The sequence below is a fragment of the Heptranchias perlo genome, chromosome 26, assembly GCF_035084215.1.
Source record: "Heptranchias perlo isolate sHepPer1 chromosome 26, sHepPer1.hap1, whole genome shotgun sequence".
Lineage (NCBI taxonomy): Eukaryota > Metazoa > Chordata > Chondrichthyes > Hexanchiformes > Hexanchidae > Heptranchias > Heptranchias perlo.
This window is the reverse complement of record NC_090350.1, coordinates 42,768,505-42,836,198: the sequence shown is the minus strand read 5'-3', so window position 1 is coordinate 42,836,198 and position 67,694 is coordinate 42,768,505. Positions and strand designations below refer to the sequence as shown.

Genomic DNA, 67,694 nt, shown 5'->3' with positions numbered 1-67,694 from the left:
TTCTTCGACAGCACCTCCCAAACTTGCGACCTCTACCACCTAGAAGGACAAGAGCAGCAGGCACATGGGAATAACGCCACCTGCATTTTCCCCTCCAAGTCACACATCATCCCGACTTGGAAATATATCGCCGTTCCTTCATCGTCACTGGGTCAAAATCTTGGAACTCCCTTCCTAACAGCACTGTGGGAGAACCTTCACCACACAGACTGCAGCGGTTCAAGAAGGCGGCTCTCCACCACCTTCTCAAGGGCAATTGACATTTCTACACACAAAGGGTGGTAGAAGTTTGGAACTCTCTTCCGCAAACGGCAATTGATACTAGCTCAATTGCTAATTTTAAATCTGAGATAGATAGCTTTATGGCAACCAAAGGTATTAAGGGATATGGGTCAAAGGCAGGTATATGGAGTTCGATCACAGATCAGCCATGGTCTTATCAAATGGCGGAGCAGGCACGAGGGGCTGAATGGCCTACTCCTGTTCCTATGTTCCTATGTTCCTAATTAGAGATGGGCAATAGATGCTGGCCTTGCCAGCGACGCCCACATCCCATGAACGAATTAAAAAAAAACAAACAGGTTAACAGTTTCATTTGAAATAACCACTCAGCTGCAGACTTGATTGCAGACTTGTTCCAGACACGGACACAAGAGCCGGGTGCGAGAGGATGAGAGAGACTAGCTGTCCTCGACGTCAAGGCAGCATTTGCTTGTGTATGGCACCAAGAAGCCGCAGCAAAACTGAGGTCAATGAAAGTCAATGGAGAGAACCCTCCAGCAACTGGAGTCATACCAGATAAAGGAAGATGACTGTGATTGTTGGATGCCAGTCATCACCGCCCCAAGACATTGATGCAAGAGTTCCTTAAGGAAATGTTCCCGGCCCAACTACCTTCAGCTACTTCATCAATGACCTTCCCTTCACCATAAAGTCAGGAGTAGGGCTGTTCACTGATGATTCTGCAACATTCATCTGCATTCACAACTCCTCTGATAATGAAGCAGCCCATTCCAGCCTACAGCAGGACCAGGATATCATCCATGGTTGGGCTGAAGAAGTGCCAGGCAATGACCATCCGCAACGAGAAGAAAAGGCCCAACCACCTTTCCCGACCTTCAACGGCATTACCATTGACGAGTCCCCATCATCACTATCCTGGGGGTCACCAATGAACAGACCCTTAACTGGATCAGCCATATCAACTAAGTGACTACAAGAGCAGGGCACAGGCTGGGTACACTGTGACGAGTACTCACTGTCTGGCCCCTCCACCTTCTACAAGGCTCAAGTCAGGAGTGTGATGGAACACACACCACTTGCCTGCATGGGAGCAGCTGCAACAACAGTCAAGAAGCTCAACATCCACTAGGACACAGCAGTCAGTTTGATGTGTGCCCCAGCCACTGCACTGACTATCCACTCGTCCACCACCGATGCACCGTGGCTGCAGTGTGAACAATCTACAGGATGAACTGCAGCAACTCGCCAAGCATACTCCCACAGCACCTCCCATCCCTTTAAGCACCATCGAGAAGGACAAGAGCAGCAATGTCTTGGGAATACCACCAACTCCATGTTCTCCTCCAAGCCACATGCCATCCTGAGCAGGAAACGTCACACTGTTGCTTCATTGTCATAATCCTAATATTACCAACAACACCACTGTGGGAGCACCATCACCACAGGATTGCAGTGGTTGAAGGGGAAGGCCCATCAGCACCTTGTCAGGGCAACTAGAGGATGTGGTCTTGCTAGTGTCGCGCACATCCGGTGGACAAATAAGAAAAGGTGACACTTGAGAGTGGGAACATAAGTCTTTAGTTAAGCAGAGGTACCATCTGCCCTCTCGGGTGGATGTGAAAGATCCCATGGCACTACTTCGAAGAAGAGAAGGGGAGTTCTCCCCGGTGTCCTGTCCAATGTTTATCCCTCAACCAACATCACTAAAACATATTATCTGGTTATTATCACATTGCTGTTTGTGGGATCTTGCTGTGCACAAATTGGTTGCCACATTACCTACATTACAACAGTGACTACAATTCAAAATTACTTCATTGGCTGTAAAGCGCTTTGGGGCATCATGGGGTCATGAAAGGCACTATATGCCCAAGTACATATGTGCGAATGGACAGAAAGGGGAGAAAAGACTATCAGGCCATTCACTGCTCACTCTGTCAAGACAGTGCAACCTCAAGCACCATCCTCTCCAACTGTTAGTTACGCTAGCTGGGGGGAGGCCAAAACCACAGGAAGAGATATGTGACCAATTTCAGGAACCTCTAGGAAACTCCCTGAATCCCTAAAGCACTCAAGCAAGCTCTGGAAAACCATGGTTGCCCATGATTCATTATTAGACAACACCAACAACTTGCATTTATATAGCGCCTTTAATGTAGTGAAATGTCCCAAGGGGCTTCACAGGAGCAATCAAACAAAATTTGACACCGAGCCACATAAGGAGATATTAGGACAGGTGACCAAAAGCTTGGTCAAAGAGGTAGGTTTTAAAGAGGAGAGAGAGGTGGAGAGGCTGAGAGACTTAGGAAGGGAATTCCAGAGCTTAGGGCCCGGCCGCCAATGGTGGAGCGATGAATATCTGGGACGTACAAGAGGTAAGAATTGGAGGAGCGCAGAGATCTTGGAGGCTGAAGAGCTGGAGGAGGTTACAGAGATAGGGAGGGGGCGAGGCCACGGAGGGATTTGAAAACAAGGATGAGAATTTTAAAATCAAGATGTTCCAGGACCGGGAGCCAATGTAGGACAGTGAGCACAGGGGTGATGGGTGAATAGGAGTTGGTGCGAGTTAGGTTACGGGCAGCAGAGTTTTGGATGAGCTCAAGTTTATGGAGGGTGGCAGATGGGAGGCCGGCCAGGAGAGCATTGGAATAGTCAAATCTAGAGGTAACAAAGGGTGTCAACAGCAGATGAGCTGAGGCAGGGGCGGAGACATAATCAGCCTGTCCTGATTAACCAGATTCCTTAGGCATGGATCCAGCCCAGTGACAACAGCTTTCATTGGGGTACTGGGGAGAAATGGCATATGATAACGAGGTTAACTGATTGCTCCAAGTACATTGCGGTAGCACTGAACGTGCAAATGGTTTCACCAACACAAGGGCGCCGTGGGCAAAACCTGCCTCAATCATATTGCCCCCACAGCACCAATTAAGAGCCTGGTGCCATCAAGAATTGTGCCAGCTACAAATGCTCAACCAGATTCTCACAACCCCAGAGATTGGTTCAGAAAGGAATCTTGGAGGTCAAATTGGAAGGATAGTGGAGTGAGTATTGGCCGGAGTGATAAACGGGGACACTGTCACTCACAGCTGCACCACTGGTAACGTCCCCCTTTTTCATTGCGTTTTCCCCACTAGCCAATGCCATCCACCCACACCAGCTCGTCTGGCTTCTGCTGAGAAGTGGCTGTAGGAAAACTGCAGCCATTGTAGTCAATGGTATCCCAGAGACTCACTTTATTTCACAATCAGCATCGAAACCACTCAGCTATTTACTTGCATGAGTCTGTGCTCTCGGCCTCCCCTCCCCCATCACAGGAACACAGGGACAAGAGGAGGCCATTCGGCCCCTTGAGCCGGTTCCGCCATTTAATTAGATCGTGCCTGATCTGTATCTTAACTCCATCTATCCGGTTTGGTTCTGTAACCCTTAATACCCTTGCCTAAGGGTCTAATGAGAGGGAGGAACTTAAAGTAATTAAGATTGGTAAAGAAAAAGTTTTAGAAAAATTAGTGGGACTAAAAGCCGGCAAATCCCCTGGACTCAATAGCCTACAACTTAGGGTTTTGAAAAAGGTGGCTGCAAAGATAGTGGATGCATAGAAGCATAGAAAATAGGAGCAGGAATAGGCCATTCGGCCCTTCGAGCCTCCTCCACCATTCAATATGATCATGGCTAATCCTCTGTCTCAATACCATATTCCCGCTCTCTCCCCTTGATGCCTTTTGTGCCTAGAAATCTATCCAGCTCCTTCTTAAATATATTCAGTGACTTGGCCTCCACAGCCTTCTGTGGTAGAGAATTCCACAGGTTCATCACCCTCTGAGTGAAGAAATTTCTCATCTCAGTCCTAAATGTCCTACCCCGTATCCTGAGACTGTGACCCCTCGTTCTGGACGCCCCATGAAGGGGAAACATCCTCCCTGCATCCAGTCTGTCTAGCCCTGTCAGAATTTTATATGTTGCATTGAGATCCCCTCTCATTCTTCTAAACTCGAGTGAATACAGGCCTAGTTGACCCAATCTCTCCTCGTATGACAATCCTGCCATCCCAGGAATCAGTCTGGTGAACCTTCGCTGCACTCCCTCTATGGCAAGTATATCCTTTCTTAGGTAAGGAGACCAAAACTGCACACAATACTCCAGGTTTGGTCTCACCAAGGCCCTGTAAAACTGCAGTAAGACATCTTGCTCCTGTACTCAAATCCTCTTGCAATGAAGGCCAACATACCATTTGCCTTCCTAACTGCTTGCTGCACCTGCATGTTTGCTTTCAGTGATTGGTGTACAAGGACACCCAGGTCCCTTTGTACATCAATATTTCCCAATCTATCACCATTTAAATAATACTCTGCCTTTCTGTTTTTCCTTCCGAAGTGCATAACTTCACATTTATCCACATTATACTGCATCTGCCATGTATTTGCCCACTCACCCAACTTGTCTAAATCGCCTTGAAGCCTCTTTGCATCCTCCTCACAACTCACAATCCCACCTAGTTTTGTGTCGTCAGCAAACTTGGAAATATTACATTTGGTTCCCTCATCCAAATCATTGATATCTATTGTGAATAGCTGGGGCCCAAGCACTGATCCCTGCGGTACCCCACGAGTCACCGCCTGCCACCCCGAAAAAGACCCAATTATTCCTACTCTCTGTTTCCTGTCTGTTAACCAATTCTCAATCCATGCCAGTATATTACCCCCAATCCCATGTGCTTTAATTTTGCGCACTAACTTCTTATGTGGGACTTTATCAAAGGCCTTCTGAAAATCCAAATGAACCACATCCACTGGTTCTCCCTTATCTATTCTACCAGTTACATCCTCAAAAAACTCCAGGAGGTTTGTCAAACATGATTTCCCTTTCATAAATCCATGTTCACTTTGTCTAATCCTGCTGATATTTTCTAAGTGCCCTGTTATCACATCCTTTATAATAGACTCTAGCATTTTCCCTACTACTGATGTTAGGCTAACCAATCTGTTGTTCCCTGTTTTCTCTCTCCCTCCTTTTTTAAATAGTGGGGTTACATTTGCCACCCTCCAATCTGCAGGAACTGTTCCATAATCTGTAGAATTTTGGAAGATGACAACCAATGCATCCACTATTTCCACGGCTACCTCTTTTAGTACTCTGGGATGCAGATTATCAGGCCCTGGGGATTTATCGACTTTCAGTCCCATTAATTTCTCCAGCACTATTTTTTTACTAATACTAATTTCCTTTAATTCCTCCTTCTCACTAGTCCCTTGGTTCCCTAGCATTTCTGGGAAGTTATTTGTGTCCTCTTCTGTGAAGACAGAACCAAAGTATTTGTTTAATTGCTCTGCCATTTCCTTGTTCCCCATTATAAATTCTCATGTTTTGGACTGTAAGTTGGCCTTTATTGCAAGGGGATTGGAGTACAAGAGTAAGGAAGTCTTGCTGCAATTATATAGGGCCTTGGTGAGACCACACTTGGAGTACTGTGTGCAGTTTTGGTCTCCTTATCTAAGGAAAGATATTCTTGCCTTAGAGATGGTGCAATGAAGGTTCACTAGATTAATTCCTGAGTTGAGAGGGTTGTCCTGTGAGGAGAGGTTGAGTAGAATGGGCCTATACTCTCTGGAACTTAGAAGAATGAGAGATGACCTCATTGAAATATATAAGATTCTAAGAAGACTTGACAGGGTAGATGCTGAGAGGATGTTTCCCCAGCTGGAGAGTCCAGAACTAGGGGACATAATCTCAGGATAAGGGGTCGGACATTTAGGACTGAGATGAGGAGGAGTTTCTTCACTCAGTGGGTTGTGAATATTTGGAATTCTCTACCCTAGAGGGCTGTGGATACTCAGTCGTTGAGTATATTCAAGACTGAGATCGATAGATTTTTGGACCCAAAGGAATCAAGGAATTTGGAGATCGGGCGGGAAAGTGGAGTTGAGGTTGAAGATCAGCCATGATCTTAATGAATGGCACAGCAGGCTCGAGGGGCCGAATGGCCTACTCCTGCTCCTATTTCTTATGTTTCTAACAAAAATCTATCAATCTCAGTCTTGAAATTTTCAATTGACCCCCAGCCTCAACAGCTTTTTTGGGGGAGAGAGTTCCAGATTCCCACTCCCCTTTGTTTGAGGAAGTGCTTCCTGACATCACCCCTGAACGGTCCAGCTGTAATTTTAAGGTTATGCCCCCTTGTTCTGGACTCCTCCGCAGGAGGAAACAGTTTCTCTCTATCTATCCTATCAATTATTTTAATCATTGTAAACACTTCAATTACATCGCCGTTAATTTTTATGTTATCTTAGCTGAAAACGTAGGCAGACCATGTGCATTGCCGGTTGATTTACTGGGTGTTCTGGTGTCCTTGAGAGTGAGCTGGTGCCATCACTAAAACTGCACTTTATTTCTCAAATTCCAAACCAAATCCTGGAGGTGAACAAATTCCAAGTTCAAAACGAATATTATCACCCCCTTCCCTGTTGCCCTGCCCATTGCCAGGCTTTCAGTGTTTTATAGGCACCAATTCAATCGCATAATCTTAGTGTTTTATGCTTGTATCGTAAAAGAGTTACAACCTATAATATATGTGCTACTTTAAACAAATAATGATTATGATGTACCAGAGACAAGGCATCATGGAAAATAACATCAACACTTCCCAGCACAATACTGCTGAAAGTAGATGTGTGGAGAACAGGCTAAGGACAGGATCAGGCTCGGCTCTGACACTCCCCTCAGCTAAACAGGAGTGTCGCGCACACACACACACACACTCATGTAGACACACACACAGTCACACACACACTCATGTAGACACACATGCACACACAAGACGCATGCACGCACACACAGACACGGACTCACACACACACGTGCCTGTGCCTGTTTCTCCGGGTGTAGCGGTGTCCATTGGTTGCTCCATCACTTGCCCACAGACTCAGACCGGCCCCTCTGGGATTCCTCCGCCTTCACTTTTGCCTCTCCCTTCTCCGTCCCCTCCCCCTTCAGCCTCTGAGACTTTCCAAAGGCTTGCATTTCTCTGTTACCTTCCCTTTAAATTTCACATACACAGTTTTCTGCTCCCACCACCAGTGCACTCCCTGCATTTGTTCAAATCTGCACCTGAGGTTATGCAATTGAACTAAGACAGAAAACTGAGGGCAGACAGCTCACTTCATTTAAGTCTGTCTAAAACCTACCAATGACCATTTGACTCCACAGAAAAAAGATTTAGTCTACGGACACAAAACTAATACTCAGAATTAGAATCAAAGTTGAACAGAAATGCATATAAACTTTAATTTCAATGGGCCATATCTTGCTGGAGTGAGGTATTTCACGACGGGTACTTACGCTGTTAACTTCCAGTCCTAACTTTCTGTGGTGAGTTTAATGGGCAATTAATGTGCAAATTCAGCAAGTTCTTATAAATAACGGGGAGATTGAGGGCGAAGTGCCGTTTCTGCGAAGCAAACAAAGAGCAAGTTCTGGAGTTTCTCTAAATCCCCTGAGCTTGTTGGCCGATTTGTGGATTAATAATGACATGTGTCCTTAACACACCGTTATTGTTCCAGCAAAATCCAGCTCAATGGATCATGAAACATAATATTTCACAATGGAACAGACCCTGAAAATAAATCAGATTTCAACAATTGGGGGAAATTAGCTGTGAGTCGTGTGTAATAAATCGTAGTATTTCATGTTAAAGTGAAAATCTGGCCTGATGTGACATTACCTCTTTTCATAGGCAGGATGTTAGAATGGTTATCTTTAGTTAAGGATCTTTAGTTAAGGAACAAACCCATTCACATGTCATAGAGAGTGTCCTTGGATTATACAATTTATATGATGAGAGCAGAATGTAGTTATAGTCTTTATCATCCTATATATAATCACAGAATCATACAAAGGTTTCAGCACGGAAGGCGGCCACTCGGCCCATCAAGTCCGTGCCGGCTCTCTGCAAGAGCAATCCAGCTAGTCCCACTCCCCCGCCCTTTTCCCGTAGCCCTGCAAATTTTTTTCCGTTCAAGTCCTTATCCAGTTCCCTTTTGAAGGCCATGATTGAATCTGCCTCCACCACCCCCTCGGGCAGTGCATTCCAGATCCTAACCACTCGCTGTGTAAAAAAGTTTTTCCTCATGCGCCTTTGGTTCTTTTGCCAATCACCTTAAATCTATGTCCTCTGGTCCTTGACACTTCCACCAATGGGAAGAGTTTCTCTCTATCTACTCTGTCTAGACCCTGTCTAGATCATTAAACTTTAGTGTAAAGGGCAAATACATAGCAAGACTGAAAGAGAAAGGTGGGATTGTTTGCTGTATTTTAATATCTATTTACAGAATATTAGACCTGTAACTGCCTTGCTGTGGAAGTATTTTGTGTCTTTAAACCCTCGCCCTCTGCCTGTTGTCTCCCCTCTGTCTCTGTGTTGTGCAGTTTATAACAACTCTTCCCCACTCTGATTGGACCATGGCTTGATGACATTTCTCCGTCTGAAATTCTAACCTTTCCCTTTTCGAGTGCTGTGGGACGTGAAGCTCATTTCCAGAACATTCAGGTTTTATTTCAGATTTCACGTTCTCCCTGGGAAATAAACTGCGATATGAGTTCACATCATTGACCGCGGTGTACTTTTACAGGAAAACTTTAAAGCTCTTGCTGTTTCATAAAAGAAAGACTTGCACTTATATAGTGCCTTTCACAACCTCAGGACATCCCAAAGTGCTTTACAGCCAATTAAGTACTTTTGAAGTGTAGTCACTGTTGTAATGTAGGACACGCGGCAGCCAATTTGTGCACAGCAAGGTCCCACAAACAGCAATGTGATAATGATCAGATAATCTGATTTTAGTGATGTTGGTTGAGGGATAAATATTGGGCCCAGGACACCAGGGAGAACTCCCCAGCTCTTCTTCGAAATAGTGCCATGGGATCTTTTTACATCCACCTGAGAGGGCAGACGGGACCTCGGTTTAACGTCTCATCCGGAAGACGGACACTGGGAGTGTCGGCCTGGATTTTGATCCTGGGGTGGGGCTTTAACCGACAAGCTGTTTAATCAGAAGGGAGAGAGCTGCCCACTGAGACACAGCTGACATCCTCATCCACCACAACTTTGTACATCTTTCCCCCTTGAGCACTCCACCCTCTAACTATTCTTTTACTTTTTATATTCTCATAAAAGCCCTAATTATTTCCTTTTAGATTATCTGTTAGCCTTTTTCATATTCCCTTCTAATCTCCCTTTTTAACTGGAAAGATCCGAGAGTCTCGTCCCCTTCGTCTCTGTCCCTCTCCCCCTCCCCCTCCCCGTCATCTCTGTCCCCTCCCCCTCACCCTCCCCGTCGTCTCTGTCCCCACCCCCTCCCCTCCCTGGTTGATTTACTGGGTGTTCTGGTGTCCTTGAGAGTGAGCTGGTGCCATCACTAAAACTGCACTTTATTTCTCAAATTCCAAACCAAATCCTGGAGGTGAACAAATTCCAAGTTCAAAACGAATATGATCACCCCCTTCCCTGTTGCCCTGCCCATTGCCAGGAATTCAGTGTTTTATAGGCACCAATTCAATCGCATAATCTCAAATCAAGTTTTATGCTTGTATCATAAAAGAGTTACAACCTATAATATATGTGCTACTTTAAACAAATAATGATTATGATGTACCAGAGACAAGGCATCATGGAAAATAACATCAACACTTCCCAGCACAATACTGCTGAAAGTAGATGTGTGGAGAACAGGCTAAGGACAGGATCAGGCTCGGCTCTGACACTCCCCTCAGCTAAACAGGAGTGTCGCGCACACACACACACACACTCATGTAGACACACACACAGTCACACACACACTCATGTAGACACACATGCACACACAAGACGCATGCACGCACACACAGACACGGACTCACACACACACGTGCCTGTGCCTGTTTCTCCGGGTGTAGCGGTGTCCATTGGTTGCTCCATCACTTGCCCACAGACTCAGACCGGCCCCTCTGGGATTCCTCCGCCTTCACTTTTGCCTCTCCCTTCTCCGTCCCCTCCCCCTTCAGCCTCTGAGACTTTCCAAAGGCTTGCATTTCTCTGTTACCTTCCCTTTAAATTTCACATACACAGTTTTCTGCTCCCACCACCAGTGCACTCCCTGCATTTGTTCAAATCTGCACCTGAGGTTATGCAATTGAACTAAGACAGAAAACTGAGGGCAGACAGCTCACTTCATTTAAGTCTGTCTAAAACCTACCAATGACCATTTGACTCCACAGAAAAAAGATTTAGTCTACGGACACAAAACTAATACTCAGAATTAGAATCAAAGTTGAACAGAAATGCATATAAACTTTAATTTCAATGGGCCATATCTTGCTGGAGTGAGGCATCTCACGGCGGGTACTTACGCTGTTAACTTCCAGTCCTAACTTTCTGTGGTGAGTTTAATGGGCAATTAATGTGCAAATTCAGCAAGTTCTTATAAATAACGGGGAGATTGAGGGCGAAGTGCCGTTTCTGCGAAGCAAACAAAGAGCAAGTTCTGGAGTTTCTCTAAATCCCCTGAGCTTGTTGGCCGATTTGTGGATTAATAACGACATGTGTCCTTAACACACCGTTATTGTTCCAGCAAAATCCAGCTCAATGGATCATGAAACATAATATTTCACAATGGAACAGACCCTGAAAATAAATCAGATTTCAACAATTGGGGGAAATTTGCTGTGAGTCATGTGTAATAAAATCAGGAACTCGTCGTATTACGTAGAATCACAGAAAATTTACAGCACAGAAGGAGGCCATTCGGCCCATCGTGTCCGCGTCGGCTGAGAAATGAGCCACCCAGCCTAATCCCACTTTCCCGCATTTGGTCCATAGCCCTGCAGGTCACGACTCTTCAGGTGCACATCCAGGTATTTTTTAAAAATGAGTTGAGGGTTTCTGCCTCTGCCACCATCTCAGGCAGTGAGTCCAGACCCCCACCACCCTCTGGGGGAAATCATTTTTCCTCATTTCCGCTCTAATCCTTCTACCAATCACTTTAAATCTATGCCCCCTAGTTATTGACCTCTCTGCTAAGGGAAATAGGTCCTTCCTATCCACTCTGTCTAGGCCCCTCATAATTTTGTACACCTCAATCAAATCACCCCTCAGCCTCCTCTGTTCCAAAGAAAACAACCCCAGCCTATCCAATCTGGCCCAACGTGACGTTAGCTCATTTGATAGGTAGGGTGTTAGAATGGTTATCTTTAGTTAAGGAACAAACCCATTCACACGTCATGGACAGACAGCGTCCTTGGATTATACAGTTTATATGATGAGAGCAGAATGTAATTATAGTCTTTATCATCCTAGATCATTAAACTTTAGTGTAAAGGGCAAATATACAGCAAGACTGAAAGAGAAAGGTGGGATTGTTTGCTGTATTTTAATATCTATTTACAGAATATTAGACCTTTCAACTGCCTTGCTGTGGAAGTATTTTGTGTCTTTAAACCCTCGCCCTCTGCCTGTTGTCTCCCCTCTGTCTCTGTGTTGTGCAGTTTATAACAACTCTTCCCCACTCTGATTGGACCATGGATGTCCTTGCCATCGAGGGAGTGCAGCGAAGGTTCACCAGACTGATTCCTGGGATGGCAGGACTGTCACTCGAGTTTAGAAGAATGAGAGGGGATCTCATGGAAACATATAAAATTCTGACAGGGCTAGACAGACTGGATACAGGGAGGGTGTTTCCCCTTCATGGGGGGTCCAGAACGAGGGGTCACAGTCTCAGGATACGGGGTAGGACATTTAGGATAGAGATGAGGAGAAATTTCTTCACTCAGAGGGTGGTGAACCTGTGGAATTCTCTACCACAGAAGGCTGTGGAGGCCAAGTCACTGAGTACATTTAAGAAGGAGCTAGATAGATTTCTAGACACAAAAGGCATCAAGGGGTATGGGGAGAGAGCGGGAACATGGTATTGAGATAGGGGATCAGCCATGATCATATTGAATGACAGAGCAGGCTCGAAGGGCCGAATGGCCTACTCCTGCTCCTATTTTCTATGTCTGATGACATTTCTCCGTCTGAAATTCTAACCTTTCCCTTTTCGAGTGCTGTGGGACGTGAAGCTCATTTCCAGAACATTCAGGTTTTATTTCAGATTTCACGTTCTCCCTGGGAAATAAACTGCGATATGAGTTCACATCATTGACCGCGGTGTACTTTTACAGGAAAACTTTAAAGCTCTTGTTGTTTCATAAAAGAAAGACTTGCATTTATATAGCGCCTTTCACAACCTCAGGACATCCCAAAGTGCTTTACAGCCAATTAAGTACTTTTGAAGTGTAGTCACTGTTGTAATGTATGACACGCAGCAGCCAATTTGCACACAGCAAGATCCCACAAACAGCAATGCGATAAATGACCAGGTAATCTGATTTTAGTGATATTGGTTGAGGGATAAATATTGGGCCGGACACCGGGGAGAACTGCTCTTCTTCTCCTGCTCCCGTCTCCCCACCCCCTCGTCTTTGCCCCCTTCCCCTTTGTCTTTGCCCCCTCCCTTCCCCCTTGTCTCTGCCACCCTCCCCTTCCCTTCCCATCCCCTCCCCCTCCCCAATGTCACTCCATCCAACGGTCTCTTAAATGTTCCCAAGGGTTTTTTTTGTTGAACTTCCTCCCTTGTAAATTCATTCTATGTGATCATTCTTTGGCATCATTCCTAAATTTGCTTTTCACGATCAGAGAGAAAAGCCTTTAATTTGATCTGCATGTCAGGTAACTAAGCAGCACTGGGATTGGTTGTGTGTAGTGACAGCAACAGATGATTTATTTTTAAATTGATCTGAGAATCTGTAAAAATGTCGAACAAAATTAGACACAGCACTTCCTCGAGAAAAGAGCAGGTGAATGCTTTAAGTAAAGAGCTGCAGCAATTCACAAGTGGTTGTGAGGTGAAGTGCACTAAAGCACATTGCGAGAGTGAGCAGTGTGAATAAAAGTGTGACACGAAAGTACAAAAAGGTCCAATTTATTCATCATGTACCACAACACATATTACAGCATCATCATAGTGTAAATTATTGAAGTGATTTGTGATCCAAATCATAGAATCATAGAGCACAGAAGGAGGCCCATCGTGCCTGTGCCGCCTCTTTGATAGAGCTATCCAATTAGTCCCACTCCCCTGCACTTTCCCCATAGCCCTGTAAATTTTCCCTTTTCAAGTATTTATCCAATTCCCTTTTGAAAGCCACGATTGAATCTGCTTCCACTGCCCTTTCAGGCAGCACATTCCAGATCATAACAACTTGCTGTGTAAAAAAAATTCTCCTCATTTTTCCTCAATTCTCCTCATTTTGCCAATCACCTTAAATCTGTGTCCTCTGGTTACCGACTCTCCTGCCAGTGGAAATAGTTTCTCCTTATTCACTCTATCAAAATCTATCGTGATTTTGAACACCTCTATCGAATCTCCCCTTAACCTTCTCTGTTCTAAGGAGAACAACCCCAGTTTCTCCAGTCTCTCCACATAACTGAAGTCCCTCATCCCTGGTACCATTCTAGTAAATCTCTTCTGCACCCTCTCTAAGGCCTTGACATCCTTCCTAAAATGTGGAGCCCAGAATTGGTCACAATATTCCAGCTGAGGCCTAACAAGTGATTTATAAAGGTTTAGCATAACTTCCTTGCTTTTGTACTCTATTTACAAAGCTCAGGACCCCATATGTTTTTTTAAACAGTCTTATCAACCTTCAAAGATTTGTGTACATACACCCCCAGGTCTCTCTGTTCCTGCACCCCCTTTAAAATTGTACAATTTAGTTTATATTGCCTCTCCTCATTCTTCCTTCCAAAATGTATCACTTCACACTTCCCTGTGTTAAATTTTATCTGCCCTGTGTCTGCCCATTTCACCAGTCTGTCTATGGCCTCCTGAAGTCTGTTGCTATCCTCCATGTTTTTTACTACATTTCCAAGTTTTGTTCATCTTCAAACTTTGAAATTATGCCCCTTATACCCAAGTCCAGATCATTAATATAGATCAATATTTATTGGTTGAAGAAAATGGATGATAAAATTGAAATAAAATCAGTGACTCAACAACAACAACTTGCATTTATATAGCGCCTTTAATGTAGTAAAACGTCCCAAGGCGCTTCATAGGAGTGATTATCAAACAAAATTTGACACTGAGCCAAATAAGGAGATATTAGGACAGGCGACCAAAAGTTTGGTCAAAGAGGTAGATTTTAAGGAGCGTCTTAAAGGAGGAGAGAGAGGTAGATTGAAAGAGAAATGGCAGCACAAGTGGGTAAGGAATTTACGCACAACAAGCTCCCACAAACAGCAATGAGATAATGATCAGATCATAGAATCATAGAAAGTTTACAGCACGGAAGGAGGCCATTCTGCCCATCGAGTCCGCGCTGGCTCTATGCAAGAGCAATCCAGTTAGTCCCACTCCCCCGCCCTTTCCCTGTAGCCCAGCAATTTTTTTTCCTTCAAGTACTTATCCAGTTCCCTTTTGAAGGCCATGATTGAATCTGCCTCCACCACCCCCTCGGGCAGTGCATTCCAGATCCTAACCAGTCACTGTGTAAAAAAGTTTTTCCTCATGTCACCTTTGGTTCTTTTGCCAATCACCTTAAATCCACGTCCTCTGGTTCTTGACCCTTCCGCCAATGGGAACAGTTTCTCTCTATCTACAGTGCCCAAAATTGACCACAATATTCCAGTTGTGGCCGAACCAGTGTTTTATAAAGTTCATCATGACTTCCTTGCTTTTGTAATCAGATAATCTGTGTTTTTTAAATAAAAGTTCATTGAGGGGTAAATATTGGCCAGGACACCGCTGAGAACTCTCCTGCTCTTCTTCGAATAATACCGTGGGATCTTTTACATCCACCTGAGAGGGCAGACTCAGTTTAACGTCTCATCCAAAAGACGGCACCTCCGACAGTGCAGCACTCCCTCAGTACTGCACTGGGAGTGTCGGCCTGGATTATGTCTCGAGTGGGAGCTCTTGTTGTTTTTGTGTTATAAGTGAGTCGGTTTTCTTCTCTCTCTCACTCTCACTCTCTCTCTCAGATAATTTCCCTTCCAGTAGGATGGCAATGTTTCAATGTCAAAAATCATCAAACCCTTTTTTACAGAGACTTTTATCGACCTCTGGTGGTGTAACCGGAATATTACAGGAATACTTGGGGTCTCTTTGGAGTTGCAGTGGCTCTAAGATGACAAGCTGGGCATTCTCCGTGCTCGGGTGGCCTTGGAGAAGGGGCACAAGGTGTCTGCCGATATACTTGAGGCTCTCCGCGACCAGTGGGCACCGTAGGGACTGGAGAGCTTCATTGATCCGGACAATAAAATTATCATTTGATTGTGGAAAAAAAAGATGACAAGCCGGGGGATGGAAGTTCTGACCCATGCCAACCCTCCGTGGTAGATTGGGTAACGCGATACCTGAGCCAGGCCGTGCCGCGCTACTCCAGGGGACCGAGCCTGGCTCACCAACGGAACCTGGAGGGGGAGACACTGGGGGGCTGGGATTCTTCCCATTCGGCTCCAGACAACCCTCCAAACCAATGCCCCAATGAGCAGGGTGGTCCTAACTGGACAAGCAATGGAAGGTTCACCAGTGCTCTGTGTTGGTAAATTGTGCCATTTCTGCTGGTTAATCTCCATCAGTATCCCTACACACACTTGGGGATCCCTAAACATTGACTCTTGCCAACTTGCACCATAGGTTCCCTAGACTTTGGCGGATGGGGTGCGTTGCTACAGGGTGACAGTGAGCACTCCACGTCAGGCAGACAGACATGCTATCTGTGCTTGTTTCTCTGTAGCTTGTTCCAGAGACTTTTAACCACGTTGATAGATTTCCAAATGGGTCAGGCACCTGGGTTAGCCATGTGATTTGATAGGGTAGATAGAGAGAAACTATTTCCTCAGGTAGGGGAGTCCAGAGCAAGGGGGCAGAACCTTAAAATTAAGGTTACAAATAATTATAGGCCATTCAGGAGTGATGTCAGGAAGCATTTCTTCACACAAAGGGGAGTGGAAATCTGGAACTCTCTCCCCAAAAAACTGTTGAGACTGGGAGTCGATTGAAAATTTCAAAACTGTGATTGATAGATTTTTGTTAGACAAGGGTACTAAGGGTTACGGAACCAAGGCGGGTAAATGGAGTTAAGATACAGATCAGCCATGATGTAATTGAATGGAGGAACAGGCTCGAGGGGTTGAATGGCCTCCTCCTGTCCCTATGTTCCTAGATGTATAACATTTGCATAATGTTGCCGTGACCTGTGTGCTCACCTAAAGGGTCTTTGCCTGGTTGCTATGTTTGTTCAGTAGCTAGGTGTCTTTCTCACAATCCTGCAAAGTTGTTTGCTGATGATGGTAAATTATGGTCCATGACAGGATACTGTACACCACTGTAATTTATCCCACTGCAATTTATCCTACTATAATTTATCCCAGTGTAATTTATCCCAGTGTAATTTATCCCAGTGTTATTTATCCCAGTGTTATTTATCCCAGTGTTATTTATCCCAGTGCCATTTATACCAGAGGTTAAATTCTAAAGTTTTTTTTATTCGTTCATGGGTCGTGGGCGTCGCTGGCGAGGCCGGCATTTATTGCCCATCCCTAATTGCCCCTTGAGAAGGTGGTGGTGAGCCGCCTTCTTGAACCGCTGCAGTCCGTGTGGTGACGGTTCTCCCACAGTGCTGTTAGGGAGGGAGTTCCATGATTTTGACCCAGTGACGATGAAGGAACGGCGATATATTTCCAAGTCGGGATGGCGTGTGACTTGGAGGGGAACGTGCAGGTGGTGTTGTTCCCATGTGCCTGCTGCTCGTGTTCACACAGAGCTGACTCTTTGTTTCCCTCACTCCTACTATTCCATTCATGATTTAACATTTCCCCACAGAGCCAATTCATCGCTCCAGACCCCTTGTTAAGTAATTTACATGTACATTGAGATTGTACCGTGGATTTAAAAGCCAAAGATGTGTGGATGTGACGGGGATTGACCGGAGATATTCACCACAGGGACTCTGCTGGGTTAAAGGGGGATAGCACTGTCACTAACCACTATGGAAGTAGATTCTAACCAATCCCTGAGTGCTAAATGCCAGCATGGTGTGAGAATAGCCAATGAGAGCAGCTGGGGGTCATTATTTAACCCCTGCTCCTTAAGCCCTTGTCTAATAATGGAGAACAGGAAGTCTGTGGTTAACTTTGCCTCAGGATGTTCCAGGCTTCCCCTCTCGGTGAATGAGTGAATGGGGTGGGGGGGTGTTTGCTTAGAGAGCTGTGAGCAACAGCCCCCTGCCCAGTGTAGCACTCACTGGCCTGCAGTAATCCTCCTGGGTGCAGGTCCCAGCACTGATACAGGGACTGCCTTTTGCAGGCTGTAATCATTCAGTGCGAGACATGGCTTAAATGTAACTCTTAAAACATGAGCCTCTGGACACAGCAGGATATTCAAACTGAAGGAACTAAGTTTAGTTTAAATAAACTTAAGGCTTTAATGCCGGGGGTAAATTCAGATGAAGTCCTATTTTCCCCGGCTGCTGTTACATTAATCAGCAGAGACTCTGGGTTGAAGGAGTTGTCTAATCGCAGTGATGTTAATAGTGGGGTGTAACTCTCTCCCCCAGGTGGGGTCTATCCCGCGGACCCTCCTTGACAGATGTGTAATGTAACGCTGTTTTTTTTCCAGGTGTTGGCTCAAGCTCAGAAGGACCTGCTCGATTACCGTGGACTTGGGGTCGGTGTTCTAGGTCAGTTTCTAGTAATGCTGCCCATTAATCTCTGCCGATTGCTTGTGCCTCGTGAATTAACCCCCCGTGTATTAAATTAACCCCCTGTGTATTAAATTAACCCCCTGTGTATTAAATTAACCCCCTGTGTATTAAATTAACCCCCTGTGTATTATCAATTGAACAGAAATGAGCCACCGATCGCCAGAGTTCACTGAAATCCTGGACGCGGCCAAAGCCGATTTGACCAATCTGCTGTGAGTAATCGCCGTCCGGTTCAAACTATCTGACTGGCCCGTTGAATTATTCTAATCAATCAGATCGAACCAAAGCGACCCCCTAAACTGGCCAACCTGCCCTGATAATTGGTCCCATTTTAATAAACTGACTTCACAGCAAAAGAAAACGATTATGGGAACCGTGGGATTTTATTGTGAAATTACTGGGAATCCCATTCTAATGCTCGTGGGCTGGGGTACTGAATCAGTCTATTGTCTATACTAACGTTTAGAGCTAAGATAGAATCATACAGCACAGAAGGAGGCCATTTGGCCCATCATGCCTGTGTGGGCTCTTTGAAAGAGCTATCCAATGAGTCCTGCTCCCCTACTCTTTCCCCATAGCTGTGCAAATTTTCTTTCCCATTATCCAATTCCTTTTGAAAGTTACTATTGAATCTGCTTCCACTGTCCTTTCAGGCAGTGAATTCCAGATCATAACTTTAAAAAAAAAATCCTAATCATCACCTCTTGCTTTTGCCAATTATCTTAAACCTGTCCCCTCTGGTTACTGACCCTTCTGCCACTGGAAACAGTTTCTCCTTATTTACTCTATCAAAACCCTTCATAATTTTGAACACCTATTAAATCTTCCCTTCTCCTTTTCTGTTCTAAGGAGAACAATTCCAGCTTCTCCAGTCTCTCCACATAACTAACATTCCTCATCCCTGATACCACGCTAAAATCTCCTCTGCCTTCACACCTTCCTAAAGTGTGGTGCCCAGAATTTCCCTCCCTTCCTGACCATTGCTTGTTGATTATTGTAATGATAAATAGACTGTTATCAAATATCCAGACCAGATGTTCTCCTGTTGCATCGCTGGTCTTGTACTGTTTCGGCTGATGCAGATGCTGCAGTTGACCTCCTTGCCCCTGGGCTGAACCCAGGGAAAATCACCCTGGACCCCTGCTCACTATCCAGTGACCCCAGCATTAGAGAGGAGAATCTGCCCCCTCTCTCCACCCCAAGTCAGTAGCAAGTGGATGACTGCTATTTAGATTCTTCCCACTTGAGTGATTTGGGAGGATTGGCAGCACAGCCTGGGAAGGAGGGGAGAGAACTCTGCTTCTCACTTAGTCGTCTTCTTGCTGAACATTCAGCCCCTCTAGTACTCCAGTCCACTTGGATAGATTAAAAGAATAAGGAAGTTTTGCTGCAATTGTATAGGGCTTTGGTGAGACCACACCTGGAGTACTGTGTACAGTTTTGGTCCCCTTATCTAAAGAAGGATATACTTGCCTTAGAGGTTGTGCAATGAAGGTTCACTAGATTGATTCCTGGGATGAGAGGGCTCTCCTTTGAGGAGAGATTGAGTAGAATGGGCCGATACTCTCTGGAGTTTAGAAGATTGAGAGGTGATCTCATTGAAACATATAAGATTCTGAGGGAGCTTGATGGGGTAGATGCTGAGAGGCTGGTTCCCCTGGCTGGAGAGTCTAGAACTAGGGGTCATAGTCTCAGGATAAGAGGTCAGTCATGTAGAACTGAGATGAGAAATTTCTTCAAAGGGTTGTGAATATTTGGAATGCTCTACCCCAGAGGGCTGTGGATGCTGAGTCATTGAGTATATTCATGGCTGAGATGGATAGATTTTTGGACTCTTGAGGGAATCAAGGGATATGAGGATCAGGCAGGAAAGTGGAGTTGAGGTCAAAGATCAGCCATGATTTTATTAAATGGCGGAACAGGCTTGAGGGGCTGTACGGCCTACTCCTTCTCCTATTTCTTGTTATTTTCTAACTGTCTTTACAGGAAGATCCCAGAGAGCTACAAGATCTTGTTTTTGCAGGGTGGTGGGAGTGGTCAATTCAGTGCCGTCCCCTTCAACCTCATCGGGCTGAAGGATGCGAGATGTGCGGATTATGTGGTCACCGGAGCCTGGTCTGCCGAGGCAGCCAGAGAGGCTGAGAAGTTGGGGAAAGTGAAGATTGTCCACCCTGAACAAGACACGTACACAAGTAAGGCTTTTAATGGGATTGTTACTGAGCCCTGAAGCTGGCGGTTTGAATCCCAGCCATGGTGGGTTTGTGTAATTCCCACCTGGCATCTTGGGATGAGCTACTTACAGCCAGTGGGCTTTCCAGGGACAGATGGGGCCTGCCCTCAGTCCATGTGGATGGTGTGCTCTGGTCTGGATGTGCCTGGGTCACCAAGCTAAAAGTAGTATCATTAAAAGAAGTGCACCCAGTATCAAAGTCCTTAACATCCCATAATTATCAGCAAAACTATATATAAATCTCCACTTCCTCACCTGCTCAAATCCTGGGGATCTGTAGATGCTCGATGTTGGGTAAAGGCTGAATTTTTTTTCTTCATTTTGGGGATGTGGGTGTTGCTAGCAAGACTGGCATCTATTGCCCATCCCCAGTTGCCCCTTGAGAAGGTGATGGTGAGCTGCCACCTTGAACAACTGCAGTCCGAGTGGTGAAGATGCTCCCACAGTGCTGTTAGTGAGGGTGTTCCAGGATTTTGACACAGCGACAATGAAGGAATGACAGATATATTTCCAAGTCGAGGTGGTGGTGTTCCTGTGCACTGGCTGCCCTTGTCCTTCTAGGTGGTAGAGGTCTCAGGTTTGGGAGGTGCTGTTGAGAAAAATTCTAAAGTTTATCTCTTTTGTAGGTATCCCTGATCCCAACAGTTGGGATCTCAGTTCTGACTCCTCCTACCTCTATTACTGTGCCAATGATTCAATCAATGGGGTGGAGTTTCACTTCATCCCAGATTCCAAGGAAGCTGTTCTGATCTCCGACATGTCGTCCAACTTCCTTTCCAAGCCCTTGGATGTCTCCAAGGTAGGTCTGTATAAAACAACAAATCCACAGAGACCACCTCCCTTTTTAGTGGAGACTCTAACAGTACTGGGAGATAAAGGTAGGTGGTGCATTGTCCTTGATTTTTACAATAGAATTGGATGTCAACAACTTGTGCTAACTTTTTTTTTTCTTTTGCTGATTACCCACCCTCCCTGCCTCTGAAGTTTGGTGTGATATTTGCTGCTGCCCAGAAAAACCTGGGCTGTGCAGGATTGACGGTAGTACTAGTCCGAGAAGATCTCCTGGGATTCGCGCTCAGTGGGTGTCCGATAGTGTTTGACTATAAACTGCAAGCAGAAAGCCTTTACAATACTCCCCCATGTTACAGGTAGGTATGATAGTCCAGTAGTTTAGAAGAATTAGATATTAAACTCTTGAGCTCTTCAGTTGAACCTCCTAATGTTTCAGGTCCTATTCATGTAGCATCACCAAATGCAAACATGGAAAATGTATTGAAACTGGAGCTCTAGCCTCTTCAGTGATGGAAAATTTGCATTGACTCTGTAGTTGGTGTACATCTTCATGAAGCCTTTTTTGACCTGGCCTCCCAGATGTTTGCGCAGAAACCCATCACCATGTTTGAGGGTCTCCAAACCAAACTACTGAGAAACCCAAATGGTCCAGTGATCTTTGGGTGTAGGTTGTCAAGGCTTGGTATCCTCCAGATGTGTGAGATGGAACTCGTGGCTAAAACCACAAATTGTCAGTGCACACATTTCAACTTTCTCTTTGACAAGATTGATAAATACACAATGAAGTCCTTACCTTACTGTGACATTACTGTATCTGGTAGTGGTCTCCAGTTAATGGAATAATGCAGTGGGATACTAACATACAAACTGAACACCTTTTCTATTTTAGCAGAGGTGTTGACCCATATAAAGTAAATACAGGAATTTGATGTAGTTTAATAGCAGCCTACAGTATAACTTCAGGACCACTACAAACACTACATTTTTCCTGCCCAATGAAGATGGGAGAGAACCTGTGACTGGGTACTTCAGTTGTATTTTGTATATTGTAAATGTTGTATTGGTGTGACCCCTGGAGGTTATCAAATCAGATGTCTGCCTTTCTTTCAGTATTTATATCATGTGCTTGGTCTTGGATTGGATAAAGAGAAATGGGGGTCCTGAAGCAATGGAACAAAACAGTGTTGTTAAATCAAAGTTGCTCTATGATGTGATTGGTGACTCTGATGGATTCTATGTGTGAGTTGATTCATTTCAAAGCTGTTTCTAGTGGGTAAATGTTTTGCAACACAGCACTGAATAATATCAAACCATTGCTTCCTGGTAGATGCCCTGTTGATGTGAGGTGTAGAAGCAGAATGAATGTAATATTCCGGATTGGTGGCCCTGATGGGAATGATGTCCTTGAACAGACCTTCCTTGATAAAGCAGCTGAAGTCGGTATGATTTCATTAAAGGGCCACAGGTAAACTGGAACATGAGAATGGGAGAGTCATTACACAAACAATTCCAGATTGATTCCCCAGCCTTTTCACTTCCTCCCTATCACCTTCAAATTTTTCCCATCTCCTGCTCAATATCCTCTCCCCTCATTATTTTACATCAGTAGTGCTATGTACCTTATGTATTGGTATCCCTAGTACAGTAACACTCTTCTAGATGACAAGTCTAAGTTTTTCAGAAAGATTGTGCAGGCTGAGGCTTTCTTCTAGAAAAGAGAAGGCTGAGGGGTGACCTAATGGAGGTCTTTAAAATTATGACTGTTTGATCAGGTAGATGTAGAGAAAATGTTTCCACTTTGGGGAGACCAAAACCATGGGCCATAAATATAAGATAATCACTAATAAATCCAATAATGAATTCAGAAGAAATTTCTTTACCCAGAGTGGTTAGAATGTGGAACTCGCTCCCACATGCAGTGGTTGAAGTGACTAGCATAGATGCATTTCAGGGGAAACTAGAGAAAGGAATAGAAGGATATGCTGATGAGGGGAGGGAGGAGGCTAGTGTTGAGTATAAACCAGCATGGACAAGTCATGATATCAACCAACTGGGACCCAGCTTCACTGTTGTGAAATAGGACCCTGTTGCCATGTTTGGTTTGGGGTGGGGAGTAATTGAGTTTAAATGAGCTTTATCAATTATTGCACTAAAATTAATTCCTGCCACTACTGCTTGGTACATTTCAGTGTCCTCCTTGTGTGGGATCCAAGACAGATGTTCCTGTCTTTCTCTTCTCCTCCATCTTCCCCCCCCCCCCCCCCCCCCAAAACCAAGGGGAGACTGAGTCATCCTGGCTATGATTGGCTGCCTTACTATCCAGCTTGGCAAAAACCTGGGGGGCAGGTTAGCTGGTTCCACCTCTACAGAGGATGTGTAAGGAGCTGGTGGGTGGGGGAATGCCAATAACCTCCATAATACTTGCTTAACACATACAATCCTAAATATACACCGCAATAATGAGCAAGTCTCTCCAGTTGAAGCTCAACTGCCATTTGTATTGTGATTGGCTTTGCAAAATATATCTATGTAGATCAGGACCTGTGAACAAGGTGTGATTGAGACTGTCTCTGTGCAATTTCCCTAAACTGACTGCTAACTACTTGTTTCTAGATTAGTTGGTGGGATCTGTGCCTCTCTCTACAATGCTGTGACAGTGGAAGAAACTCAGAAGCTGGCAGAATTCATGACTTCCTTCAAGAAGGAACATCAGTTGCAAGCTGCCAGTAGATAGTCATTGGCTGTAAAGCACCTGACCTGTGTAGTGTGACATTAAAACATTGGCTGAGTGATTCTTTGGATTTGTGGATTTTATTTGAAGTGCTGAAAACCCTTAACTCCAGACACTTAGTCAAATTCAGACCTTAGTGTAAGTAACAAGGTAGGATTAAAAGTCTTGGGTAATTTTATAATCTTCACCACATTCAAAACACTGATGCTTCCTACATAAGCAACCCATTTCATCCAATGTTGTGCACAAGTGGAGCAGTGATTTTCTGTATGTGAAACTCTAATCTCCTTTGGTAGGATCTGTTGCTATTGTTAGCTATGGCTCAGTGGTAGGACTCTCTCCCTCTCCTGAGTTAAAAGGTTGTGGTTCAAGTCCCACTTGAGATTTGAGCCCATAAGCCAAGCTGACATTCCTGCTGCACCCACATAAATACTGTGGCTGCAAGAGCAGGTCAGAGGCTGGGTATTCTGCAGCAAGTGACTCACCTCCTGACTCCCCAAAGCCTTTCCACCATTTACAAGGCATCAGTCAGGAGTGTGATGGAATACTCTCCACTTGCCTGGATGAGTGCAGCTCCAACAACACTCAAGAAGCTTGACACCATCCAGGACAAAGCAGACTGCCTGTTTGGCATCCCATCCACCACCCTAAACATTCACTCTCTTCACTGGCGCACAGTGGCTGCAGTGTGTACCATCCACAGGATGCACTGCAGCAACTTGCCAAGGCTTCTTCAACAGCACCTCCCAAACCCACGACCTCTCCCACCTAGAAGGACAAGGGCAGCAGGTGCATAGGAACACCTACTGCCTATATATTCCCCTCCAAGGAATCCTCAACATCCTCACTTGGAAATATATCACCATTCCTTCATTGTTACTGGTCAAAATCCTGGGACTCCCTAACACCAATCTGGGAGAACCTTCACCACACGGACGGCAACAGTTTGAGAAGGTGGCTTATCACCACCTTCTCAAGGGCAATTAGGGATTGGCAATAAAGGCTGGTGATACCTGATGCCCACAAATGAATAATTAAAAAAAATCATTGTTTTCTGACATGAGGGCTTCAGTTACCCTGCAGATAATGCCACTAGTTAGATGGTCAACACAGGGGCTGGCGATGGTGCTGGATGTTATGCCGGATGCTCCATATTCAGGATTCCCTCTCTTGAAGGAATTGACTTACTAAACTTGATAAAATAAAGAAGCCAATAAAACTGTGAACAATCCAATTGATGTTTTTCTCTTCCATCCCACTCCTTCCTGCTGAAAATGGATTTTCTACCTTAACAGTTAATGGAGGTGTGTTGGTAACTGCTGGTTCTATGCTACAGGATGTGGCTCTACTCTCTAGGTTTGCTCTGAGGTTGATGCTATATTTAGTGATCAGTCAGCGAAAACACCTCATGGATACTGAGTTGGAACCTTCTGCACTGGAAGAGGGGAGAAAAGTAGACCATCAGTTTAGGGACTTAATTTACCAACTCCTGCACTGGGGAAGTGAGTTCACCAGGTGTCCTGTGAATACTGATATCCTGCAATTTCCTAGCAACCCAGAATGCACCCTCCTGATCAACCGACTTGCAATTAGGGGTTATGAGGTCATCTTCCTTTTATCTTTTCTTTGTCCCCCTCTCTTTCACTCATTCACCCCCTACCCCCCTTCAAAAAAAAAACAAGACGACCCTGGACTAAACAAATCACATCCTATTGCTGTTTGTGGACCTTGCTGTGTGCAAATTGGCTACTGCATTTCCCTACAACACAACAGTGATTACACTTCTGATGTACTCCATTGGCTGTGAAGCACTTTGGGATGTTCTGAAAGGCACTATATAAATGAAAGGTTGCTCTTTTGGTAGGAAGCTCTCCTTATCTCCCTACAGCAAGGTTCCTGCACACCTAACTATAGGGAGGTGGTGGAATAAAATGACAACGTGGATTGAATGGGGAAATGTGGAGTTACATACCAGGACGGTGTAAATTTTCCACAGGTGTTGCTTATCTGCCTGGGAGCGACAACTCCCTTCCCATGGTGTCCAATGTTCTAACCAATTAATTTCCCAGACAAGGTCGACCCATAGACATCAAAACAATGGGCCAACCCGTTTAAAAGAACACTGCTCTTTTTGTGGAATAGGCTTGGGAAATCTAGCATTTCAAAGCAACAGGAGTAGATTCCAAGGCAATCTGGGCACAGTCCCTGAGCTTCTACATTGCAGGTTAGTGACGGCCATGTGCTGTGGGGCTGGAACCATAACCCTTGTGATCAGTGTGTGAATCAAATGGAGGTGATCTGGTCTCTACGGAGACCCAAGCAAGTATCAACGTCTAAGGAGTCCCAGAGACAATTACAAAACAAGTAGCTGGAGCCCAGCAAAGGGTGATTATATTCCATTTGCAATCTGTAGCCATGGAGCTGTGGTCTCCTTGAACAAACAAAATCTACCTCCTTTCTTTGCATACTTTATATTAAAAAAACACAAACAGCGCTGCTACATGCAAACCTGTCAGGCAGGGCTGTAGTTCTGGAGAACCAGCATCAATTTTTATTTAAATTCTAAAATTAGTCACAATAAATGCTAACAAACCCATCAATACACACAGTACAACAGGGAAATAAACTCCAGCTCTTGAGTGAGATACAGCCCAGCCCACAGTCCTGCCACTCCCCATAATCATCCCTAACTCTCCATTTCTCTGACTCTGGCCTCTTGTGCATTCCCCTCCCACCTTTTGCCTCACTGCTGGCTGCCATGTCTTCGTCCACCCAGGCCCCACACTCCCTAAACATCTGGAGTGACCTCAGGATCTGTGCAGCAAATGGGACGAGTCTGTGTCCCAACAACAACAACTTGCATTTATATAGCACCTTTAACGTAGTAAAACATCCCAAGGTGCTTCACAGTAACATTATCATACATAATTTGACAATGAGCCACATAGGGAGATATTAGGACAGGTGACAAGAGGTAGTTTTTAAGGAGCGTCTTAAAGGAGTGGAGAGGCGGAGAGGTTTAGGGAGGGAATTCCAGAGCTTAGGGCCCAGGCAGCTGAAGGCACGGCCGCCAATGGTGGAGCGATGGAAATCGGGGATGCGCAAGAGGCCAGAATTGGAGTAACGAAGAGATCTCGGAGGGTTTTAGAGGGACGAGGCCATGGAGGGATTCGAAAACGAGGATGAGAATTTTAAAGTCAAGGTGTTGCTGGACCGGGAGCCAATGTAGGTCAGCGAGCACAGGGGTGATGGGTGAACAGGACTTGGTGCGAGTTAGGATACGGACAGTAGAGTTTTGGATGAGCTCAAGTTTACGGAGAGTAGAAGTTGGGAGGCCGGCCAGGAGAGCATTGGAATAGTCAAGTCTGGAGGTAACAAAGGCACGGATGAGGGTTTCGGCAGCAGATGGGCTGAGGCAGGGGTGGAGGTGGGTGATATTACAGAGGTGGAAGTAGGCGGTCTTGGTGATGGAGTACTGCATTCAGTTCTGGGCACCGTACCTCAGGAGGATATATTGGCCTTGAAGGGGGTGCAGCACAGATTCACCAGAATTATACCGTGGCTAAAAGGGTTAAATTATGAGAACAGGTTGGATAGACTGGGCTTGTATTCCCTCGAGATTAGAAGATTAAGAGGTGATCTAATTGAAGTGTTTAAGATGATTAAAGGATTTGATGGGATAGATAGAGAGAAACTATTTCCTTTGGTGGGGGGAGTCCAGGACAAGGGGGCATAACCTAAAAATTAGAGCCTGTCCGTTCAGGGGTGATGTCAGGAAGCACTTCTTCACACAAAGGGGAGTGGAAATCTGGAACTCTCTCCCCCAAAAAGCTGTTGAGGCTGGGGGTCAATTGAAAATTTCAAAACTGAGACTGATAGATTTTTGTTAGGTAAGGGTATTAAGGGATACGGAAGGAAGGTGGGTAAATGGAGTTAAGATACAGATCAGCCGTAATCTAATTGAATGGTGGAACAGTCTCGAGGGGCCGAATGGCCTTCTCCTGTGCCTATGTTCCTTCCATGTGATTTGAATATGGCTGAAACTTTAATTACACAGCTATTGGTTTTAGGAACTTTTGAGAGTTAGGAGCACTCTAGCCCAGTAACAGGTGAGCCCAGTTGTTGGGTCAGGAAGTTTTCCTCCATTAATGACTCCTGTCCCTGTCCTTCACGAGGGAAAACAGGCTGAACTTTTCTCTCAAACGGTAATGGAGTTGTGGAATGGGGGAGGCCATTGAAACAGGCAGTATAAATGGACTCAAGTTAATTACATATCCTCCCGGAGAGAGAAGAAATTGAGGAGTATGGTGAGCAAGTGGGTAAGATGAGGTTGGTCTTGGTGAGTTGGAGCTGGATTCAGATTACTGTGGGCGGCCATGCCTTGTTTGCATAGTTACCTGTCTGTTTGTAGTTCACAGATAATTTGCAAATGTTCCATTATTAAACGAGTGGATTTTCTTTTTTTTGCCCGTCATTGAACTCTGCATGTTGAGTGACTGTTAATACCAGAGCCTGAGTGAATGGTTTGTACTGATTAACAATGCTGCTCATTGTGTTACTTGTTCTGATTGCCCATGCACCAGGACACTCTGGGACCGAAGGGGGAGATTCGGACAGTCCTTGGACAGAGTTCGAGTTGCCCGGAGACTACATCACTGGCGGTTTGTTCAGTATTCACTTTGATGCACAATATCATCCGGACAAGCCTAAAACTCCCAAATGTAAAAGGTAAGAAGTTCCATTGTTATATTTTTAAAAATTCATTCATGGGATGTGGGCGTCACTGGCAAGGCTGGCATTTATTGCCCATTCCTAGTTGCCCTGAGAAGGCAGTGGTGATGGTTTTGTAGTTTAATACAACTGAGTGGTTTGTTTGGTCAGTTAAGGGCCAACCAAGTTGATGTGGGACAGGAGGCGCAGATAGACCAGATCAAATTAGGTTTCCCTCCCTAAAGGGCATCAGTGAGCCAGTTGGGTTTTTAACGACAATCCAACAGCTTCACGGCCACTTTTAGATTTTTATTTCCAGATTTTGTTTTAAACTGCCGCGGGACTGACATTCTCTGGACTATTCGTCCAGTAACATAACCACTAACACTACCGTACCCTTCGAGCAAACTTGCTTGTTTTAGTAAACTTAAAATGATTCAGACTAGAAAGTCGCAGGTTCAATCCCGAGTCTGTGTCGAGTTAGCTGATCTCCAGTGGGACACTGGTTGAATGTTACAAATAACCCCTTATAAATCAGAGTATTTTCTAAATGGTGAGAAGCTCGGAACTGTGGATGAGCAGAGAGATTTAGGGGTCCAAGTACAGAAATCACTAAAAACTAGTGAACAGTTACAAAAAAATTCAAAAGGCTAATGGAATGTTGGCCTTTATCTCATGGGGTCTGGAATACAGAGGGGTGGAAGTTACATTTCAGTTATATAAAGCTCTGGTTAGATCCCGTCTGAAGACACTGCCTTCATTTCTGGGCACCGCACCTCAGGAAGGATAGATTGACCTTGGAGGGGGTGCAGCGCAGATTCACCAGAATAATACCGGGGCTAAAAGGGTTAAATTACGCGGACAGGTTGGATAGACTAGGCTTGTATTCCCTCGAGATTAGAAGATTAAGGGGTGATCTAATTGAGGTGTTTAAGATGATTAAAGGAGATGATAGGGTAGATAGAGAGAAACTATTTCCTCTGGTGGGGGGAGTCCAGAACAAGGGGGCAGAACCTTAAAATTAGAGCCTGTCCGTTCAGGGGTGATGTCAGGAAGCACTTCTTCACACAAAGGGGAGTGGAAATCTGGAACTCTCTCCCCCAAAAAGCTGTTGAGGCTGGGGGTCAATTGAACATTTTAAAACTGAGGTTGATAGATTTTCGTTAGGCCGGGGTATTAAGGGATACGGAACCAGGGCAGGTAGATGGAGTTAAGATACAAATCAGCCATGATCCAATTGAATGGAGGAACAGGCTTGATGGGCTGAATGGCCTCCCCCTGTTCCCATGTTCCTAAGGGTACTGGGTGAGGACAGGGCTATGATTCTCTGCGTGATCTAACACCCCATCAACACTCACACATCAGGAGTGGTCACTTGACCAAGGTGCTGGAGGACAGTGAGTGACCATGGGACTTGTACCTCAGTGAGAGTGACCGCCCTCAGGGGAGGAGGAGAGAAAATAGGAGGACATGAAATTAAAGTTAAAAAAGAAAAGGTAGTGAGAGTGTGGGCAGGATTCACACAGCCAAATATCAGAGTGAGGGAGGCAGAAAAAATAACATTCCCAACTGAGAAATTGTGTCATTGGGATTGGCTTTGTGAGCAACAAACTGTTTCCTTATAAATACGCAGAGGGTGTAATATGTGAGCTGGGACATGTCCAGGTCTGTCCCATGAACCTCTGTAACTGAGGGGGGCTCCGTGCTGAATATAAAGTTGCAGCATTTCTGTGGGGGCAGAAACGTTGCATCCAACTTGGTCTCCCCACCCTCGGACAGCGGTGGGGCAGCATGTCTCCTGGTATAGGCACTGGTCCCTATACCACCCCAGTGTAGGTACCAGACCCCTGTAACCCCCCTTCCCCCACCAGTGTAGGTACTGTTCTGCTAAAATAACTGAGAGAATTCTAATCATGTTGAGTGTCCATGAGCTGTCATTGCATCGTCAGGGCCCCACACAACAACAACAACAACAACAACTTTAATCTCCCCTCAGCCTCCAGTGTAGGAGGTTACAGAGATAAGGAGGGGCGAAGCCATGGAGGGATTTGAACACGAGGATGAGGATTTTAAAATCGAGGTGTTCCCAGACCGGGAGCCAATGTAAGTCGGCGAGCACAGGGGGTGATGGGTGAACGGGACTTGGTGCGAGTTAGGATACGGGCAGCAGAGTTTTGGATGAGTTCAAGTTTATGGAGTGTGGACGATGGGAAGCCGACCAGAGAGCATTGGAATAGTCCAGTCTAGAGGTAACAAAGGCACGGATGAGGGTTTCAGCAGCAGGTGGGCTGAGGCAGGGGTGGAGATGGGCGATGTTAGGGAGGTGGAAGTAGGCGGACTCAATAATCAGTCACACACCATCCTCATCAGTGGGGGTGCAAATCACTCAGCGCAACATCAGTAATGAACACATTACTGAATTTGTACAGAAAGTCCTCTGTTACTGTTTTAATGAAGGAGTTACTAATGTTCCATAGGGCAATATTTCAACCTAATTGTTCTCTTCAGGGTTATGGATTGCCCTTGCAATGGTTCATCACCAACGTGTTCTGAAGTCTCTGAGCTTGTAACGGTCAGTGGGAGGCCCTCTCACCTCTGAGTCAGAAGGTCGTGGGTTCAAGCACCAACCCAAAGACTTGAGCCCAAAATCTAGGCTGAACCTACAATCCTCCGAGATCTCTGCGCTCCTCCAATTCTGGTCTCTTGCGCATCCCTGATTTCCATCGCTTCACCATTGGCGACCATGCCTTCAGCTGCCTAGGCCCTAAGCTCTGGAATTCCCTCCCTAAATCTCTCTGCTTCTCCACCCCTCTCTCCTCCTTTCAGATGCTCCTTAACCAAGCTTTGACCAAGCTTTTGGTCACCTGTAGGGATATCTCCTTTTGTGGCTCGGTGTCAAATTTTGTTTGATTATCGCTCCTGTGAAGCTCCTTGGATGTTTTACTATGTTAAAGGCGCTATATAAATGCTGTTATTGCTGTTGACACTCCAGTGCAGTACTGAGGGAGTGCTGCACTGCCGGAGGTGTTGTCTTTCAGATGAGACATTGAACTGAGGTCCTGTCTGCCCTCTTGGGTAGACGTGAAAGATCCCATGATACTATTTAGAGGAAGAGCAAAAGATTCTCCAGGTGCCAACATGCATCCCTCAACCAAACACCACCCAAACCGATTAACTACTGATTCACCTCCTTACTGTCCACAAATTGGCTGTTGGGTTTGGCCAGATAACAACACCACCCACACCTCAAAAATTAAACCGCTGGCTATGAAGCGTTTTGAGAACAACGCGGGGGTGTGATAAGTGCTGTAAAAATTCTTCCTTCCTTTTCTCATTCTGTCCATCAGCTTTGCCTCGGCCGGTTATCGCCATTTTCAAGCGATGAGGTTTGCTGTGGAGGAGATAAACAACTCGAGCGAGCTCCTACCCAATGTAACTCTGGGGTATCTGATCTTCGACAACTGCGCCTCACCCATCAATGTCAAGGCAGTGTTCGACTTTGCGTTGGGCAACTCCCGATGGGGAGCCGAGGAGTGCCAAGGTCTCGTCGGTTGCCGGCCGAGGGTTTCAGCCATTCTGGGTCCATGGGGATCTGAAGCTGCTCTAGCCATTGCAAGCGTTCTTCATTTGTTTCATATTCCGCAGGTACGTTCCCAACAACTGAGCTCTTTCATTATCAGGACTACAGCTTCAGGGTGACTGATGACATCAATTTCGTTTTATCACATGGGATTCCAGAATTCTTACCGGTGTTTTGGGACCACATTCCATCCATTTTTCCTTGACAGTTGAAGCCGGTATCATTGGCTGTAAACATTACTGCAATGTAATGGAGAGCATTGAAAGGTGGTGGCTCTCTGATTGTCATTTAAGACATGACTTGGCATGGGGACAATAATCAAATGATCCATCGTAGACTGTATATCTTCTGTAAGTGTATCGTTGAGGGCGGTGTTGAGATGTTCAGAACAGGAGACTTCCCTTCCCCCCACCCCCGCCCAGCTACAGACCAGGAGACCTCCCTCTCCCCCCAGCTACAAATCAGGAGACCTCCCTTTCCGCCCAGCTATGAACCAGGAGACCTCCCTCCCCCCAGGTACAGACCAGGAGACCTCCCTCCCCCCAGATACAGATCAGGAGACCTCCCTCCCACCAGATACAGACCAGGAGACCTCCCTCCCACCAGATACAGATCAGGAGACCTCCCTCCCCCCAGATACAGATCAGGAGACCTCCCTCCCACCAGATACAGATCAGGAGACCTCCCTCCCACCAGATACAGATCAGGAGACCTCCCTCCCACCAGATACAGACCAGGAGACCTCCCTCCCACCAGGTACAGACCAGGAGACCTCCCTCCCCCCAGATACAGATCAGGAGACCTCCCTCCCACCAGATACAGACCAGGAGACCTCCCTCCCCCCAGGTACAGACCAGGAGACCTCCCTCCCCCCAGATACAGACCAGGAGACCTCCCTCCCCCCAGATACAGACCAGGAGACCTCCCTCCCACCAGCTACAGACCAGGAGACCTCCCTCTCCCCCGGGTGCAGACCTGGAGACCTCCCTCCCCCCAGGTACAGACCAGGAGACCTCCCTTTCCGCCCAGCTATGAACCAGGAGACCTCCCTCCCACCAGATACAGACCAGGAGACCTCCCTCCCACCAGATACAGACCAGGAGACCTCCCTCCCCCCAGATACAGATCAGGAGACCTCCCTCCCACCAGATACAGACCAGGAGACCTCCCTCCCACCAGATACAGATCAGGAGACCTCCCTCCCACCAGATACAGACCAGGAGACCTCCCTCCCCCCAGATACAGATCAGGAGACCTCCCTCCCACCAGATACAGACCAGGAGACCTCCCTCCCACCAGCTACAGACCAGGAGACCTCCCTCTCCCCCGGGTGCAGACCTGGAGACCTCCCTCCCCCCAGGTACAGACCAGGAGACCTCCCTTTCCGCCCAGCTATGAACCAGGAGACCTCCCTCCCACCAGATACAGACCAGGAGACCTCCCTCCCCACCCCCCGCCAGGTATAGACCTGGAGACCTCCCTCCTCCCAGCTACAAACCAGGAGACCTCCCTCTCCCCCGGGAGCAGACCTGGAGACCTCCCTCTCCCCCAGGTACAGACCACGAGACCGCCCTCTCCCCCAGTTACAGACCTGGAGACCTCCCTCCCCCAGATACAGACCTGGAGACCTCCCTCTCCCCCAGGTACAGACCAGGAGACCTCCCACCCCCCAGATACAGACCACGAGACCTCCCTCTCCCCCAGATACAGACCATGAGACCTCCCTCTCCCCCAGATACAGACCTAGAGACCTCCCTCTCCCCCAGGTACAGACCTAGAGATCTCCCTCTCCCCCAGATACAGACCACGAGACCTCCCTCCCCCAGGTACAGACCAGGAGACCTCCCTCCCCCCACCCCCCCAGGTACAGACCAGGAGACCTCCCTCCCCCCAGGCGCATTCCCTTGGTTTGTGCTGAGTTTTCTGATCTCAGCTATGGTGGCTGTGGTAAGGGGCTGCTACAATTGGACTCAGGATTCCAGGACTACATGGAGGGAAAGGCCAGCTAGGGTTCCCACCCCTGATCGCTATTCAGTGATCCTGCAGAAGAGTGTTTGGAATTGGTTGTTATGCCTTTTATAGTTGAATAGCCCAGCAACACTCACTGTCTAGGTAATAAAAAATGATCACTTGAGTGAGGTACCAGAGGGCCCCAGGTGTCCATGGAACCACACCCTGTAAAGACTAACTGTCTTTGGGACTGCAGGATAGGAAACTGGGGGGACGGGGAAGAATGTCCATCTCAACAAGAACAACTTGCATTCACTGTTAACCTGGTAAAAACGCCCCAAGGCTCTTCACAGGAGCAATTATCAAAGTAAATTTAACACTGAACCACATAAAGATATATTAGGACAGGTCAAAGATGTAGGTTTTAAGGAGCGTCTTAATGGTGGAGAGAGAGGCGGAGAGGAGGAGAGGCGGGGAGGCGGAGAAGAGGAGAGGCGGAGAAGAGGAGAGGCGGAGAAGAAGAGAGGCGGAGAAGAAGAGAGGCGGGGAGGAGGAGAGCCGGAGAGGCGGAGAGGAGGAGAGGCGGAGAGGAGGAGAGGCGGAGAGGAGGAGAGGCGGAGAGGCGGGGAGGAGGAGAGGCGGGGAGGCGGAGAGGAGGAGAAGAGGAGAGGCGGAGAAGAGGAGAGGCGGAGAAGAAGAGAGGCGGAGAAGAAGAGAGGCGGGGAGGAGGAGAGGCGGAGAGGAGGAGAGGCGGAGAGGCGGGGAGGAGGAGAGGCGGGGAGGCGGAGAGGAGGAGAGGCGGAGAGGAGGAGAGGCGGAGAGGAGGAGAGGCGGAGAGGCGGGGAGGAGGAGAGGCGGGGAGGCGGAGAGGAGGAGAGGCGGAGAGGCGGAGAGGAGGAGAGGCGGAGAGGCGGAGAGGAGGAGAGGCGGAGAGGAGGAGAGGCGGGGAGGCGGAGAGGCGGAGAGGAGGAGAGGAGGAGAGGAGGAGAGGCGGGGAGGTGGAGAGGCGGGGAGGCGGAGAGGCGGAGAGGAGGAGAGGAGGAGAGGAGGAGAGGCGGAGAGGAGGAGAGGCGGAGAGGCGGGGAGGTGGAGAGGAGGAGAGGCGGGGAGGCGGAGAGGAGGAGAGGCGGAGAGGAGGAGAGGCGGAGAGGAGGAGAGGCGGAGAGGAGGAGAGGCGGGGAGGCGGAGAGGAGGAGAGGCGGGGAGGCGGAGAGGCGGAGAGGAGGAGAGGAGGAGAGGCGGAGAGGAGGAGAGGCGGAGAGGAGGAGAGGAGGAGAGGCGGAGAGGCGGGGAGGTGGAGAGGAGGAGAGGCGGGGAGGCGGAGAGGAGGAGAGGCGGGGAGGCGGAGAGGCGGAGAGGAGGAGAGGAGGAGAGGCGGAGAGGAGGAGAGGCGGAGAGGAGGAGAGGAGGAGAGGCGGAGAGGAGGAGAGGCGGAGAGGCGGAGAGGAGGAGAGGCGGAGAGGCGGGGAGGCGGGGAGGTGGAGAGGAGGAGAGGCGGAGAGGAGGAGAGGCGGAGAGGCGGAGAGGAGGAGAGGAGGAGAGGCGGAGAGGAGGAGAGGCGGAGAGGCGGAGAGGAGGAGAGGCGGGGAGGCGGGGAGGTGGAGAGGAGGAGAGGCGGAGAGGAGGAGAGGCGGAGAGGAGGAGAGGAGGAGAGGCGGAGAGGAGGAGAGGCGGAGAGGCGGAGAGGAGGAGAGGCGGGGAGGCGGGGAGGTGGAGAGGAGGAGAGGCGGAGAGGAGGAGAGGCGGGGAGGTGGAGAGGAGGAGAGGCGGAGAGGAGGAGAGGCGGAGAGGCGGGGAGGCGGAGAGGAGGAGAGGCGGAGAGGAGGAGAGGCGGGGAGGTGGAGAGGAGGAGACCTTCCTCAGCCCAGTTTAGTTTCCGCTCCTGACATAAATTCTGGATATGAAAGTTGACGAATATCAGACTGTGGGAGGATTTCAATGGTCCAACGGTGAAGGGGGGAAATGGAGAGACAAATGTCCTAAGAATTTTCCAAATATTGATTTTCCATTGGATTCTAACACTCTGGGTTGGTTAGCAAATGAGGTAACAGTGAGCACAAGACTGACAATAATCTCCTGGAGTTTGCTAGATTGCTGTCGGTATTTGGGGACGAGTTCCCCAGGTTGTCCTGAATAGGTCCCAGATCTCTCTCTACCCCCAGGAGTTAATGTTACCAGAAGTTGAGGAGACTGAGGCATGAGTTGGATCATCACATGATTGGGTGAACATGGATGGGCCTGATGGGCTATTCTGACTCTCTTTGTATGTTTGTATGTAATCCATCTGATCTTTTCAGTAAGGTTGCCACACGCAGGGGCGGGTGATATGGAGGGGTCACTGCATTATGCTTCATCTTTGGAGCTGGGTTTGAGTTTGTCTAGACTACTGGGATGAAAGTTTTGTTTGCTAGATCTGCAGGTCCTGAAGGAAATGAGTTTGGGGCAGATTCAATCCAGTTCCTAGCATGCAGGGGCCACAGCACAGAACTGGCCAAGATTTGGGCAAATTGGTACGAAATTGGGAATCTGAGCCGGGGCTAAGGATCGCTGGCGTGGGAAGCAGAAACTTCAGACTGTAGGTGTCAGGGCTGCCCATGTGTTTCAAACTGAGTTGCATTGTTGGGGGAGCGGAGAGGGAGAGTGTTATTCAGCATCTGACTGTGCTATCTCGACTTGGCCCAGGACTGCCTGATGCTAACAATGGGTGTCCTAAACGAAAAATATTCCATTCCCCAGCGTAAACATCTCTCTCCTTGAAGGGCACAAAAATATACCAAAAATAAAATTAAAGCAAAATACTGTGGATGCTGGAAATCTGGAATAAAAACAGAAAATGCTAGAAATACTCAGCAGGTCAGGCAGCGTCTGTGGAGAGAGAAACAGTGTTAATGTTTCAGGTCAAAGACCTTTCATCAGAACTGGAAGAAGTTAGAGATTTAACTGTTTTTAAACCCTATCACAGACCTTTCCCTTTGTTCTTTCCTCCTCCCCCCACTTTTCTCTGGCTCCGTACTTGCTTATAAATGGTTAAATCTCTAACTTCTTCCAGTTCTGATGAAAGGTCATCGACCTGAAACATTAACTCTGTTTCTCTCTCCACGGACGCTGCCTGACCTGCCGAGTGTTTCCAGCATTTTCTGTTTTTATTCCAAAAATAAAATTGTTGTAGAAAGAAAAGCTTGTGTTTATTTTGTGCCTTATCACGTCTCAGGCACGTCGGGAAACATTTTGTGTACAAGGAATAATTCTGTAGTATAGTGACAGTTATGTAAAACAAGTACTGCAGCCATAACCCTGGATAACAGGATCCCATAGGAGCACTGAGATGGATGACCTGTTAACCTGTTTATTTGGTGGTGTTGGTTGTGGGAGATTGTTGGCTGGGTGCAGGGAGAACTCCCTGTCCTTCCAATATCAACATGGGACCTTCCATCCCCAACCCGAGCCACTGCATGGCAGACAACCCCAGATCTGCACCTCCAGCAGTGCTGCACTCCCTCAGTACAGCACCGGAGAGTCAGGTTAGTTTATATTTTGTACAGGTTACAGGGGTACTTTATAAGTCCAGCATGGATAGACGAAGCTGGATTAAGGCTGAATGACGGTAAGATCTATAATCAGCTAGTGATGCAGTCATTGGCCACTGAAAAATATTGTCTATAAAAGACCCTGGGGGTGCATTTGTGATTCTGAACTTGTTTCCAGCGATCAAAAGATTTAAGTAGCCGTGGTTTTCCATTCCAGATCAGCTATGGGGCCTCCAATGAGAAACTGAGTGACAAAGTCCTCTTCCCGTCATTTTTCCGGACCATTCCAAGTGACCGCAATCAAGTGGAGGCGATGGTTTTATTAATCCAGAGGTTTGGCTGGAACTGGATCTCTGTTATTGCAAGTGATAATCAATATGGTCAAGATGGAAAACACAGGGTGATAGAGTTAGCTTCTACGAGGGGGATCTGCGTGGCATACCAGGGCATAATCCACGATCATGAGACTACATCAGAGCATGCAGTCAGCAAAATGATCACCCACATCGGCCGTAGCAACCCCAACGTGATTGTTCTGTTTTCTGACTTAATCTCTGCTCGAACATTCTTTCAAGCAGCGGTTGACGGGAATATCACGGGTAAAACGTGGATTCTAAGCGAGTCTGTTTCTGAGGAGGGAATCATTTCAGAAATACCTAATGTTAAAAAGACTGGCACTTTCTTGGGCATTTCAGTCAAACGGGGACCAATGCCCGGTTTTGGAGAATTTGTAGCTAAAGCAATTGCTGCCCAGAATCCAGTGATTGATCAGGATCATTCAACCTCAGCGAGGAAAGCAGCAAACAGCAACATCAGCGCCCAGGAGAACTGTGCTCAGATCTGCACTGAGTGTCGTCACTTCACTTCTGCCAGTCTTCAGACTATTTTGGGACCTTCAGGTTGGGGTATCTCCTTTAATGTGTATTCTGCCATGTATGCAGTTGCTCATGCTCTGCACCATCTCCTGCAGTGCGACTCAGGATCCTGTGACAAGTCTAGAATATTCTTACCATCTCAGGTCAGCACTTCATGTGGTACCTTACTGAGAATACAGTTGAAATAATATTCCCAACTCTCGCTCTCTCTGCTTCCTGAAAGCACGGATTCTGGGTGGGATTTAGGTTCTGAAGGAATGGTTAACTATCCTAAGAGGTCATCTTTCATGGTTCAAAGCCGGCATTTATTGGCCATCCCTAATTGCCCCTTGAGAAGGTGGTGATGGGCCGCCTTCTTGAACCGCTGCAGTCCGTGTGGTGAAGGTTCTCCCACAGTGCTGTTAGGTGGAGACTTGTACAACTGAGGGGCTTGCTCGGTCATTTCAGAGGACAATTATGAGTCAACCACGTTGGTGAGGGGCTGGAGTCACATATAGGCCCAGGCCGAGTAAGGATGGCAGGTTTCCTCCTCTAAAGGACATTAAAGAAGTTGGGTTTTTACTACAATCCGACAGCTTCTTGGTCACTTTTACTGACACCAACTTTTTAATTTCTAGATTTTTAAAACTGAATTCAAATTCTCAAAGTGTCATGGTGGGATTTAAATTTGCTTTCTCTGGAGTACTAGCCCAGTAACATAACCACTACACTACCGTACTGTGAGCCCGGACAGTAAGTGCCAGTAGGATATTTGTTGATGGAGGGCATTCTAGCAGAGCCTGATACTGGCCTCGTCCGACATCCACACACACACACACTCTCCATCAGGGGCCACTGGTCAGTAGTCAGGAGCAGGAAGGCCGCTGATTGTCCCCCAGCTCCGGAGCACTGAAGCCCCATTATATCCCCTCCTGCTGCCCCAGCTCAGATTTGCTAACTCAGACCAGGGACTGAACCAAAGACTTTTTAAGGAGAAAAACTGTTTTGAGTCACCCAACGTATAAGGTATTTGGGCCACAGACACACAAACACATGTGTGTGCACACACATGCTCTCACATACACACAAGCACATGTGTGTGCATGCACATGTTCTCACTTACACATGAGCACATGTGTGTGCATGCACATGCTCTCACTTACACATGAGCACATGTACATGCATGCATACACACATACTCTCACATGCACAGACACATGAGTGTGTGTGTTTGCACATGCACTCATACACAGACACACAAGCACATGTGTGTGCATGCACATGCTCTCACTTACACATGAGCACATGTACATGCAAGCACACACGCATACTCTCACATACACATGCATCAACATGTACACAGACACATAAGCACACATGTGTGGACACATACTAACAGCCATACACGGATGCACACACATGTTTGTACACACACATGCCTACATAGCGACACGCATACATGTATATATGAACACACACACATTCAGCAGTGTCCTGGAGGTGATACTGTCACTCATTGGGTCATCTCCTTGTGAAAGAGATGGTTTCTCTTCGATTCTATTCAGGACACAGTACCACCAACGGGGACCAGACAGACTTTCATAATTCTAATTTTCTTTCAGCTGCTGGAGAGTTTGAAAAGAGTAAACTTCACTCTTCACAACAACCTGATTTATTTTGATGAGAATGGAAACCCTTCGATGGGTTATGAAGTGATTGTGTGGGACACTGAAAATGGAAGCTTGCCCTATAAAGTGATTGGATCCTACACACCCAGCCCAGGCCGACTCACCATCAACCAATCCCTGATCAAATGGAATTCTGCAGTGGGAACGGTAAATTATCTCTTTTAATCTTGGAATTCATTGTTCCCTGTCCAACCCAAAGCTGCAAACAGTCGCATTCCACGGTCCACGTTAATCGGTGTCTGCTTTAATTGTCCCGGCTGTCTCCATCTGCGATCTTTCACATGTAGGCTTGGGTAGGGGTGAGTCTTGGTCTGCTCCATAACAACAGCTTCTATTTATACAGGGTCTTTCATGTAAGGAAATCTCCTGCAGCAAGTCACAGAGCAGGTGATGGACGCCGAGCAGGAAGTAGGAGAGAGGTTGCCCTTGGCCAAAGAGATAGTTTTTGAGCAAACGTTCGAAGGAGGAGAGAGTGAGGTAGTGAGGCGAAAGGCTGCGATGGCTGAGGGCTTGTCCACCAGTAGCACAGAAGAGGGTGGAGCGGGACACAATAAACCAAAGGCCAGAAGAGAAGTGGGGTAGGGGAGGGACTTAGGGTGGAAGGAGATTGTTGGGGCAGTGTGGAGTGGGGATATGGAGGGGTCTGAAGAAGGATCTGAGGATTTTGAAGTCGATAAAATGGTGACAGTGAGCCAGTGGAACTTGCAATCAGGGACAATAACAACGTTCATCCTGGGTCCAAACTCCAGCCCCTGGTCTAATTACGGCCTGCAAACCCTGGGAATTCTAGCCCAGGAAGCCTGGGCAACTGAGTTTTTGTTTGTGGTTACATTTCTTACTCACTTGTCCTGTTTGAATTTTGTGCATCCTTTAGAGCTTTGAAAAAGCCTGTTTTAAGAGTTATTGCCTCATTGGTGGATAAATCCCAATCAGAACACCAAGATCTGTTATTTTCAGCAGTTCAGGATATTAACGGGAAACAGGGGGCTAAATTTTATCTCTGACGATCTGTGATTAAACTTTATCATGGTACAGATCTGAACGGCCGGCAAAGACAAAAATCTCTGACACTCCCAACCTCCGCTACCCTGGCACACCTTCAGTCCCTGAATCAGGTAGACACCAGGCTCCTAACAGGTGCCTCGGAGAATGGTGAAAGTAGAACTGTCAGCATGAGGGAGATGTTAGGAGTGAGATTTATGGTCCAGAAGTGTGAGGCAAATCAGAAACCCCTTAAAACAAAAAAAGGGTGGCACTGCGAAATTTAGAGCCCCCTGGTTGTCTAGAAGTATACGGGGCAAGATAAAGCAGAAAAAGAAAACTTATGATTGTCACAGAAAACTAAATACTGCAGAAAGCCCAGAGGAGTATAGAAAATACAAGGATGACGTAAAAAAGGAAATAAGGAAAGCAAAGAGAGGGCATGAAAAAATATTAGCTAGTAAGATTAAAGAAAACCCAAAGATGTTTTATTAAGAACAAGAGGATAGCTAAGAAAAAGGTGGGACCTATCAGGGATGATAAAGGTAACTTGTGTGTAGAAGCAGAGGATGTGGGTAGGGTTTTAAATGATTATTTTGTCCCCGTATTCACAAAGGAAAGGGATGATCTGGACGTAGTAGTAAAAGAGGAGAGGTGTGAAATATTGGATAAGGTAAACATAACGAGAGAGGAAGTACTAGAGGGACTGGAATCCTTGAAAGTTGATAAGTCACCAGGGCCGGATGGATTGTTTCCTGGGCTATTGAAGGAAGCCAGGGAGGAAATAGCGGATGCTCTGAGGATCATTTTCCAATCCTCACTAGATACAGGGGAGGTACCGGAGGACTGGAAGACTGCAAACGTAGTACCATTGTTTAAAAAGGGTACGAGGGAAAGGCTGAACAATTATAGGCCGGTCAGTCTTACCTCGGTGGTGGGCAAACTATTAGAATCAATACTGAGAGATCGGATAAACTGTCACTTGGAAAGGCATGGTTTAATCAGGGATAGTCAGCATGGATTTGTTCAGGGAAGGTCATGCCTTACAAATCTGATTGAATTCTTTGAGGAAGTGACGAGGAGGATTGATGAGGGTAGTGCAGTGGATGTTGTCTACATGGATTTTAGTAGGGCATTTGACGAGGTCCCACATGGCAGACTGGTCAGAAAGGTAAAAGCCCATGGGATACAGGGAAATGTGGCGAATTGGATCCAAAATTGGCTCAGTAACAGGAAACAAAGGGTAAAAGTCGATGGATGTCTTTGTGAATGGAAATCCGTTTCCAGTGGTGTGCCACAGGGCTCAGTGTTGGGTCCCTTGCTGTTTGTGATATATATTAATGATTTGGACTTGAATGTAGGGGGCATGATTGGCAAATTTGCAGATGACACAAAAATTGGCCGTGTAGTTGATAGTGACTAGGATAGCTGTAGACTCCAAGAAGATATCAATGGGTTGGTGGAGTGGGCGGAAAAATGGCAAATGGAGTTCAACCCGGAGAGGTGTGAGGTAATGCACTTAGGGAGGGCAAACAGTAAAAGGGAATATGCAGTAAACGGGAATATATTGAGAGGGGGAGAGGAAGTGAGAGGCCTTGGAGTGCATGTGCACAGGTCCCTGAAGGTGGCAGTACAGGTAGATAAGGTTGTGAAGAAGGCATACGGAATGCTCTCCGTTATTAGCCGAGATATAGAATACAAAAGCAGGGATATAATGATGGAACTGTATAAAACGCTGGTAAGGCCACAGCTGGAGTATTGTGTGCAGTTCTGGTCACCACATTACAGGAAGGACGTAATTGCTCTGGAGAGAGTGCAGAGAAGATTTACAAGAATGTTACCAGAGCTTGAAAATTGCAGCTACGAGGAGATGAGAAGGCTGAGGGGAGACTTGATTGAGGTGTACAAAATTATGAGGGGCCCAGATAGAGTAGACAGGAAGTACCTGTTTCCCCTAGCAGAGAGTTCAAGAACTAGAGGACATAGATTTAATCTGATTGGCGGAAGGATTAGAGGGGACATGAGGAAATTCTTTTTTACCCAGAGGGTGGTGGGTGTATGGAATTCGCTGCCTGAATTGGTGGTAGAGGCAGGGACCCTCAACTCTTTTAAAAAGTACCTGGACCTGCACCTAAAGTGCTGTAAGCTGCAGGGCTACGGACCGAGTGCTGGAAGGTGGGATTAGAATGGGCACCTGGTTGTTCTTCGAGCCGGCGCGGACACGATGGGCCGAATGGCCCCTTTCTGTGCTGTATCTTTTCTATGGTTCTATGATTCTACCTGGAGCTGGGGTTATGTTTAAGAGTGAGATATATTCAAACCAATCCGAAGTGAGGGAGTGTTGATGGGCCTGGGCACCTGACCGTTCTCTGGTGCTCGTTTGGGGATCATGTTAGTTGGCTGGAAGGCCCCACCATTGATAAAACTGCCTGATCAATACTGAATCTAATCATTCACTACGTCTGCATTATTGATTACCAGCAAGGTGAAGTTTGTAGACGCAGGACAGCCCTCACCAGGTCCAGTAATTCAAGGCCAGGCTTGGGTTGTGAACTCTCTAGGATTGGCCAGGAATTGAGGGTTAATCTCCAGGGCACCGCTGGGAGCAAAAACCCAGGAGAAAAATGATAGGGACATTAAAAAAAATCGTGTGTTTTTCACATTTTCTTTGAACACTTCTGATTATTGGTTTTCAAAATATTGCAGATGGGAATAAAAAGGCTGTTTGACCGACAGTCAAGAATCATCTGATTGGGTAATTGTAATTTCACTTTCGAATCAGTCATGAGGAAGGCGGGGCATTGTGAGGATGGACGTGTCGGCTACCATTGGAAGGGGGGGGGGCGGGGCTGGGCGGATGGAGGCAGGAGGTCGTGTGATGAAACCTTCAGGAATACGTCCAACCAGAGTTGGCAACCCCCAGACCAGGGACCACTCTCAAGGCTGTCACTGTGTCCTACTTCCTGGGTCAGCACAAGATATAAATTGGCCATGATAGAAGGACGATGCTAAGCCCTCGGGCTGAGATCCACATCACACACATGGGCCTACATCCGGGTTAGAGATTGACTACTGGTTAACTTGTTTAAACAGGTCCCTACGTCGAATTGCTCCAGGGAATGTGAACCAGGCCAGAGGAAGAGACGGGATGGGTTTCACCCCTGCTGCTTCTTGTGTGAAAACTGTCCTGCAGGGACCTCCCAAGTGAATGCTGGTTTGTACAACATAATCATTCTACTGAGATCTGAAGATTGGGTCAGGAAGGGGGAGTTTCACCTTGGAGTATCAGTGAAATGGCAGAAAGCTAATAACAGGGGTCACTGTGAGTAGCCACATCTTGAAGACTCCCTCTGGTTGGCTGTGTCAGCTTGGCTCAGCTGGTCACACTCTCGCCTGAGTCAGAAGGTTGCTGGTCAAGTTCCACTCCAAGGTCTGAGCCCATGATCTAGACTAACGTTACAAGGAGGGAGTGCTGTACTGTCAGAGGTGCCGTCTTTCAGATTAGAAGTTAAACGAAGGTCCTGTTCCCGCATGCCGGCACGGACATGATGGGCCAAATGGCCTCTTATGCGCTGCAAGCTGACAGCCAAAGGTTACATATTTCAGGGGGAGGGACTGTGCTGGACGGACAGGTAGCGAATGCTGCAGATTTAACCTGTTGTCATTTTTACAGAATGTGAGGCCTGTTCTTTGGACCAGTGGTCACCTGAGAAGAGCCTGACCTGCTACAACAGGTCCATGACTTACCTACGATGGGACAGCAGTGTTTCCATTGTGTTGTCAGTGATGTCAGGCGCCGGACTCTTAGTAACCACCGGGATCACCCTGATCTTCATCCTTTACCTCAACACTCCCGTTGTCAAGGCTGCGGGGGGAAAGCTGTGTTTTCTTATGCTGGTCTCGTTGGCATGTGGCTGCTGCAGTGTGTTCCTCTTCATTGGTAAGCCAAGCAACATGGCCTGCAGCGTGAGGTGGCCTCTCTTTACCGTGAGCTTCACGGCCTGTCTGGCTTGTATATTCGTCAGATCTTTTCAAATAGTGTGTATATTTAAAATGGCCACCAAGTTGCCTAAGGCCTATGATTACTGGGTTAAATACAATGGGCAGTATGTGTTTGTGGTTGGAAGCACAAGTCTTTCAGTCATCCATTGTTCTGTATGGATGGTCCAACAGCCTGTAGTGACTGTGATTAACTATCGCCTTTCTCAAAGGGAAATGTTCCCACTGTGCACCACAGACAATGACCTCACAATATTAATGTTGGGTTTTGTTTACATCGGTGTGCTGAGCTTGCTCTGTTTTGTCTTTGCTTTCTTGGGAAAAGATTTGCCAAAGAATTACAACGAGGCCAAGTGCATCTCCTTCAGCATGGTCCTGTTCATCGTCTCCTGGAGCTGCTTCATTCTCATCGTCATCTCAGGTTTTAAGAAACATCTCCCCATGGCCCAGGCCCTGGCTACTCTCCTCAGCTTGTATGGAATTGTGGCTGCATATTTCCTCCCTAAGTGTTACATCATTCTGTTTAAACCCAAGTGCAACACAACTGCATTTTTCCAAAACTGTATACAGGACTATACAAAGAAGAGAGCTGCCTAGTAACCCAAGGGTGGGATGGGTGATGGTTGGGATGGTGATGGGTGGGATGGGTGATGGGTGGGATGGTGATGGTTGGGATGGTGATGGGTGGGATGGTGGTGGGTGGGATGGTGATGGGTGGGATGGTGATGGGTGGGATGGTGGTGGTTGGGATGGTGATGGTTGGGATGGTGATGGTTGGGATGGTGGTGATTGGGATGGTGATGGTTGGGATGGTGATGGGTGGGATGGTGATGGTTGGGATGGTGATGGGTGGGATGGTGGTGATTGGGATGGTGATGGTTGGGATGGTGATGGGTGGGATGGTGGTGGTTGGGATGGTGATGGTTGGGATGGTGATGGTTGGGATGGTGATGGTTGGGATGGTGATGGGTGGGATGGTGATGGGTGGGATGGTGATGGGTGGGATGGTGATGGGTGGGATGGTGGTGGTTGGGATGGTGATGGTTGGGATGGTGATGGGTGGGATGGTAATGGTTGGGATGGTGATGGGTGGGATGGTGGTGATTGGGATGGTGATGGTTGGGATGGTGATGGGTGGGATGGTGATGGTTGGGATGGTGATGGGTGGGATGGTGATGGGTGGGATGGTGGTGGGTGGGATGGTGATGGGTGGGATGGTGATGGGTGGGATGGTGGTGGTTGGGATGGTGATGGTTGGGATGGTGATGGTTGGGATGGTGGTGATTGGGATGGTGATGGGTGGGATGGTGATGGTTGGGATGGTGATGGGTGGGATGGTGGTGATTGGGATGGTGATGGTTGGGATGGTGATGGGTGGGATGGTGGTGGTTGGGATGGTGATGGTTGGGATGGTGATGGGTGGGATGGTGATGGTTGGGATGGTGATGGGTGGGATGGTGGTGATTGGGATGGTGATGGGTGGGATGGTGATGGGTGGGATGGTGGTGATTGGGATGGTGATGGGTGGGACGGTGGTGGTTGGGACGGTGGTGGTTGGGATGGTGATGGATGGGATGGTGATGGGTGGGACGGTGGTGGTTGGGACGGTGGTGTTTGGGACGGTGGTGGTTGGGATGGTGGTGGTTGGGATGGTGATAGTGTGATCATGGTTGTGAGATTTCTTACATTCTTTATTTTTATTTTGACTTAATGTTCATGTGACTATTTTCTTATTTCTCCAATATTCTTCCCTCCTCTCCCAAAGGTATAGTTCCACAGGCCCTGATTCTCACTAGGGTATAGTTCTTTCCTTCTCTCCCTCCTACCTCCCTTTGTCTCTCTATTACCTCTCACTTTCTCTCTCGCTTACCTCTCCCTTTCTCACCTTTCATTCTCTCTCTCCGCTCTCTCTCTCTCTTTCTCTCCCTCATATTTCCTTTCTCTATTTCCAGATAGCACAGGGCAAGTGAATAGTTCCCCTATTTGCACCAAGTCCCAGGATCAAGGACTTTCAGCTTATTACTGGGGACGAGAGGACCCTGGGCCGGGTCCATCTGCCCATTTGTAGTTCACTCTGTCTATCCCAGTTCATTCCATGCACCAGTAGCCGTCAGTGCAAATTTGGTGGGATATTTGGTAACAGAGCTGACGCTGTAATTTGAGTTAGCCCAGCAGCGGTATGGGTAACTCTGGAGCCAGATTAGAAGAATGTACAATGATGGATGTGAAGCATTGCTAGTTACTAAGGGCTATCTTTAGGGGGCTTTAGTTACGATGTCAGTACCAGATAATCTGTAGAATGTTAAAGAACACCCATTAGTTTTTTGTAATTTTTTTTAACATTTTATTTTTAGAAATCGAATAAAGGTTTTGTTTGAAGTGTGAAGTCCGTCCAGTGATTGTTGGATTGAACCTCTCGTCTCCTTGTCATACTTATTTTGGTCGAAATACTGTACTTTCACGTCTTGTGCTGTAAATTAAGCTGAATGTTTGAGTGTTAACTCAAAGTGTCTCACCACAGCCACTCGGAACTGCCAGTGCAAAAACCAGGACAGCCTGCAACTCTTGTATCGTTACAAGGTACAGTTACAGACCTGATGCTACAAGACATGATATCACTGTCAATATCAGGATGTGATGCGATATTTCTCACTGGATTGTCAGTGTGTGATATACAGGGCTCGATCTTGCTGGGACAGTAACGGTGTGTTAATGACGCACACTTATTAATCCGCAAATCAGCCAGCAAATTCAGGGGATGAAGAGATACACAGTGAGTTGCGAATCACCAGAACTTGCCAGTTGGTTTATTGGCACTGCATTACCAATTATCACGTCGTTAAAAAGGTACTTATGCTGGTAAGTACAAGCCCTAACTTTAATGGGCAATTAATGTGCAAATCGAGGAAGTTCTTAAAAATAACGGGGAGGTTGAGGGCGAGAAGCCATTTGTGCGAAGCAAACCGTGGAGTGGCGTAAATAGACCAACAAATTCTGGAGATTCACAACTCACGGCGTGTCTCTCAATCCCCTGAACTTACTGGCCGATTTTCAGATTAATTCGGCGTGTGACATTAACAGGATGATATTTTTCAAGGAAGATTTGGGCCGTTATCTTTCACTGGGCAGTGTCTGAGTGATATATAATTCACTGGGCAGTGTCTGGGTGATATATAATTCACTGGGCAGTGTCTGGGTGATATATATTTCACTGGGCAGTGTCTGTGTGATATATAATTCACTGGGCAGTGTCTGGGTGATATATAATTCACTGGGCAGTGTCTGGGTGATATATAATTCACTGGGCAGTGTCTGGGTGATATATATTTCACTGGGCAGTGTCTGTGTGATATATAATTCACTGGGCAGTGTCTGGGTGATATATATTTCACTGGGCAGTGTCTGTGTGATATATAATTCACTGGGCAGTGTCTGGGTGATATATATTTCACTGGGCAGTGTCTGGGTGATATATAATTCACTGGGCAGTGTCTGAGTGATATATATTTCACTGGGCAGTGTCTGTGTGATATATAATTCACTGGGCAGTGTCTGGGTGATATATATTTCACTGGGCAGTGTCTGGGTGATATATAATTCACTGGGCAGTGTCTGGGTGATATATATTTCACTGGGCAGTGTCTGGGTGATATATAATTCACTGGGCAGTGTCTGGGTGATATATATTTCACTGGGCAGTGTCTGTGTGATATATATTTCACTGGGCAGTGTCTGTGTGATATATAATTCACTGGGCAGTGTCTGGGTGATATATATTTCACTGGGCAGTGTCTGAGTGATATATAATTCACTGGGCAGTGTCTGGGTGATATATAATTCACTGGGCAGTGTCTGAGTGATATATAATTCACTGGGCAGTGTCTGTGTGATATATAATTCACTGGGCAGTGTCTGGGTGATATATAATTCACTGGGCAGTGTCTGGGTGAAATATAATTCACTGGGCAGTGTCTGTGTGATATATATTTCACTGGGCAGGGCCTGTGTGATATATAATTCACTGGGCAGTGTCTGTGTGATATATAATTCACTGGGCAGTGTCTGGGTGATATATAATTCACTGGGCAGTGTCTGTGTGATATATATTTCACTGGGCAGTGTCTGGGTGATATATAATTCACTGGGCAGTGTCTGTGTGATATATAATTCACTGGGCAGTGTCTGTGTGATATATGATTCACTGGGCAGTGTCTGGGTGATATATAATTCACTGGGCAGTGTCTGGGTGATATATATTTCACTGGGCAGTGTCTGGGTGATATATAATTCACTGGGCAGTGTCTGTGATATATATTTCACTGGGCAGTGTCTGTGTGATATATAATTCACTGGGCAGTGTCTGTGTGATATATATTTCACTGGGCAGTGTCTGTGTGATATATATTTCACTGGGCAGTGTCTGTGTGATATATATTTCATTGGGCAGTGTCTGGGTGATATATAATTCACTGGGCAGTGTCTGGGTGATATATATTTCACTGGGCAGTGTCTGGGTGATATATAATTCACTGGGCAGTGTCTGTGATATATATTTCACTGGGCAGTGTCTGTGTGATATATAATTCACTGGGCAGTGTCTGTGTGATATATAATTCACTGGGCAGTGTCTGGGTGATATATATTTCACTGGGCAGTGTCTGTGTGATATATATTTCACTGGGCAGTGTCTGTGTGATATATAATTCAGTGGGCAGTGTCTGGGTGATATATATTTCACTGGGCAGTGTCTGAGTGATATATAATTCACTGGGCAGTGTCTGGGTGATATATAATTCACTGGGCAGTGTCTGAGTGATATATAATTCACTGGGCAGTGTCTGTGTGATATATAATTCACTGGGCAGTGTCTGGGTGATATATAATTCACTGGGCAGTGTCTGGGTGAAATATAATTCACTGGGCAGTGTCTGTGTGATATATATTTCACTGGGCAGGGCCTGTGTGATATATAATTCACTGGGCAGTGTCTGTGTGATATATAATTCACTGGGCAGTGTCTGGGTGATATATAATTCACTGGGCAGTGTCTGTGTGATATATATTTCACTGGGCAGTGTCTGGGTGATATATAATTCACTGGGCAGTGTCTGTGTGATATATAATTCACTGGGCAGTGTCTGTGTGATATATGATTCACTGGGCAGTGTCTGGGTGATATATAATTCACTGGGCAGTGTCTGGGTGATATATATTTCACTGGGCAGTGTCTGGGTGATATATAATTCACTGGGCAGTGTCTGTGATATATATTTCACTGGGCAGTGTCTGTGTGATATATAATTCACTGGGCAGTGTCTGTGTGATATATATTTCACTGGGCAGTGTCTGTGTGATATATATTTCACTGGGCAGTGTCTGTGTGATATATATTTCATTGGGCAGTGTCTGGGTGATATATAATTCACTGGGCAGTGTCTGTGTGATATATAATTCACTGGGCAGTGTCTGTGTGATATATATTTCACTGGGCAGTGTCTGTGTGATATATAATTCACTGGGCAGTGTCTGTGTGATATATATTTCACTGGGCAGTGTCTGTGTGATATATATTTCACTGGGCAGTGTCTGTGTGATACATAATTCACTGGGCAGTGTCTGGGTGATATATAATTCACTGGGCAGTTTCTGTGTGATATATATTTCACTGGGCAGTGTCTGTGTGATATATATTTCACTGGGCAGTGTCTGGGTGATATATAATTCACTGGGCAGTGTCTGGGTGATATATTTTTCACTGGGCAGTGTCTGGGTGATATATAATTCACTGGGCAGTGTCTGGGTGATATATATTTCACTGGGCAGTGTCTGTGATATATATTTCACTGGGCAGTGTCTGTGTGATATATATTTCACTGGGCAGTGTCTGTGTGATATATATTTCACTGGGCAGTGTCTGTGTGATATATATTTCACTGGGCAGTGTCTGTGTGATATATAATTCACTGGGCAGTGTCTGGGTGATATATATTTCACTGGGCAGTGTCTGTGTGATATATAATTCACTGGGCAGTGTCTGTGTGATATATAATTCACTGGGCAGTGTCTGTGTGATATATATTTCACTGGGCGGTGTTTGTGTGATATATATTTCACTGGGCGGTGTCTGTGTGATATATAATTCACTGGGCAGTGTCTGTGTGATATATAATTCACTGGGCAGTGTCTGGGTGATATATAATTCAATGGGCAGTGTCTGGGTGATATATAATTCACTGGGCAGTGTCTGGGTGATATATAATTCACTGGGCAGTGTCTGAGTGATATATATTTCACTGGGCAGTGTCTGTGTGATATGTATTTCACTGGGCAGTGTCTGGGTGATATATATTTCACTGGGCAGTGTCTGTGTGATATGTATTTCACTGGGCAGTGTCTGTGTGATATATAATTCACTGGGCAGTGTCTGTGTGATATATAATTCACTGGGCAGTGTCTGGGTGATATATATTTCACTGGGCAGTGTCTGGGTGATATATAATTCACTGGGCAGTGTCTGTGTGATATATAATTCACTGGGCAGTGTCTGTGTGATATATATTTCACTGGGCAGTGTCTGTGTGATACATAATTCACTGGGCAGTGTCTGGGTGATATATAATTCACTGGGCAGTGTCTGTGATATATATTTCACTGGGCAGTGTCTGTGTGATATATATTTCACTGGGCAGTGTCTGGGTGATATATAATTCACTGGGCAGTGTCTGGGTGATATATTTTTCACTGGGCAGTGTCTGGGTGATATATAATTCACTGGGCAGTGTCTGGGTGATATATATTTCACTGGGCAGTGTCTGTGATATATATTTCACTGGGCAGTGTCTGTGTGATATATATTTCACTGGGCAGTGTCTGTGTGATATATATTTCACTGGGCAGTGTCTGTGTGATATATATTTCACTGGGCAGTGTCTGTGTGTTATATAATTCACTGGGCAGTGTCTGGGTGATATATATTTCACTGGGCAGTGTCTGTGTGATATATAATTCACTGGGCAGTGTCTGTGTGATATATAATTCACTGGGCAGTGTCTGTGTGATATATATTTCACTGGGCGGTGTTTGTGTGATATATATTTCACTGGGCAGTGTCTGTGTGATATATAATTCACTGGCAGTGTCTGTGTGATATATAATTCACTGGGCAGTGTCTGGGTGATATATAATTCAATGGGCAGTGTCTGGGTGATATATAATTCACTGGGCAGTGTCTGGGTGATATATAATTCACTGGGCAGTGTCTGAGTGATATATATTTCACTGGGCAGTGTCTGTGTGATATGTATTTCACTGGGCAGTGTCTGGGTGATATATATTTCACTGGGCAGTGTCTGTGTGATATGTATTTCACTGGGCAGTGTCTGTGTGATATATAATTCACTGGGCAGTGTCTGTGTGATATATAATTCACTGGGCAGTGTCTGGGTGATATATAATTCACTGGGCAGTGTCTGAGTGATATATAATTCACTGGGCAGTGTCTGGGTGATATATAATTCACTGGGCAGTGTCTGTGTGATATATATTTCACTGGGCAGTGTCTGTGTGATATATAATTCACTGGGCAGTGTCTGTGTGATATATAATTCACTGGGCAGTGTCTGTGTGATATATATTTCACTGGGCAGTGTCTGTGTGATATATATTTCACTGGGCAGTGTCTGTGTGATATATAATTCACTGGGCAGTGTCTGTGTGATATATATTTCACTGGGCAGTGTCTGTGTGATATATAATTCACTGGGCAGTGTCTGTGTGATATATATTTCACTGGGCAGTGTCTGTGTGATATAATTCCCTGCCACATGGGGGGGCCAGACACCATCACTTAATTTCTCCAGTTTAATGGACTGGTTTTGATCATTTTTGCCTGGTTCTCTCTGCTCCTCTCCTATTGGTGCTGATTTCTGGCTGGGTGCTGTTGGCCCTCCGATATCTCACCCAAAGGGCTATTCTTCACCTGTGAGTCCTAGACACTGTTGCTATTTGACCATAGGGGGCATCACAGCCCAGCCCCGTCCTTTCCTTTCAATACACAATGGGGGTAATTTTGACTTTGTGCGTTGGGTAAAACGGGTGATAGTGAATCGGCAGCCTGGTTTTACATCTCTCCTCATTTTAATTTCCATTTAATATGTACCCCATGCCCCTTGCAGCAGGAGTCACAGGGCAGTGACCAGGAGTGGGAATGGTGGCTGATTTTTTTGGTCTCCCAGTTCAGGGACACTGAGGACAAATAAAGCTCTGATTTGCAGTTCACATTTAAACAGATATAAAAATTCTAAAGACAGAGATGTGATTTAAAAAAAATTTAATTTACAAAATTAGTTAGATCTTTATAAATACAAAAAGAATACAGTCACGGCTTCTTAATTATAAATAAATACGTAAATATACAGAATGGAGACCAACAATCCGCCAGCTGACGATATCTTATCAGCCCCTTGCACCTATTATACTTCCACAAGTGTGTTCAATAGTAGTGCCCTTGTACGGGAGATCCTGCCTCAGATTATTCCCTCTCCTCACTCTCTGACTCGCTGTCACTCTCCTCCTGGTAGAATGAGATTGTTGCCTGCACCGGGAAATTCGCCAACAGATAAGCTGCGTCTTCGTATAAATAATCGAAACATTTCAATTTTGGCCAGAAAAGTCTGTGAAACAAAAGGACAGAGAATATCGTTGGAATGTTTCACATGTTCTGGTCTGCTCACATTTTTATTTCCAATGATAACGGAGGACAAGCTGAGGGTAGTTTCCTCGCTGACTGACCTCTGCTCCGAGGCCTCAGACGCCTTCAATTTAAAATTCTTATCCTGGTATAGCCCTCCTCCCAATCTCTGTAACCTTCTCCAGCCCTGCAGCTCCCCCCAAACTCTCTGCTCCTCTGATGCTGGCCTCTTGTGGAGGCCACTCCCCTTCCCTCCCTCCCCTCACCCCATTATTGCTGACTGTGCTCACACTCTCTGGAATTCCCTCCCTAAACCTCTCTACCTCTCTCTCCTACTTTAAGAGCCTCCTTAAAACCTACCTCTTTGACCAAACTATGGTCACCCCTTCCTAATATCTCCTTCCTTGGCTCAATGTATTTGTCCAATTCCCTTTTGAAAGTTATTATTGAATCTGCTTCCACCGCCCTTTCAGGCAGTGAATTCCAGATCATAACAACTCGCTGCGTAAAAAAAATTCTCCTCATCTCCCCTCTGGCTCTTTTGCCAATTATCTTCAATCCGTGTCCTCTGGTGACCGACCCTCCTGCCACTGGAAACAGTTTCTCCTTATTTACTCTATCAAAACCCTCATAATCATTGTGATCACAATTTGTTTTTAAACCTTTTTTTCTAGCGCTCATGAAGATGAAGGATGTTCGTGGCTCGTTTTCCATTCCAGGCACCCAGTGTCAGCATCAAACCCCCCCATTGGGCATTCCAGAGGCAGAGAAAATCTCCCTCCCACTCCCAGCCTCACAATGACAGTCCCATTACACAAACCATCCTAAGGCCTGTGGGAGTAACGCTGCCAATAAAGGGGGCAACCGGACTGTGAATCTGGGGGGAAATCCCCCCTCCTCCTTCGTCATGAGCTGCGACCGACATTTCCGGCCAGTTCACTGGGGAGGGGGCACTCCAATTGTGCCCCTCCTCACCCGTCGAAGCCCTAGGACTAGTGGCCCGCCCAACCCTGCAAACTTTAGTGGGGTCAGTGGCAGAGGACAAGGGTTGGGCGCATCTTGGCACTTCAACTGTGATGGGCTTCATCCAGTGGATATTCAGAGCCTCAGTGTCTTTTCTTAGACACGAAGAGCAGCTGATTGGACGAGGGGGCAGAGGAGTGGGAGCTGTGGGCCCCATACTCCAGTAAGAGTCAGTTCGGGAGAGGAGGGGGGGGAGAGAACGGAGGAGGGGTTGGAATAATGAGGTTTCCTGATCATAAACACCAAATATATTTGTTAGATCGGATATTTATCCTTCACTGTGCACATCCCTCACGGTTCTCTGCTCCTGAAAATCAGCGACACGAATGAATTCCCATCGCGCACTTACTTGACGGGATGTCGGAATGCTGAGACCTTGTCTCCGGTGAGTGTTTGGTGAGGCTGCTCGCTCTCAGAGAGGGGCGGCTGCAACACAAGGGGTAGAGTGTTGAGCCGGATCGAATACCATATTCTTCATCTTTCCTACATAGTCTGACAGACACCCAGGTCCTGCACTGTAGAGGTACCTACATGGGGCATTATACACCCATACAGGGCATTACATACCCAAACAGGGCATTACGTACCCATACAGAGCATTACACACCCTTAGGGGGCAATACACATCTATACAGAGCATTACACACCCATAGGGGGCATTACACATCTATACAGGGCATTACACACCCATACAGGGCATTACATACCCATAGGGGGCAATACACATCTATACAGGGCATTACAAGCCCACAGGGGGCATTACACACCCATACAGGGCATTACAAGCCCACAGGGGGCATTACACACCCATACAGGGCATTACACACCCATAGGAGGCATTACACATCCATACAGGGCACTACAAGCCCATAGGGGGCATTACACACCCATACAGGGCATTACACACCCATACAGGGCATTACAAGCCCATGGGGGGGCATTACGCACCCATACAGGGCATTACACACCCATACAAGGCATTACACAGCCATACAGGGGAGCATTATACACCCATACAGGGCATTGCACATTCATAGAGGGCATTACACACTCATACAGAGCATTACACACCCATTCAGGGCATTACATACCCATACAGGGCATTACACACCCATAGAGGGCATCCCTCCTGGACTGTATGAGCTGTCCTGTAAGGGATGCATGGAGCAGAGCCCATGTGTGATCCCATTGGTGAGTGGGGAGGGGATTGTTGAAGGGGTGGGGGGAGCATGTTTCTTCCAGCCGTTCCCTGCTGAGGTCGCGGATCGGTGCTGCTCACTCCGGGCCACTGTGTGAACAACAGTTAATGTTTTAAAGTGGGGGTTCCTGGTCCTGATCACCATGCAGTGAGGCCCATCAGCTCGGCTGTGAGGCCATTCCTGGTCAAATAGCCTGCCGACGCTCACAGTCCAGCCTCGCTGCTGAGGAATGGTCACTTTGGTGTGAGGTGTGGGAGGACAGCAGCTGTTTGTGGAGGTGTAGTGGGAAGAGAAAAGCCCATTAAACCCGGGACTCTCACTGTGACCAACAGGTCAGCGGGGAGAGAGAAAACATCACTGAACCAAACTTACCGTTGCCATCGGTCTTTGTTGTTCTCTTTCGATATCTTTGGGCGCGATTATCCACGGTCTCCAAACACCAACAGCACTGTCAACAATAACACAACAGAGAGGGTTAGTGAAGGCTGTGACAGTATGAATGGCAGGTTTCCAGGGCTCAGTACTGTCAGAAGCCTGGACACTGCACCGTGTTATTGATGTACTAATTGCCGAGAGGCTTTGCATAGCCGGGATCCTGGACCGGCAACATTCTCCATGTGTGAACTGCTCCCAGCCGGCAACCGTGGTTCGGTGGGTCATACTCTCGCCTCTGAGTCAGAAGGCCGTGGGCTCTAAGCCCCACTCCAGGGACTTAAGCCCATAATCCAGGCTGACATTTCCAGTGCCAGTACCGAGGGAGCGCTGCCCTGTCGGAAGTGCCGTCTTTCGGATGAGATGTTAAATTGAGGCCCCGTCTGCCCTCTCAGGTGGACGGAAAAGATCCAACGGCCCTATTCGAAGAAGAGCAGGGGAGTTCTCCAGTGTCCTGGTCAATATTCATCCCTCAACCAACATCAATAAAACAGATTACCTGGTCATAATCACGTTGCTGTTTATTGGATCTTGCTGTGCGCAAATTGGATGCCATGTTTCCTACATTACAACAGTGACTACACTTCAAAAGTACTTCATTGGCTGTAAAGAGTTTTGGGATGTCCTGAGGATGTGAAAGGCGCTATAGAAATGCAGGTTTTTTTATTCTATGGGGGTGCTTGTCGCTGACACTGGTTGCCTGAAATGGAAATTAAGCCATTTCCCACCACTAACATCCCTCATTTCTTTCATATCAACTCCCTGGAGGTCACACACGTCAACTGGGCAGGTCTTACATCTCTGTAGCACAGAAAGGAGTTGGAGATTGACTGCATGGGATGGACAAAGGGTTTGTCCCTGCTCCCCAATGCCATGATGCTTTCCATTGGGGCTTTAACCTGTTACCAGATTAGCAAACAGGGGAGAAGCAACTGTCCCACCATGGACCATGCTCTGATACTCCATCACTAACTGTAAACCGGTTTGTAACTTATTGACTAGGTTTACCCATGGCTCAGTTGGTAAAGGCAGAGATAAGCAGAGTAGTTAATAGGAAGGTTGCAGATTAAATCTCTGGCCCAGGCAGCAGTAGGGAGTACTATCACTGGACTCAGTATCCCTGGGTTAAGGAGGGGGAAATCAGCCAGATCTCCTGCTTATCATTAATCGTTGACCCCCTGCTGATGTGTGAACTTTGTGTAATGACAGGTATAGAAACATAGGAACAGGAGAAGGCCATTCAGCCCCTTGAGCCTGTTCCACCATTCAATTAGGTCAAGGCTGATCAATTCCTCAACTCCATTGACCCATCTTTGCTCCAAAGCTCTTGTTACCCTTATCTAACAAAAAACCTGTCCATCTCAGTCTTGAAAGCTCCAATTGACCCCCAGCATCCACAGCTTTTTGGGGGAGAGAGTTCCAGATTTCCACTCCCCTTTGTGTGAATTGCTTCCTGACATCACCCCTGAATGGCCTGGCTTTAATTTTAAGGTTCTGCCCCCTTGTTCTGGACTCTCCCACCAGAGGAAATAGTTTCTCTCTATCTATCCTGTTGACTCCCTTTATCATTTTAAACACCTCGATTGGATAATCCCTCAACCTTCTAAACTCAAGGGAATGCAAGCCTAGTTTATGCAACCTGTCCTCAGAATTTAACTCTTTAGCCCCGGTATCATTCTGGTGAATCTGCGCTGCACCCCCTCCAAGGCCAATATATCCTTCCTGAGGTGCGGTGCCCAAAACTGATTGGGGTACTCCAGATGGGGTCTGTCCAATGCTCTGGACGACTGAAGCATCATTTCCTCACTTTTGTATTCCAGCCCCCTTGAGATAAAGGCCAACATTCCATTAGCCTTTTTTGATTACTTTTTGTACCAGTCTCTAGCGTTTAGTGATTTGTTTACATGGAAGTCTAAATCCTTTCGCTCCTCCACAGCTCCTAGTCTCTCACCATTAATAAAATATCCCGATTTGTCTTTCATGGATGACCTCACACTTCCCCACATTGAATTCCATCTGCCACAGTTTTACCCACTCACTTAATCTGACGATGTTCCTTTGTAACTTTCTCCTCCCATCCACACAACTTACTGTGCCTCCTAACTTAGTGTCATCTGCAAACTTGGATCTACAACTCTCTATTCCTTCATCCAAGTCATTAGTATAAAAGGTGAAAAGCTGAGGCCCCAGCACAGATCCCTGGGGAACACCACTGTCACATTATCTCAGTGCCCACACTCACCAAACTCTGATAGAAAAGGCGAAGGGAGCATTTGGGTCTTAAAGGGGCACCAATGCTGCTTTGAGGTCGGAGGTCGAGTATCAAACCCACCTGTGCACATGTTCACTGCGATGTCACAGACGAACGCGCTGATACTTTTCAACAGAAGTTAAATCGATGTGCATCAACGTTATCAAACAAAGGGTTTTTGCAAACTAAACTTGAACCGCCTACTTTAGTAGAGACGGGAAGCTTACCTTGGCCCATCCAATGGGCGCCCAGTACACACACTGTGTAGATGCTGTGGACAGGGACGGGGCGAGGTGCTGGATCCTGGCTGGGTATCTCCGTCCATCTCAGGTGATTGTTGTTTATTATCTCCTCGCTGTGGCTGATCGTTCCGGTTCTGTTGATTCCACACTCGCCGGAGCTGGCTGCCGATAACCTGAATCAAAGCGACTCTGCCCTCTTGCTCTTCCTCTCGCTGTTTTTATGCTCTGGAGCTATCGGCTCTATTTGGCCTGCTGCTGTCTGGAAGCGGATTGGCTGTGAGCTCAGCACTGCCCCCTGGAACTAATTTGGTTGTGGACTCACTTGTGTCAACATTGGGGGGGGGGAGGGCCAAATGCTGGGTATGGGCCCAGCTCCAACCCACGGGGCTTTCAACACCTCCGGAGAAAATAACACAGCAAGAGGGAGAGTGTCAGGCAAAACAGTGTGCAGTTAACACGGAGGGGCCTGACTCCAGACTGTCACACCCCGACACACTTTCACACACCTCCTGTCACCAACGCACACAGAAGGGCCCTTCCCTTATCACAGGGGCAGGAAGGCAGACTTGGAGCATTCACTGGTTGGAGGGAAGGTTTGTTTAATTAGATCGGATTCCAAGTTGCATCTAAAGACACAGTGACGAATGTCAACAGAGTGGGAAGAGCTTCCGCTTTGGGCACAATCGAGAAATTGTGCCCAAAATGTGCTTGAGACTGTGCTGGTTACACTACAGTTCACGTTTCCGCTAAAATGTATTTGCATAATCACAAACGTTAAATCTTCCATGACCCAGCGTAATCGGGCAGCGTAATCAAACAGAATTGATTTTTTTTCCCATTGAAAGTATTCCTTGGTATATTTGACTGGTGACCTGGGACAGTTTTATTAATACAGCTGAAAATGGATTTATCATCAAAAATAAATATTTTTAATACGGGTGTCCTGTCCTCCAGCTGTGAGTAACCTGATTTAAAATCACTGAAAATGACTTTAAAAAACTATACTGAACCATTTAATGGTTTCATTGGTGTCATTTTCTTAGTAAATTCAATACTTTTTGATATGAAAACATGTTTAAACCGTGCCCAGTACCTGGACGCCTAAGAAAATGAGGCAATTTGAAGAGCTTTCCCGAACCAGCGCAATTGGTGGAATCTTGCAATGTCCACCTGGGGGGTGTGGCCAGTTTTGTGGGCGGGGCCTGATCCGGGTGAATTGAATCTTAAACCAGCGTAAAAGATCGCGGAAAACACAAACGTAAGTGGTTTTAGGCATAACTCACTTCCGTTTAAAATTCCCCCGATCTTTTGCGCTGGTTTGGGCGATTTCCCCCGGATTGCACCAATATTACTGGCGGAAACAAGCGGAAACCTGACCCCAAAGAATGTTTAAGAAACGCAGAAGCCGTGAGGCCCAAGTGGGTCCCACCTTCGGGGGGTGGGGGTGGGGATGGGGGTGGGGGTGGGGGTGGGGATGGGGGTGGGGGTGGGGGTGGGGATGGGGGTGGGGGTGGGGATGGGGGTGGGGGTGGGGGTTGGTTCTGAAGCTAAATGTAAGGGATCAACTATGGCCAATGAGTTAGAATTGTATTCGGATTTTTAGACCATTTCCTGGTGAAGGTGTTGACTCTCCGGGGAAGGGTCCGCGGAGGTGAAATTGACCGGGGCGTCAGGCGTCCGAGTCTCTATCACCCGCTTCGCGCTGCGGCCAGCGATTAATTTCACTCCTGATGGGTACTGACCACCTGAATGTTTCACATGTGAAGCCTCGTGGTGAGTGGGCTGTCCTTACCCAGTGTCCTTACCCGGTGTCCTTACCCGGTGTCCTTACCCGGTGTCCTTACCCGGTGTCCTTACCCGGTGTCCTTACCCGGTGTCCTTACCCGGTGTCTGGACACGTTCACAGGTGAATGTATTGCTATCAGGAGCGGGAATCCTGGCTGATTTTTCTTACTGCAGACACCTGAACTCACAGCTCTGTCTGTGCAGTAAGTACACACTCACAGAGCTCTGCTCGTCCCTGACTCAAAGAGAAAGAAAGAACTTGCATTTATATAGTGCCTTTCACGACCTCAGGATGTCCCAAAGCACTTTACAGCCGATTAAGTACTTTTTGAAGTGTAGTAATGTAGGAAACGCAGCAGCCAATGTATGCACAGCAAGATCCCACAAACAGCAATGTGATAATGACCAGATAATCTGTTTTAGTGATGTTGGTTGAGGGATAAATATTGGTCCAGGACACCAGGGAGAACTCCCCTGCTCTTCTTCAAGATAGTGCCGAGGGATCTTTTACGTCCACTGAGAGGGCAGACGGGCCTCGGTTTAATGTCTCATCAGAAAGACGGCCCCTCCGTACTGGCGCTGGGAGTGTCAGCCTCGATTATGCCAGAGTGTGTGGTTTGAGAGGGGTGGATAATCCTGGCCATAAACTCTACAAAAGAAAATGGGCCTGTGTACAATGTGAGTTTGCCGTTGAAGGTTAATCTCAGAGCTAACAGCTAGAGTTGGTGTGATTGGTGCACTGATAGAGCAATGCTTGGGTGGTGGTACTGCCACAGTATTACTGCACTCCTGCTCCCTCCGGTTCCACATTCAGCTAAGTAAAAAAAATGATTTACTATTTTAGTGGCAGCCTCCAGTGGTCCGTTAATAGATCACTGGTTTGGTGCTGAGCACCTGAGGAAACTGACCACAACCTGCACAGCACTTCCCGAGGTCAGGCGCCAACCAATATCGGAAAGGGGCCTGAAATAGGTGTTAATGCCCTGATTTACGTAGGCAATGGGCCTAACGTCTGTTCCAGGCCCACTCTCTGCGTGGAATGAGTGTGTGCGTGCTACACGCCATATTGGACCCTGCGGTTGCTGCAATGGGCTGCCTCCAAAATTTCAACTTTAATCCTTACGATCGGAATTTTCAAGATGACCAATAATGTAGCCTGGAGAGGGCGGACTGTCACCCGCTCAAAGAACAGGCTGCCCGAGTATTCGCAAGAGCACAATCAGTGCAGTCATAACATCGATTTTATAACGCACCTCTGCCGTAAACAAGAGACCAGCTGACGAGTGTGGGATTTCTCAGACCGGGCAGTGAGGAGAAGGTGAAAAGCTCGGGCATCCAGACCCGAAACATTAACTGGTCTTTCCGTATTTCAGCTGGTGAAGGATCTACTGTGTTTTTCCAGAACCTTCTGCTTTGCTTTCACCTGATGCACGTGGGGTAGGAGGTTTTATTTTTGGCCCTGAGAAATGCTACAGAAGGAAGAGGAACCATCTAGGATTTCTCCGTGAGTATCTCCCGTGAGGCTCGCTGGACGGGAGCGCTGGCCGCAGATGAGGCTTTAATTCGATTGGGCCAACTCTGCAACCCACACTCCCACTGGGGTTCCCAACACTCCAGGATTGCCCTGGAGACTCCAGGAATTAAAGACAAATCTCCAGGACACTACTGTGAGCAAAAACCTGGAAGAAAAATCATAGCCATTAAAAAAATTGTGCGTTTTTTTCATTTTCTTTGAACACTTCTGTTTATTAATTCTAAAAATATTGGAGTTGGGAAAAGAGGCTGTTTGAATGACAGTCAAAAATCATCCAATCGGGTGACGAAGAGTATGTTCGCTCTCCAATTGGCCGTGGGAAGGCGGGACACCGTGAGGACGGACGTGTTGGGCGACCAATGGCGGGAGTGTGGGGGCGGGTCAATTGGGTCATGTGATGGCACTTCCAGGAATACATCCAACCAGAGTTGGCAACCCAAGAGCGGAGCTTTGTAATATTTACCCTGTACACCTGGAGGGGACGCTGGATACATGGTCCCAGGGATGAGGGAATTCAGTTATGTGGAGAGACTGGAGAAGCTGGGGTTTGTTCTCCTTAAAACAGAGAAGGTTAAGGGGAGATTTAATAGAAGTGTTCAGATTATGAGGGATTTTGATAGAGTAAATAAGGAGAAACTGTTTTCATTGGCAGAAGGGTCGGTAACCAGAGGACACAGATTTAAGGTAATTGGCAAAAAATCCAGGGGAGAAATGAGGAGAAATTTTTTATGCAGTGAGTTGTTAAGATCTGGAATGCGCTGCCTGAAAGGGCGGTGGAAGCAGATTAATTGGTAACTTTCAAAAGGGAATTATATAAATACTTAAAAAGGAAAAATTTGTAGGGCTATGGGGAACGAGCAGGGGAGTGGGACTAATTGGATAGCTCTTTCAAAGACCTGGCACAGGCACGATGGGCCGAATGGCTTCCTTCTTTGTCATTCACCCATCACACCTGTGCTTGCTGACCTACATTAGCTCCCGGTCCAGCAACACGTCGATTTTAAAATTCTTATCTTTGTCTTCAAATCCCTCCGTGGCCTCGCCCCTCCCTATCTCTGTGACCTCCTCCAGCCCTACAACCCTCCGAGATCTCTGCACTCCTCCAATTCTTGACTCTTGCACATCCCCGATTTCCATCACTCCACCATTGGTGGCCGTGCGTTTAGCTGCCTCGGCCCTGAGCTCTGGAATTCCCTCCCTAAACCTCTCCTCCTCTCTACCTCTCTCTCTGCCTTTTAGTTGCTCCTTAAAAGCTTTTGGTCACCTGTCCTAATATCTCCTTATGTGGCTCGGTGTCAAATTTTGTTTGATAATCGCTCCTGCGAAGCACCTTGGGATGTTTTACCACGGTAAAGGCTCTATATAAATGCAAGTTGTTGTATGATTCTCTTGACTCTATGCCGAAAAGTGTGGGGAAATGATTTGGGATGCCAGACAGGCAGCTCACAGCAACATGTGAGAGAGAGATCGGGCGGTCAGTGTATGGGGGAGGTGAATGAAGCTTGTTCTCTCTCCCCCCTCACACACTCCTTCACCGGGATTGGGGCAGAGCCGTTTGGGGAGGGCACAAGCTGGGGATGTGTGATATCTAACAGTCAGCCCCTCACGCTCCCTCACACCTCCCTCAACAATTTGGCTGCCAACAGACACGTGTTTCTGTGTTAAGATCTCGCTCGGGGAGTTTGGAAACTTTCAGTGCAGAGTGTGTGTTTGTTTTAAAACCTCTTGTACACACACTCCCCCCTGAGTGACATTTACCAACATGACCAGTCAAACTCTTTGACGTCAGTGAGTGGCCTCCTGGCCCCGTGCAAGACTGGGGATTGTCCCGTTCAGTCCCACCACCCCTCAGCGCCCAGGCTCCTGTCTGTCTCTAACCAATAGAAAGTTGGAGAAACGTGCAGCCAAAACTTTGAAACATCATCAATACTAATCTGAAGTTCTCGGTGTGGAGGTAGATTGGTCTGTGTCGCTATCCCGTGACCCTGTCATGGGGCATTTACAACAAACCATCACATCCATTGTACAGAAATCTTCAGGAGCAAGAGAAAATCCCCAGCTCAGTGAGGAAAGAGTTAAATCTTCCCACACTCAATGATCTGCATATTTATCTTTTAACTGCAAATACTGTGTTAAATCATTGCTCACTTTATACATTTATCAATAAAAATGAACGAATAAACAAGAGTTTTATACTTTTTTTTGTACGATGAATATTCACTGATCCAATTTCACACCGAATTGTGACCAGTACAGTGACCGGAGTCTCTGGGGGGAGGGGAGGTGAGAAGCAGTTCTGAGGTTAGAGCCCAAGATGTGGGCGGATAAGCCCCGGAACAAATATGGGGACAGGAACACCTCCCCTACCAGATAGCAAGTGGAATGATAAAAGTGTTATTTTTTAAAATTGTGTCTGCACATCTAGATGAAGGTGTCAGCTCCATTGTCCCATCAAACACTCCCAGGGCAGGTACAGCATGGGTTAGATACAGAGTAAAGCTCCCTCTACACTGTCCCATCAAACACTCCCAGGGCAGGTACAGCACGGGTTAGATACAGAGTAAAGCTCCCTCTACACTGTCCCATCAAACACTCCCAGGGCAGGTACAGCACGGGTTAGATACAGAGTAAAGCTCCCTCTACACTGTCCCATCAAACACTCCCAGGTACAGCCCTGAAGCATCATAAAGGAGGAGAGAGAGGCGGAGAGGTTTAGGGAGGGAATTCCAGAACTTAGGGCCCAGGCAGCTGAAGGCACGGCCGCCAATGGTGGAACGAAGAAAATCGGGGATGCGCAAGAGGCCAGAATTGGAGGAGCGCAGAGATCTCGGAGGGTTGTAGGGCTGGAGGAGGTTACAGAGTTAGGGAGGGGTGAGGCCATGGAGGGATTTGAAAACAAGGATGAGAATTTTAAAGTCGAGACGTTGCTGGACCCGGGAGCGAACGTAGGACAGTGAGCACAGGGGTGATGGGTGAACGGGACTTGGTGCGAGTTAGGATACGGGCAGCAGAGTTTTGGATGAGTTCAAGTTTACGGAAGGTGCAAGATGGGACGTCAACCAGGAGAGCATTGGAATAGTTGAATGTAGAGGTAAAAAAGGCACGGCTGAGGGTTTCAGCTGATGAGCTGAGGTAGGGACGGCTACGGGCAAAGTTACGCAGGTGGAAGTAGGCGGTCTTGGTGATGGAGCGGATATATGGTCAGAAGCTCATCTCAGGGACAAACAGAACGCCAAGGTTGTGAATGGTCAGGTTCAGCCTCAGACAGTGGCCAGGGAGAGGGATGGAGTCGGTGGCTACGGAACCGAGTTTTTGGTGGGGACTGGAGACAATGGCTTCGGGCTTCCCAATATTTAATTTCAAGGAAATTTTTGCTCTTCCAGTATTGGATGCCGGACAAGCAGTGTGACAAATCAGACAGTGGAGGGGTTGAGAGAGGTGATGGTGAGGTGGAGCTGGGTGTCGTCAGTGTACATGTGTAATCTGACGTGTTTTCGATGTCACCGAGGGGCAGCGTAGTAAAACATCCCAAGATGCTTCACAGGAGTGATTATCAGACAAAATTTGACACCGAGCCACATAAGGAAATATTAGGACAGGTTGATCAAAGAGATAGGTTTTAACGAGCGTCTTAAAGGAGGAGAGAGAGAGAGGTAGAGAGGTGGAGAGGTTTAAGGAGGAAATTCCAGAGCTTAGGGCCCAGGCAGCTGAAGGCACGGCCGCCAATGGTGGAGCAATTAAAATTGGGGATGCATAAGAGGCCAGAATTGGAGGAGTGCAGAGATCCAGGAGGGTTGTAGGGCTGGAGAAGGTTACAGAGATAGGGAGGGGCGAGGCCATGGAGGGATTTGAAAACGAGGATGAGAATTTTAAAATTGAGGCATTGCCGGACCGGGAGCCAATGTAGGTCAACGAGCACAGGGGGCAATGGATGATCGGGACTTGGTGCGAGTTAGGATATGGGTTTTTGGTTTTGGATGAGCTCGTTTATGAGGGATGGAAGATGGGGTGGCCAGCCGGGAGAGCATTGGAATAGTCGAGTCTAGAGGTAAAAAAAGCATGGATGAGGGTTTCAGCAGCAGATGAGCTGAGGCAGGGCCGAGATGGTGACGTAACGGAGGTGGAGGTAGGCGGTCTTGGCGATGGAGCGGATGTGTGGTCGGAAGCTCATCTCAGGGTCAAATACGACGCCAAGGTTGTGAACGGTCTGGTTAAGCCTCAGACAGTGGCCGGGGAGAGGGATGGAGTCGGTGGCCGGGGAACGGAGTTTGTGGCAGAGACCAAAGACAACGGCCTCGGTCATCCCAACATTTAGGTGGAGGAAATTTTTGCTCATCCAGCACTGGATGACGGACAAGCAGTGTGACAAATGAAAGATAGTGGTGGGGTCAAGGGAGGTTGTGGTGAGATAGAGCTGGATGTCGTCAGCATAGTGTCACCAAGGGGCAGCATGTAGATGGGAAATAGGAGGAGGCCAAGGATAGATCCTTGGGGGTCTCCAGAGGTAACGCTGCGGGAGCAGGAAGAGAAGCCATTGCAGGTGATTCTCCGGCTACGACTGGATAGATAAGAATGGAACCAGGTCAGTGCAGTCCCACCCAGCTGGACGACAGAGGAGAGTCGTTGGAGGAGGACGGTGTGGTCAATCGTGTCAAAGGCTGCAGACAGGTGGGGAAGGATGAGGAGGGAGAGTTTATCATGGTCACAGTCACAGGATGTCATTTGTGACTTTGATAAGGGCTGTTTCAGTACTGTGGCAGGGGCGGAAACTTGATTGGAGGGATTCAAACATGGAGCAGCGGGAAAGATGGGCACGGATTTGGGAGGCGACAACATGTTCAAGGACTTTGGAGAGGAAAGGGAGGTTGGAGATGGGCGGGTAGTTTGCAAGGACAGAGGGGTCCAGGGTGGGTTTTTTGAGGAGGGGGCTGATGATGGCAGATTTGACGAGGAGGGGGACAGCACCTGAGGAGAGGGAACCGTTGACAATATCAGGAGTGCTAACAGCAAACCAAGGCCTTGTGTCATTTAACTGATCTTTGGGGGGATCTCTCCTCATTTCCCATCCCTTCCCCATTCCCTGATCTTTCAACCCCCTACCCCTTCCCATCCTCATTCCCCCATCCCTCTTTCCCCCCTCTATCTGTCACTGACCTGCTTTGCACTGAATCCTATTTATTGCTGACTGCATTTACATTGTTGTAGATGCAGAAGGAAAGACTTGCGTTTATATAGTGCCCCTCACAACATCAGGACGTCCCAAAGCACTTTACAGACAATGAAGTACTTTTGAAGTGTAGTCACTGTTGTAATGTAGGAAACATGGCAGCCAATTTGTGTACAGCAAGATCCCACAAACAGCAATGAGATACATAGAATCACAGAAATTTACAGCACAGAAGGAGGCCATTTGGCCCATCGTGTCCGTGCCGGCCGAAAAAAAGCCATCCAGCCTAATCCCACTTTCCAGCACTTG

At 47.0% G+C, this 67,694-nt stretch overlaps 2 protein-coding genes across 3 annotated transcripts; both read left to right on the top strand.

Annotated features, from left to right (window-relative positions):
- The first annotated feature begins 17,408 nt into the window (after nt 1-17,408).
- Nucleotides 17,409-23,835, top strand: LOC137342882 (phosphoserine aminotransferase-like). 2 transcript variants are annotated; one of them, XM_068007056.1, is made up of 9 exons: nt 17,409-17,484; nt 17,937-17,997; nt 18,164-18,233; nt 20,008-20,213; nt 20,878-21,050; nt 21,236-21,399; nt 22,154-22,282; nt 22,371-22,508; nt 23,657-23,835. In XM_068007056.1, the coding sequence occupies exons 1-9, from the start codon at nt 17,425-17,427 to the stop codon at nt 23,775-23,777; spliced, it is 1,122 nt and encodes a 373-aa protein (XP_067863157.1). In that variant the 5' UTR covers nt 17,409-17,424; the 3' UTR covers nt 23,778-23,835. The 2 variants fall into 2 exon arrangements, with proteins under 2 accessions (XP_067863157.1, XP_067863158.1); XM_068007057.1 differs by lacking the exon at nt 22,154-22,282.
- A 4,479-nt stretch (nt 23,836-28,314) lies between these two features.
- LOC137342777 (taste receptor type 1 member 1-like) lies at nt 28,315-45,660 on the top strand. Its single transcript, XM_068006955.1, has 6 exons — nt 28,315-28,502; nt 31,832-32,129; nt 37,759-38,559; nt 40,018-40,230; nt 44,158-44,278; nt 44,738-45,660. Exons 1-6 carry the CDS (start codon nt 28,315-28,317, stop codon nt 45,658-45,660), a joined length of 2,544 nt encoding a protein of 847 aa, XP_067863056.1.
- Nucleotides 45,661-67,694: the final 22,034 nt, after the last annotated feature.

Coding starts and splice junctions, on each gene's coding strand:
- LOC137342882 (XM_068007056.1), top strand. CDS start 17,425: ATGGAGAACAGGAAGTCTGTGGTTAACTTTGCCTCAGGATGTTCCAGG. Junction 18,234..20,007: donor GCCGATTTGACCAATCTGCT/GTGAGTAATCGC, acceptor CTGTCTTTACAG/GAAGATCCCAGAGAGCTACA. Junction 21,400..22,153: donor AATACTCCCCCATGTTACAG/GTAGGTATGATA, acceptor CCTTTCTTTCAG/TATTTATATCATGTGCTTGG.
- LOC137342777 (XM_068006955.1), top strand. CDS start 28,315: ATGCTGCTCATTGTGTTACTTGTTCTGATTGCCCATGCACCAGGACAC. Junction 32,130..37,758: donor ATTTGTTTCATATTCCGCAG/GTACGTTCCCAA, acceptor TTTCCATTCCAG/ATCAGCTATGGGGCCTCCAA. Junction 44,279..44,737: donor GACCTCCCAAGTGAATGCTG/GTTTGTACAACA, acceptor TCATTTTTACAG/AATGTGAGGCCTGTTCTTTG.